The sequence below is a fragment of the Berghia stephanieae genome, chromosome 1 (assembly GCF_034508935.2).
Source record: "Berghia stephanieae isolate SIO BIC M18660-M18661 chromosome 1, UCSD_Bste_1.3, whole genome shotgun sequence".
In the NCBI taxonomy this organism is placed as follows: Eukaryota; Metazoa; Mollusca; class Gastropoda; order Nudibranchia; family Aeolidiidae; genus Berghia; species Berghia stephanieae.
The window spans coordinates 97,277,189-97,349,277 of NC_088360.1; the positions used below are offsets into that span (position 1 = coordinate 97,277,189).

At 37.1% G+C, this 72,089-nt stretch overlaps 6 protein-coding genes across 10 annotated transcripts in view; 3 read left to right on the forward strand and 3 right to left on the reverse strand.

Annotated features, from left to right (window-relative positions):
- The first annotated feature begins 873 nt into the window (after positions 1–873).
- LOC144964903 (uncharacterized) lies at positions 874–3,017 on the forward strand. Its single transcript, XM_078899642.1, has 2 exons — positions 874–1,013; positions 2,132–3,017. The coding sequence occupies exons 1-2, from the start codon at positions 941–943 to the stop codon at positions 2,836–2,838; spliced, it is 780 nt and encodes a 259-aa protein (XP_078755768.1). The 5' UTR covers positions 874–940; the 3' UTR covers positions 2,839–3,017.
- Positions 3,018–5,700: 2,683 nt separating this feature from the next.
- LOC144964909 (uncharacterized) lies at positions 5,701–24,885 on the forward strand. Of its 4 annotated transcripts, none has more exons than XM_078899669.1 (11): positions 5,701–6,028; positions 7,244–7,387; positions 8,272–8,372; positions 10,497–10,727; positions 11,499–11,654; positions 11,898–12,006; positions 13,813–13,893; positions 14,984–15,195; positions 16,097–16,274; positions 21,918–22,121; positions 23,921–24,885. In XM_078899669.1, exons 1-11 carry the CDS (start codon positions 5,983–5,985, stop codon positions 24,412–24,414), a joined length of 1,956 nt encoding a protein of 651 aa, XP_078755795.1. In that variant the 5' UTR covers positions 5,701–5,982; the 3' UTR covers positions 24,415–24,885. The 4 variants fall into 4 exon arrangements, with proteins under 4 accessions (XP_078755795.1, XP_078755784.1, XP_078755815.1 ...); XM_078899658.1 differs by having other exon boundaries at positions 5,732–6,028; positions 7,229–7,387; positions 23,921–24,552; XM_078899689.1 differs by having other exon boundaries at positions 5,732–6,028; positions 11,553–11,654; positions 23,921–24,552.
- LOC144962482 (uncharacterized) lies at positions 18,557–21,813 on the reverse strand. Its single transcript, XM_078895472.1, has 2 exons — positions 21,345–21,813; positions 18,557–20,294 (listed from the first exon to the last, which is right to left on the reverse strand). Exon 2 carries the CDS (start codon positions 19,376–19,378, stop codon positions 18,572–18,574), a length of 807 nt encoding a protein of 268 aa, XP_078751598.1. The 5' UTR covers positions 19,379–20,294; positions 21,345–21,813; the 3' UTR covers positions 18,557–18,571.
- A 2,268-nt stretch (positions 24,886–27,153) lies between the features above and the next one.
- LOC144960309 (uncharacterized) lies at positions 27,154–33,462 on the reverse strand. The gene is made up of 3 exons (XM_078893404.1): positions 33,369–33,462; positions 31,138–31,331; positions 27,154–27,732 (listed from the first exon to the last, which is right to left on the reverse strand). Exons 1-3 carry the CDS (start codon positions 33,415–33,417, stop codon positions 27,154–27,156), a joined length of 822 nt encoding a protein of 273 aa, XP_078749530.1. The 5' UTR covers positions 33,418–33,462.
- A 5,688-nt stretch (positions 33,463–39,150) lies between these two features.
- On the forward strand, positions 39,151–60,520 carry LOC144964915 (uncharacterized). The gene is made up of 15 exons (XM_078899704.1): positions 39,151–39,249; positions 40,319–40,551; positions 41,713–41,780; positions 43,146–44,802; positions 45,480–45,515; positions 46,430–46,588; positions 47,108–47,621; positions 48,147–48,256; positions 49,579–49,638; positions 51,717–51,845; positions 52,761–52,817; positions 53,787–54,000; positions 55,696–55,763; positions 57,893–58,069; positions 59,593–60,520. Exons 2-15 carry the CDS (start codon positions 40,482–40,484, stop codon positions 59,814–59,816), a joined length of 3,543 nt encoding a protein of 1,180 aa, XP_078755830.1. The 5' UTR covers positions 39,151–39,249; positions 40,319–40,481; the 3' UTR covers positions 59,817–60,520.
- A 6,631-nt stretch (positions 60,521–67,151) lies between these two features.
- LOC144962487 (uncharacterized) overlaps positions 67,152–72,089 on the reverse strand; it is a 21,356-nt gene continuing 16,418 nt past the window's right edge. For both annotated transcript variants that reach the window (XM_078895478.1, XM_078895477.1), the window contains exons 13-14: positions 72,027–72,089; positions 67,152–69,626 (exon numbers count right to left, since the gene is read on the reverse strand). The exon at positions 72,027–72,089 is cut by the window's right edge and continues 56 nt beyond it. In XM_078895478.1, the coding sequence (XP_078751604.1) occupies positions 67,292–69,626; positions 72,027–72,089 (2,398 nt within the window). In that variant the 3' untranslated portion in view covers positions 67,152–67,291. The remainder of the gene's footprint in view (positions 69,627–72,026) is intronic.

Sequence of the window (72,089 nt, forward strand, 5' to 3'; positions counted from 1 at the left end):
GTTGAGTCCTTAGAAAAGGATTTTTATCAAACTCTTGTGAAATGTGGGCGCAACGTTTCGCCCTATGAAGGGGCTTTTTACTCACATTTTCTCGATGTGGTCAAATATAAAATGAGTACCTGACAATTAAGAGGGTGGGGGGAGGTATTAGCGCTATAGATAGTATGCGCTTGGCTAAGAATCTCATAACATTGCCATCCGGAAGTATAACGGACCAACACACGTGTATCCATGAACGTTTATAGTCCGGTTAAAACAGTTCAGTGAGCATTACTCATAAACGCGGATGGCAAAAAACAATAACAAAGACCTGGGTGACGTCATCTTCGAACTATCTATACGGGCGTCATATCTTGCCCTTCATGTTAAGTTTGACTGTTGGCTTGTGAACCTATGTAAAGAGCTTTGAGTACATCTAATGGATATTATTGCTCTATATGTAAGCTCAAGCTCAATATGTAATATTCTTGTGAAATGGTAATCTGGAGAGGTGTTGGGAATTCCTTGATAAGGTCATCAACTCTATCTTCATTCTCAAGATCTAATATTTGCCTAAATTGATCTAGATAAAATATGTAACCTGTCGTTTCACTCTGGTATTATATAGGAAGGAAACAGTCGAAGAAAATGTTTAAAGTGAAAATGATCAGAATTGGTCGATTAAATTTTTTTATGAAGTCTGATAAATAAAATTCACTATCCATAATGAAATAAAGGTAACAATTTAAACTCAAAGGTTAAAGGTCAAGCATCAAATTCAATTTGAAGCCGCGGGAACATTCCGGCACAATCCCATTTTCAGACTTTGGGTCACACAGCTCTACTGTGTCGTGGTGGTGTGTTGGTGTGTTGGTAAGAAAGAAGTGTAAGAACGTGGTTACCTCATCGAACGGTTTGATTTGCTATTGTAATATTATTCAGTCATAACACAGCATCAAAGATGGATTTCAATTCTCTAACCGTGTTTTTAATTTGCTTTGTGATCACATCAACAAATGCATTCTTTGATGACGGTATGACCTTTCATTTGGCGTATGACTACGTATATATATATTAGCAGGTCTGATAACAGAACATAATCTATTATGGGCTTGATCTAATATTGTTGTATGGACACTATTTTGTATTGGATTTAGGGTATTTCCATTACAACAACGAGCCTATTACCATTTGGGTTATCATACCTGTTAGTAAGTACAAGTTGGTCTGATAGTATTTTCGTCACAACAGTGAGCTGTAGCAGTTTGATTGTATAGCTACAGCTATATATATATATATATATATATATATATATATATATATATATATATATATATATATATGTATATATATATATATATATATATATATATATGATATATATATATATATATATTAAAATATATTATATATAATAGATATTATTATATTTATATATTAAAATCGTGTCGGATACAATATGTACGAAAAGTGTTCGACATGTAGCAATGGAGCGAATGTTATTTTATATATTACCCCAATGTGGATCAGTCCTTACATCGAAAAATGAGTATACAATACGTCCAATCGAACGAAGTCTTACGATCATTACAAACCGGAACCACTCAAACAACAAACACTCAAACAACTATGTAAAACGTCCTGAACGATGGTGAAAACTGAACATCGATGTAGACTGATTCAAATTGGAATACTAAAATAATTTATATATATATATATATATATATATATATATATATATATTATATATATATATAAAGAGAGGGACAGAGAGAGAGAGAGAGAGAGAGAGAGAGAGAGAGAGAGAGAGATAGAGAGAGAGAGAGAGTATAGAAACGTAACTAAAATTTTCCTTCCTGCATTTAAGCTAACTCTTTACCATCCTCATCATCATCATCATCATCATCATCATCATCATCATCATCATCATCATCATCATCATCATCATCGTCTTCATTATCAACCTCATCATCATCATCATCATCATCATCATCATCATCATCATCATCACATTCATCATCATCATCATCATCATCATCATCATCATCATCAGCATCACATCATCATCATCATCAACATCGTCATCATAATCCATCCCACACAACTGTCTCCCTCATTATTAATCTTTATTTCACAAATCTCATTTTCACAGGTGGTTTTGATCCCAATGCTATAAACGGGTTTCCACCAGGCCCATTCAACCCAAATGCCGGCATCTCAACTATCCCCACCCCCGCCATATCCGGAGGTGGAAGCGGTGGTAGCGGTGGTTCAGGTGGTTCAGGGTTCAATCCTAACGCCGGACAGGCTTCTACCATCGCCCCGCCAACTTACAACGGCTTCACAGGCTGGGCAGGGTCAGGATCGGGATCGGGATCAGGATCGGGCTTCAACCCAAACTCCGGATACACGACCAGCAATCCCTACGGTGGAGGCTTTGGTGGGTGGGGATTCGGCGGAAGCAGTAGTCGCCCATCGGGAAAATCGGGATCGACTACTAAATCGCCTTTCGGTAACTTTGGCAACAACTACTGGGGATTTGGTACCGGTGCTGGTGGCTTTAACCCCAACGCTCCATTCACCACCATAATTCCTCCAACGATCCATCCGACTACAATTACTATCCACCCAACGACGCCCACCCCTTGGATGCCTACAACGAAAGGTCAAGGTCACCCAACGACAATGGGGCCTCCAACTCATAATCTTCCGATTACGTCCAAAACTGGGCAGGGAGCCAGCGGATTTGGACCAATGTCTACCAAAGTCTGGCAGCCTCCAACTACAACAACAACAGTAGGAACTCTGCCACCAACATCTGACGCACAAAAATTGTTTAACAACCTTATCGTTGGATAATGAAATTTATAAACGCTGAATAATCAATACACTATAATTTCAACGAAAACAAAAGTATTTCCTCTATTCAAGTTTTGCGCTTTCTACACATCCTTTTTATGAAAATTTAACAGGCTGCAGCTTGATTTTGTCAAATCATAAATCGTATTTGTGACTCGTGAGAAAATTGAATTGTGTCAGGATAAATCGTATTACTAAAAGTAAATTTAGAATTTATATTAAATGCTATCAAATACTAACTTTGAGCTGCTTTTTTTTCATTTGAAGGAATGGTATTTATTCTCCATCGTGCTGAATAATAAATTCGAGTTTTATATTCATTAATATGCCCTTCAGCCACGAAATCGTAAGCTTTCGTCGCCTACGAAGGAATATAGATAACTCATCAAAGAAGATGTCTGATGTCAACAGGAATCGCCCATGTTGTCCAAGTGAGCGAATTGGGGGTTAATAATCTTGCCCATCGAAACAAAAACGCCTGAAGCTGGGCTCGAACCCGGGACCTTCCGGATCACAATACAATGCCTTAACCACTCGGGCACTTCGCCCCCTTTATATTTACGGCTATGAATTCAAATTTCAGTGACTAGTTCATCCCAGCATAATAACGTTTTGAGACGATTGGTCACATTTATTGTAACGGAAGTCTCAAACGTTCAAATTACTTCATACAGGAGAGAACTCGCTTAACGCGCAAACGGACCGATATCGATCCCGGGTGCAGTCGAGATTTTTTTTTTCTGAACCTTTGTCCACCCAGCAGTGATTAGGTAGCTGGGTCTGTTAAATATGGTGGTAAGTACTTTGCGATAAACTAGCGTCCTATACAAAATAACCTTCAGAGGCAACGAATCGTAAATTAGGCTTAAAATAACATTGATGAACTTGAACTTGGTGGATATCAGTCATATCAAAATCGTTACTGGTAAAAATGATATCTACTTTCGGCGGCGCACCTGTTCGACTGCCTCAATCTGAAAAATATTTTTTTAAACACAATAAAAAAGTTTGGTCAGAAAACTCGTCCTTCAAATATCGATGGATTAAAATGACCTTTATCTTGTCAAAGACTCTCAAACCGTGGACTTCAAGGAATTCTCAGGATGTCGAGTTTTTGACAAGACGAGCGTAATTTTAATTCATCGATGTTTGAAGGACGAGTTTTCTGGCCAAAATAATTTAAAATGCGTTTTTGCCGGAGTACGATAGAATAATGAGGAGATTTTAAACTCACCAATTAAATGATCTAACCCTGTCACAACATCTCATATTATCGTACATCAAACAAACCCCAATATTGGATGTGTTACCCAAACACCATCATTACAAACCATCGAGGTACTCGTAACTTTGATATGTAGTATGATATAATATCATAATTTAGATACCACCAACTCTACCAACAACAGAATAAGTAATAAGAGATTTCATTACATCACCGGCCTCGATGGCGTATCTAGTAAATAATAACCCTTGTGAAGAATATTATTATTAAAAATTGTCCCAACTATCGAGAGTCTCTGTGGTGTATTTGTGGCACGTCTGATCGGTAATGAGAAGGTCTGAGGTTCGATCCCCCCAGTCGAGGTCGACTGATTTTTTGGGGACGTTTTTTTTCTTCTATTTTTCTTTCTTGCTTTGTCTGGCACCTTTCATACACACTTGTTCAGATCTTTATCTTATACTGGTGGTGCCTGCTCCTTAATTTCTTTAATTTAATAATAAAAGCACTTATTTTGCTATGCGTTTAAGTAAAATACTCACCTGTTCTGCCCGCCTGATGAAGCATGCCAACACACAATACTATGTAACCTAAAACAGTGGGTTAGAGGGACTTTAGTGAGTACTAATCGCCCATCTAGCGGTCTATGAACAATAACAAAGAGCCGAGAGAAACTAACCTCATTCGTACCATATAAAAAAAAAACGCCAGAATAAAAATTCCGGCTACATTTGGAAAAACAGAAAGTCACATTGAAGAGTCATGACTTAGGTTTATTCTAGGTCTCTTTGTATTGTTAGACTCACTACAGAGATACTTGTTCAATGTACTTGATACTTGTGCGGCTATGTGGTCTAGTGGTATGACACTCGCTTTCGGATGGGAAGGTCCTGGGTTCGAGACTCGTTCGGCGCATAGTTGAGTCCTTGGAGAAGGCTCTTTACTCACATTCTCTCAACGTACTCAGGTGTAAAATGAGTACCTGGCCGATAACAGCGTTGTCCCTGTCTGAAAAAATTGTAATATCGCCTAACAGGCTTCATGTACCGTCCTACATGTTAAATGTTGCTGTTGGCCAGGGACCACTTGTAAAGAGCTTTGAACACGTTTAGTGGATATTGTGCTATATAAAATCTCAATTTTTTTTCAATAATTTGACAAAAAAGGAATGAGTATGCTACAGATTGCCCTATGACTAAACAAACATTTTATAAGCGATTGAGATTAAAAATCTGGAACGCACACAAAATAGATTTAAATGGAGGCTCTCACAGCAGTGGTTTTTTGAAAGCTAAAATGGTTTACAATCCAGCAGTACATCCTTAGAAAAGGCCCTTTACTCACACTCTTTCACCGTGCACAGTTGTAAGATAAGTACCTGGCCTATTGTGGTGGTGGTGGTGGTGGTAGCGATGATGATGGTGGTGTTGGTGGTGGTAGTACAGATGACAATGGTGATGATGACGATGACGACGACGACGACGACGATGATGATGATGATGATGATGATGATGATGATGATGATGATGAAATTACAAAAACAACTTCGACTCGATAACGATTATGATGGCGGAAGTACCTACATACATACATACATACATACATACACAATATTAATATCACCATCAACAATCATCTCCAGTATAAGAGAGCGTTCCCGGATTTTACAGCATTGAGGGTAACACTAATGGTCTTGTTGTAACGATATCCCTTGATAAGGAGACCATCATTGGGCCGTTGTAAAAATAAAAGATGGAGGTTGATAGATCGGGGACATTATACTGACCTCTTCTTGTGTCCAGATTTACAGTTCAAACTAGGCCTAGATACAGTAACGAACCGAGTACATACCGTAACCATTGAATGATAACATTTTAACCAACAAAACTTGGAAGTATTAGAAGACTACTCTGATCGTCGAAATGTTGGCTTTACTCACATCAATGGTGTGCGTGATTTTCACGTCAGGTGAGTTTGTTCTCTCATGGGTTTTTGTTGTGTGTGTGTGGGGGGGGGGGGGTAGTATTTGTTGTTGTTGTTTGTTTGTTTGTTTTATTTTGCTCTGATTTTGCTTGTTTGTTTTGTTAGGTTTTTTTTTTTTTTGTTTGTTCTTGCTTTGTTTATATTGATAGGATTTTGGAGTTGGGGTGTATTTTATGAAATATTCTTTTTAAATAAAAAAAAAATCTCGTTCCCTATTTGATCAGATAAATTATAAGTATAAGTCGCAGTATAATTACTTATTTGCAACTAGGATAACCCAAATTGTTGTTGCTTTTTGTTGCAATAGAAATACTCTCAAACCTTAACAAAATTTTCTCCGTTACGATAATGTTAAATCGAGTTCATAATTCATGGCGTTAGAGTTTCAGACTTGCCCATAGGTGCACGTAGGTATGGGTGCGTTACTTTCTTCGCTGCTTTTGCGGTCTTTGAGAATGACACTCTCTTTCTGGCATAGCGTTTTCAGGTTCGAGTCCCGCATTCGCGATGCAAAATTTGGATAATAGGAACAGACTCTTTATTCACAGTGTCTCGTCATAATCATGAGCAGAATGAATAATATAGCAGCGGTGTGTTGTTGCAATCGCACTTCACTAGAGTCGTGTCTGGTCTTAGATGCTGTTGTGGTGTTGTTTACTTGAGACCACTAGAAAAGAGATTTGAGCAAATTTTAGTGGGTATTGCACTATATGCCATTCAATGATACAGAAATTGAACAAAAAACCCGATAGAAGTGAGGCTATTACTATTATTGTTATTATTATCCTCATTATCATCAACAGCAACATTATCATTGCTACAACAACAACTACTACTACTACTACTACTACTACTACTACTACTACTACTACTACTACTACTACTACTACTACTACTACTATTACAACAACAACTACACACATACTACTACTACTACTACACTACGAACACTACTACTACTACTATACTACTATATATTACAAACTACTACTACTAAACTAACTACTACTACTACTACTACTACTACTACTACTACTACTACTATCATCATCATGTTGTTTCGCTCTCTTCTACCAATGTTCTTCTTTCATCCACACGTAATGTTACCATCAAACGTAAAACATTGGCGAAAACTCATAAACAAATTAGATCTCAATCGAACTTAATCGAAACCAATTATCCTAGTTTATTCCCCGACAGATGCCTTTATCATCAATACCAATGGACGACCTCTCATCAATGATGGCAGGAGTCCCTACCTCGGCAAACTTCAAGGTTACGACCCTGTATCCGCTGAACAGCAAGGAGGTTCACCGAACTTTCAGCAGCCCAATGTACTCACGGGTAAGTCAGAATCTTTTTTTTTTAATGTAGGTAATCATTTGAAATACTAATTTTCTGATGTTATATGACCAGAGATTAATGGCGTACCATGATCACCGATGTCTGGCACAGACTTGGTACTTGAAGAAGAATACGAATCATTTGAAGCACTTGTTGTTTGCATAAATAAGACATTACAGGGTGATTTAATATGTTAACAGTTCATAATATGTATTACCTATAATGTGTACAATGAAGTACCTATGCACATTTTAGGTTTAATTTGTTCAAGGTGATTCAATAAAATATGAACATCGCATTTCTACCACAATATGTTCAATTGAAATCAGCACATTTCAGACTTGACTCGCACTTCAATGGTGCTGCATAATAATGATGAGTGTATATTATACTCGTATCCTGTTCACATTTTAAGTAATCACCTTGTGTTTGTGACTCGCCGTGTACAAAATGTACCATGTAAAGGTGAATCCATGGTTTGAAAATATGAATTAAATATCAAAATTACTAGAAATACAATATATCAACAAAAGCATAATATTTCTCTATTTTGGACAGTTGTGAAAGAGATTCATTCTCATCAGTTTCTGTTTGATAAAAAAATTTTTACATACCATCCAAAAACTGACAGTCCAGGACCAAAGAACAGCAGGAAAAAATTCTAAAATGTACGAAAAATGAAATGGAGATAAAGATTAAGGGAGTAAATCTGACTCATGAATGAACAACACAAAACAAAAGACGTTTCGGCCATCATTAGGCACCTCTATTTATCAAGAAAAATGTACATATTTTAACCTTTTCCCATACATTTGAGACGCTTTTTTGCTATTCTAGTTAAAGACGATTGATTTTCATTCATGTCTTTTCCTTCCCCCTCGAAGGTCAAAAGGTTCAAATCCAGGCAGCCACCTCTAAGCCCGTATTTGGCGTTTTTGGACAACAACAACCCACACAGTGTCTCCCTACACCACCAAATCTACAGGTAGGAAACACTGGCCAAAAAGGAGCTTCAAAAAAGAATAGAATACTTAACACGGAGCGTTTCGGGCTAAAAGTTCTCCTTCAGCTAACAACAATAACAATCGTGCAATATTTTTTACACTCCCCAACCTTTTGCGGCTTAAAATTCGCTTTGACGTTGATGGTTAAAACGTCCTAATTTTTGTATCATAATCATCAAGCATTTTATGTGGCTATGAATGTAGTCTAGTGGTAAGGCACTCGCTTTTGGATCGGAAGGTCCTGGGTTCGAGCCTCACTCGGCGCATAGTTGAGTCCTTGGAAAAGGCTTTTTACACACATTCTCTCTCCGTACTCAGGTGTATATTGAGTACCTGGCCGTTAGCAGCGTTGTCTCTTTAGGAGAGAAAATGTAAAATCGCTTAACTGGCGTCATGTCTCGTTCTTCATGTTACGTATTGCTGTTGGCCAGGGACCATTTGTAAAGCGCTTTGAGCACGTTTAGTGGATATTGCGGTATAGATAGTTCGAAGATGACGTCACTCAGGTCATTGTTATTGTATTTTGTCATCCGCGTTTATGAGTAATGCTCACTGAACTGTGTTAATCTGACTATAAATGTTCATGGATACACACAGTTTTGTGTGTTGGTCCGTTATACTTCCGGATGGCAATGTTATGAGCTTCTTTGCCAAGCGCATACGATCTATATAAAAAGCTCAAGTTTGTAGTGGTAAGACATTCGCCTACACTCCTCGAAACTCGGTGAGAAGTTGCCAGGCTTCACCAGTAAGATGAGACACTGGGTAGTAGCGAATCGACTTCGGTCGATTACCTGCCTAACGGTAAAATCCCTTCATCAGTGGAGACTTTCCACCTGTCCAACATATACCCGATGTGGGAAAGAACCCGAAACCGCAGAGCATCTAGTTGAACGGTGTGTTGTGACGAAGCTTCCGGGCGGGTTTACGACGGTGCACGAGTGTGATAAGGAATTTGCGGATTAGGTCGATCGTCATAACATAGTAATGTGAGCACCATTAGAAGCTGCTGCTACGGATCGGAAAGTCGTGATTCGAGTCCAGCTCTGAGCGGCGCATAGTTGAGTTCATGGAAAAGGCTCTTTACTCACATTCTCTCATCGTACACAGGTGTAAAATGAGTATCTGGCCGTGAACAGCGCTATCTTTATCAGATAAACGTTGCACTATCGTAATGTTGTTTTGTTCTGCACGTTAAGTTTTCTATTGGTTCTATTTTAACATTTTGTAAAGCGCTTTGAGCCAGTTTAGTTGATATTGCGCTATAAAAATGCTTACGTTTTTTTTAATCGGGAAATTTCCCGACATCTCTTTTTAAATGAAAGGAAAAACATTATTTATAGGAATAGATAATTGAATCCTTTCTTTTAAAAAACAAAGCCTTATGGAGAACATTGTGCCATTTGAGTCAATAAAAAACATTATACGGCGCACAACTCTACTAAAAGATTTGAAAATTAGAAATGTATTGTTTACAGATAGAAAAACAGATAACGTGATTTCCTTTTATAATTTAAAGTCAGTTTGAAAGTTCGTTGAGTCAACAGATATCATAAAAATTTTACCGACGACACTAACACTCAAAAACAACCAATCTCGAAACTGTAAAAAGTTGTCAGTTTGGCGGTTTTACGCAAATCATGAACATTACACACTAAAATCAGACATTACTGTTATGAAAAGTCAGTAGATGGAATAACTCGTTCTTCAAATTTGCACTATCCTGAACGGACCTTTACCATACTATGGAAACACATTCTGCTCTATTTATTGTAGTTAATGGTCGAATGGGTGACAGTGGTAGTATAAGATGACCTTGAGTAAAGCATTTCAAACATACCCCACTCGAGTCAGATGTGAATGAGTACCTGGCCGTAGGCAGCGATGTAAAAATTGAGTAAATCTGAAAATTATTATTATTATATTTATTATCATTATTATCATCATCATCATCATCATCATCATCATCATCATCATCATCATCATCATCATCATCATCATTATTATTATTATTATTATTATTAATATTATTATTATTATTATTATTATTATTATTATTACATAAATACTCATATTCTATAAATGTATTCATTACCTCCTTGCAGGTTCCATCTGGGGCATCTCAAGAGCTGTATGACTACTACAATCATCTTCACGCCACCAGCCGGCCTTTCATCCACAATCAACAGCAGCAGTACGGATCAGGCGTCCACTATGGAGCTGACCATAACGGTCAACAGCTTGGGAATAATTACAACAATTACTACAACAACAATAACAACCGCCCACCTCAGAACCCAATTCAACAGGTCACGGGAACTTCTGGGCCGCTTCCTGTAAGACTTTCAAATAATATTATATCTATTTATTTTTCATTTGCTTGTTTGTATATTTATCTGTTTTCGTTATTGTGTTGGGCTTTGTTTTGTTTCGTTCTTTTACGAAGGAATTTGGATATTTTCTTTGTGTTAGATTTGCTTCAGCTTTGTTTTGTTTGGGGTTTTGTTTTGTTTTTTCTCTCTTGAATTTTGTCTGTTTTGTTCAGGTTTAATTTGATTTCGATATATATTATATATATATATATATATATATATATATATATATATATATATATATATAATTATTATTATTCGCGTTTATGAAAGCCCAATGTCTCCTGAGCATTTTAACTTTAATTTGAAGCAATTCGGGTGATTTTTCACGAAGTTATGGTCATATGCATGGGCTAGGGTGTGAACCTCTAATTTTGAGAAAATCTCTTCCAAAGTTGACATGAGTTGAAATTAATTATATATAATAATTACCTTCATAAAAAAATAATTGAAATAAAATATTTAGGAGTAGAATTCAATTAAAATATTTCATTATTGTGTAGGAAAATGTTTGGATTTAACGATTTTTTATGAGAACACATTTTCCATAAAAATTGACCTCTTGACTAAAATTGTCAATATCTCCGTTCGAAGCTTTTCACCATGGGACTGATTATTTCAAGGACGCCCACAGTGCATAAAGTACACTTTTACGCTTCTACCGATTTTGCGCCACTTCAACAGTACTCAATTCTGGGACTTACTAGATAATCTTTTATCAAATTCTTGCGTTAGGTATTTGGGAAACCGGACCACGTGCCTCTCTCTATGCAATTGACGTCACAACAGGGTCGTCCCATCTACGTCACAAATTCCAACAACAATCAACAACCGGTACAGGCAGGGACGCCTCTTCTTGGATCAGTTTATGGCAACCAGAATGGAAATCAGGTGAGGCTTGACAATAGCTTGTAAACAGAAATAAATGAATGAGCCTAGTTGTCCACAATATGGATTCCGATGTCCTAGATCAGATGTATATTATTATTATTATTATTATTATTATTATTATTATTATTATTATTATTATTATTATTATTATTATTATTATTATTATTATTATTATTATTATTATTATTATTATTATTATTATTATTATTATTATTATTATTATTATTATTATTATTATTACAGGTTCCCTCTGGTGGACCCGTCAATCAAGAACAGCCTAGGTCCACTCAGAGACCACAGAGTGGACCAGTTGGGTACCAGCCTATCAATATTGGGAAAAGAAGCGTCAGAGGTAATAATAATATCCCCCCCCCCCCTATAGTAACGCATAATGATATCAACAACAAAATATTAAGCTTTATATAGCGCAATATCCACTAAAGGTGCTCAAAGCGCTTTACAAGGGGTCTCTGGTCAACAGCAACATTTAACATGTAGGACGGGACATGACGCCTGTTAGGCGATATTACAATTTTTAGACAAAGACAACGTTGTTAACGGCCAGGTACTTGTTTTATACCTGAGTACGGTGAGAGAATGTGAGTTAATAGCCTTTTCCAATGACTCAACTATGCGCCGAGCGCGAGTATCGAACCCAGGATCTTCCGATCCGAAAGCGAATGTCATACCACTAGACCACATAGCCGCAAGTTTACAATAGACTAGATAATAATTTGTGGCGTCAGAATAGCAAACGTTAAATTTCCACACATAAAAAACCCCAATAAAACGTGACCTTATATCCACAAAACGTGTTCAAAGCGCTTTACAAAAGGTCCTGACCAATAGCAATTTGTTACATGTAGAACGAAACATGACGCCTGTTAGGCGATATTACATTTTTTCAATTTTACACCTGTGTACAGTCAGAGAATGTGAGTAAAGAGCCTTTTCCAAGTACTCAACTATGCGCCGAACGAGGCTCGAACCCAAGACATTCCAATCCGAAAGCGAGTGTCATACCACAAGACCACATAACCTCACAAAATAAGATATTCTTTAAAAAGAAGTAGACTATTTATTTACACATATAAGCGTTTTTGAACTTGTCTATTTTTTAATTATTATTCTAAGATGACGAAACAGGAATCGATTGAGGGGTAGAGTAAAAGATTTCTTACACTCTTGCGTTTTGGAATTCGACATTTGTTCCCAAAACGAAGTTGCAGGGTTGTGCAGTGATTGGGAACACGTCAGGAATTCCAAATTCAAGAGTGTAAGAATCGTATATCATTATTATCACTTCTCTTAATCAAATTATAGACTGCTTTTGTTAGTCCACTGGCGTGTAAGTTAACAATGAAGGATTTCCCACGACTTGACTCTGTAATGGGCCAGTCGATAATTTTTTACCAAACATATTTTTTTTAAAACTCCTTTCGTTTTTAACAGATTAGGTCAAATTTGTATTTCTTAAACTAAATGATGAATCATGAAATTCTAATTATCAATTTCAATTAAAATCACTACGATTACTCTTACTCTTGATGTTTGTTTTGGTTCAACGATGTAAGCTGCACAAGACTGAACATAAGACACCCCCCCCCCTTCCTGGCCAGAAAAAAAAACAAACTAAACCAACCCGGTTCTTTTTCAACACCTCCCATACTTTATTGCGATAAACCAGCGTCCTACTATGACAAATGTCTAAAAAGAACGTTCAACATATTTCGGCCTACAAAAATAAAAACAGTGGATATCTATTAAAGAAAGCTGACCACACTAACATTGAAAGCCAAATAAAAGGAAGAATTGGCGTTGGCTGGGTCATGTGACCAGAATGGGAAAAGCGTCACTTCCCAAGACAGCCCTGTACTGGACAGCAAATGGGAAGAGAAAGCGAGAGAGACCCAAAGAAACCTGGTGAAGGACCACGGGAAAAGCAATAAAGGAACCAGGAACCACAGCAAAGGTAACCGACCGCAAAAAAAAATGGAAATGTCTGGTGGATGCTCTATGTGCCTCAAGGCCCGAAGAGTAAGTATTCAAAGGATAGCAAGTAGTTGAATTATCTGCTGAATGCTATAAAATCCGAAATAGGACTCCATGGGTTCTGTGTGTCTGAAGAACTCCTACTGGTATACGTGTTTTGTTTCAGCAAAGCGTGCTGCATCACCATTCAACCCCAATGACGTCAACAGACCCAACGCTAACGGGGCTCCAACGGGCTATCTGGCAGGTAAGGAATAAAGTCAATTTGTATTCCCCCGTCTGAAATCGGTATTATATTATAACAAGAAATGAAGTGAGTAGGAAAGTGCCAGAAGACAACAGAGAATAAAAACTACGCGGCGGCGATGGGGGCTCGAACCTGCAACCTTACTTGTAAGACAACTCGGCCAGGCCGGGGAGATCGTGACTCTACCGTGTGAGCTATCCACGACCCCGGTTCAAGCCCCCCAACGCCGCCGCGAAGTTTTTATTCTCCATTTTCTTCTGGCACTGTCCTACTCAATTTATTTCTTGTTATTATCAACATAAGTAGCCTACTTGCTCCACTCACTCTTCTGTATTATATTATAGGGAAGCAAAAGCAAGACTTTTACTTTTTCGAACCTTTTGTTTAAACTTTAAATTCACTTTTTTGTTGAAATAAATAAAATAACAATAAATAAAATTCCCTTTATTCATCCCATAGGAGAGATTTTTCTCTAGGGTCTATTCTAAAGGAAGACTGGATAAACCCAGGCGTCAGCAGCAGTGCAGTACCGCAAATTGAGCTAGGGCGAGATGATTTTCTCAAGGCCGTACAGAGCAGCGGCGGGTGATCAAACTCGGTACTTCTCGGGTACGAAGCAAAGACCGTACCACTGAGCCACGCCGCCCGTTTCCTGAATCAGCCCGACAAAATACCAGATTGAGCTGGTGGGTCACGTATCATTATCTCATTCCGTGTCATGGATATTGAAAGTATGCTTTGAAGCAAAAAGAAATGTTACAATGTTAATGCTGACATTATCTGGATCATGGGAGTAGACCGACATGCACTTATTTGCAGGTCTGATAACCCAGATCATCATTATGGGCTCATTGTTGCAATGGTCGTTCTCAAAAATGACGCAAAATATTTTCCACTTTTTTCTTTCCACATTGGCCACCAGCGTCAAATCAGGCTATTGTAATGGACATTCTCAAAACATCACGCAAAATATTTTCCACTTTTTTCTTTCCACATTGGCCATCAGCGTCAAATCAGGCTATTGTAATGGACATTCTCAAAACATGACGCAAAATATTTTCCACTTTTTTCTTTCCGCATTGGCCACCAGCGTCAAATCAGGCTACAGCCACCACCAACAATAACAACAACCGTCAAATGGGAGCTCCCTCCTACTTTACAGACCCTTTCAAGTACCAAATGGACCAAAACAACAACCCAATTCCACATAGAACTTCTGGGTCACAACAGCAGGGTGTCTTAGCCTTCTCTGATCCCTCCGTCTTTATAGGGGGTTCTAGATCCAGATTTGGTCCAACGCAGGTGAAATTTAGATAGCGCCGCGTCATCATCATCATCATCATCATCAACAATCATTGTCATCATCATCATCATCATCATCACCATCATCATCATCACATCATTATCAGCATCATCATTATCACATCATCATCATCATCATCATCATGTACTGCAGTTGTGACAAAGTATGGTACAATAGTAATAGTAATAGTAGTTAGTAGTAGTAGTAGTAGTAGTAGTAGTAGTAAGTAGTATAGTAGTAGTAGTAAGTAGTACAGTAGTAGTAGTAGTAGTAGTAGTAGAGTAGTGAGTAGTAGTAGTAGTAGTAGTAGTAGTAGTAGTAGTAGTAGTAGTAGTAGTAGTAGTAGTATAGTAGTAGTAGTAGTAGTAGTAGTAGTAGTAGTAGTAGTAGTAGTAGTAGTAGTAGTAGTAGTATTAGTCGAGTAGTAGTAGTACTAGTATAGAAATTACATTCTGCCAGACCGAATTAGACCAAGATATTAACCACCTATAGCTCAACATAGATACCATCTATCTTTTTTTGTTGGTTATTTGTGTTATCTGTTCAGTCGTCAAATGTTTTACACCAGTTAATTTAACAAAATCAGAATATGCATTCGAACTGATCATGATCAAGAGTATATGTGATAATAGGGAATGAGATTAACGGAAGAGTAGCGTCCCTTGATTGGACGTCGCCCATAGTCTGTGACGTCACCGGCGGAAAAGTTATTAGAGAGAGAACGTCATGTTGGTTGAGCGCATGCGTCTCTCGTCCTCGCTTTTGCACAACCAAAATGACGTTCCTCTCTAATAACTTTTCCGCCTGTGACGTCACAGACTATGGGTGACGTCCAATCAAGGGACGCTACTCTTCCGCTAATCTCATTCCCTATAAAATGTTATTGTTTCATTTTGACAGCATGGAACGGATACACAAAACGTGAATGTGGGGACACAAACCGAAGGGACATCATCAATGTCATCAAAACATCAGAACAAAGAAAACATGGGATCAACGTCATCAAAACACGAGAAGGAAATGACGTCAGAGAAAGGACAGACTACGGCTGATGTGTCTTCATCAACACTGTCACAAGGTCAGCAAGCCCTCTCATATTTTTTTTCAAGTTAAGGGTTTTTCTATATATATAAAAAAGGGGTGGAAGGGGGGAGGGGAGCGGGGAGGGGGGTTTCTCCGCCTGAAGCCATTTTCTAGCATTTTCAACATGGAAAAATTAGATTAAGCGTAGATATTACAAGTTCTTGGCAACAATACTCCGAAGAATTTTTCTGCCAGAATGATGAAAAAAAATAATCTATAAATGAAGCCATTCAACCTAAAATCCAACCCTTTATCCTACATTTTTGTTGAAAAATTCAATACATGTACTTAACAAGTTAAAATCAAGGAATGTAGATAAAATACTCTTAAAAAGTAAAAACAAAAACAAAACAATAACTCAGTTGTATGCAGTGCCAGGTAGAACAGATAGAAACTTACAAGAAAAGAAAAGAGAAAATCTAACCCGACGGTACTTATTTGCATGTTGATCCCACTAAAATGGTAATGGAAATGGTTGTAGATTTATTTATATTGTGCCTTTCGTCTTGCCCTCAATGCTCTGTATTTTGTATTTATTTTTCTTAATTGTGTGTGTACGTATGAGTGTATGTGTGTGTGTGTGTTGTGTGTGTGTGTGTGTGTGTGCGCGTGTGAGTTTGTTTTGTTTTATTATGTATTTTTGTTTGTTTTGCTTTTTTTGTTTAGGGGTTTTTATTTGAGAGTTTGTTTGTTTTTTTGTTGTTCTTTTTGTTTTGTTTAGTGTGAGTTTTTGTTTGCTTATTTGTTTCTTTGTTGTTTTTTTTTTTTTTTGGGGGGGGGGGGGGGGGGGGATTGTATTGTTTTTTATTTTATTTTATTTGGGGGGGGGGGTTGTTTTGTTTTGTCATTTTTGCCGTGATATGAGAAAAAGACGCATAACGGGAAAACCTACTTTTTCAGGAAACGCAAAAAACCGTTTTACTTAATAACATTGCAACTATTGGCTCGAATCTAAAAGAATTAATAGGTAATTAAAGAATATTTTTTTTGTTATTTTATTCATGGAACTTGAAAACTAAAATATTTGTATTAACTGTGTAATTCACCAAAAGACCTTTTGCCAAATCCATGATTGAAAATTGATTGACACATGTCTTTGACAGATAGACGCAAAAATATTATGCGTCCATCGCACTTTCGGATGTGTATCCAGTGTGTGACAAACGGACGCATATTGTTTTTGCGTCTGTTTGTCATAGACATGGGCTAGTTTAGCGGTAATGTGCATAATGATATACAGTGTCATGTGAGGACGCATATCGCCCATTGTTAAGCTATAATAAGCAAAAACACCATAATCACGGGTCCCTTGAATAATCGGAAGAAACCAATCAAAAACATATAGGATATCAAGCTGAACATGCTTTATTATTTCAGAACAATGGCACCAGTCATGTAAATTTTCATAATAGTTTCATTTGCAGTGATTTGATTAGCATTATTTGTATAACTAATACTAACTCTCTTTCTCTCCCTCTTTCGTTATAGTTCACTAACATGGAGTTTGCCTTTGTAATCCTCGCTAATATTATCACATACATATTATACATTCCATCTCTTCTATTTAGATAATGAATTGAATCATTACTTAGGCGTAAACGTTGCGTGCTCGTACACATTGTTTGGAAGAGCAACGTTTCCAACTAGTCAGTGAATGATGAAGGGACATTCACTTGTAGGATTTGCAAAGAATTTTACTCGTGGAGCTGGTTGGTAGGTCTATCCAGTACTTTCGTCTATTGGGGCGGAGGGGGGAGGGGGAGGGGGGCGTCAAACCCACAAGTTGTTTCACGATCTCATCCTTCTTGTAAATCCTACACCCCTGGGTTTTGTACGAAACTTTGGCGTACAAACAAATCCGCGTTTCAGAATGTCACATTCGTTGAAGGTATCTTCTTCAAAGCTATTTTGAAGAAGAGTGTCTTTGGTGACCCTCGCCTGAATTCAGCACAAACAATCTTAGCTAGGTAGGGACGATTGTAAGCTTTGCTCAACAGATAACTACTGACTCCAGAATCCCAGTTGGCAAAGTCATTAAACCTCAACGGCATTGTCTGGCAGCCTGCTTCTACGACACATTCTTCAAATTCATTGAGATCAAAGATTTTGCCGTCTTTCCGCCTCAGAACTCTTTGGATTCCGGCATGGGTGGAATCAGCTGCCATAAAAGTATGACCAGGCTCTAAATAGTTGATTGTGATGGTGCTTGCTTTTGTAGTAGTCTAATCATACAAGATGAAGTAACATAGTATAAAGGGTATACTTTATAATTTGGGCGCTACAGTTATCCAGTCAGAGTGTCACAGATTCGGCATCACGCTTATATATTAAGTAAGAAGCTGATGCAAGGTCTTCATCTTTTCGTCCTAAAATTGATTCATTCCATATCACGGCAATGTCCTTTTCACTTTTTTTGCAGTCCACTGGTGCAAATGTCTCTTTGAATAAGACCAATCTGCTTGTGAACATGGTTCTGTTAAACTGATTCATTCTCGGCAGCAAAATCGCTTTTTGCAGATCAGCGGCAAACACTGGATGGGCTGTGTTGGCGTTTTCGTTCTTGTCTGCATCCTGTTGATACCTCTCTAGCATTTCTGTATCGTGTCCGATGGATGATTTTATCGGCACACGGTTCACACCTTTCTTCACAGTTGCATAGTTGTTTGTGCAACAAGAAGGACTTACATTTTTCACATTCTTCTTGAACAAGGCTTGTGAGATGTTAAGTTCTTTAAATGCAGAATAGTAGAGTTTCTTTGATATGGATTTTCCATTGACTGCGCAAAAGTTTTCGTGCATATCATTGATGATCAGATCAGATGGTAAATATCTCCTGAAAAGCGCGTGTTCACGTCTATAATGAAAAATGCTTGTTTTATATTTCTCTATGTGTTCATGGATAATGCTGTGGTCAATCTTGTGCCAGGGACTATGACGTCCACGATTGTCAACAAGGGGTACTTCTATGACATTGTTTTCGTTAACACCAACATCCTTGAAAGCGCTCCTTATCAGTTTGCCATTATTAGCTTTGAATCCGAGAGTAGTAAAGAAGAGCTTTTTGCACACAGGATGGAAGACTCCATCTTCCTGTTTCATTGTATATTTGCATGTACATGACTAGGCAATTTTCTCCTTGGAAAGAATGCCTTCGCACTGATCTCTGCATTCTGTTTTACTTACCCAAGTCCGTACAAATTTGCGCTGGTCCTTCCAATCCTCTCCCCAAAACATCTGTTAAGCTCCCGTCGCTGGTACTCCAAGAATCTGTCACGGCATTTTTTGGAGCAGGTCGGCGCACAACCTTCCAAGACCGAATGCTTTTCTCTCATTCGCAAAAGCTTGTGTATTTCCTAGTCTGCTTTTTGTATCCGCGTCTTGTGCTTTCTCTTTTTGAGTGAGTAGAACTGTCTCTATCTCTAGATCTGGTGTAGTCATTGTTTCACTCTGCTATCGTGGTCTCTGTAATCGATGACACACCTGGAACATGCTCTCCTTCAGATATTTCTCCTTAACCGGTAAAGGATGCCGGCGTGGCAGTTTCGGACAAATACTCTTCCTCTTCAGCAAATGGAACTCTAGGGGCAGTGGTTTCGGCGACATATTTAGAAGCAAGTTCCAAATACATTTCAAATTCTGAGTCACTATCTAAACTTTGTTTCTCAATGGTAAATTCAACACAAAATCCATATCGTTTGCATCTGCTTCTTTAATCTCAACAGCCAGTTTACGTGCTTCTACTGCAGATTTTCATATCGGTGTTTAGGTAAACCTATCTAGCTCGTCTCCTCCGTTTTTCTTGTTGTCCGTGGTTTCTTTAAATCTTTTCCTCTCTGCTTTTATGACACTCATACATCATGTAATTCCTCCTGATAGAGGTTTCACTATTGATCTGAGCTAGCTGTTTCAATGGAATGTCAATATCTGAATCACCGGAGTCTGATTGTCATGATTTATTTAATCTGGGTTGGCTGAGGTGGAGGTACCGGTGGCCTTTTTAGGGGTTCGATCATATCTGATGAAAGAGATATAAATATGGATATTCAAAAATTGAACCGGAGTGGACTTATTCATTAAAATAATCTTTATCATAAAGTAACGTTGTTATGATATGATATTGAGTTACAGTTGCTTGCCTTTCCCAAAAGAATATTGAAACAGGTTATTGAGGGCTAATTGGATGCATAGCTAGAGACGTATTGTCTCAGTAGTTAAGGTTTTCACTTTGAATCAGAAGGTACCGAGTCCGACACAGTCCTAGGTTGGTTTTCAGGCCCGATTGGTTTTATGTCCACTGTCCTGATCCCAAGCAAGGGGGGGGGGGGTGCGCAGTGCGCACTTTAGTAGAAAGCTGGGGAGATGGGGGGAGGGGGTGTTCATTTTCACCAAAGAAGGGGGTTTGACCGAAGAATTCAACCACAGCAAATTACAGGGACAGTATTTTTTCTATTTAAGAATGAATTTTAAGTTTAATAAGATCAGAAGGAGGGAGGGGAGGTTCGCGAAAATTCCGAACATTAATGGATGGGGGGGGGGGCGTCTATTTGATACACTAGAATACTACTACTACTACTACTACTTCTACTACTACTACTACTACTACTACTACTACTACTACTACTACTACTAACTTCACTCCTACTACTACTACTACTACTACTACTACTACTACTACTACTATTACTACTACTACTACTACTACTACTACTACTACTACTACTACTACTATTGTACATACAAATGCTTTCACTGCTACTACTAATACGACTACTACTTATTCTACAACTTATACTTTCATAGTGATATAACGATGATGATTAAAATAATAACATTAATATTAATAATTGTCATCATAATGATAATCATAAATATAGTACATGTAATAACAATAACAGTAGTGCTATTAGCATGTAAATCAATATTTGTCTAAGTTAAATATCAGAAACACAGATAAACCGTCAATAGCAAATAATTATTAAACATCCTCACTAATATATGACAAGTAATTATATGATTATATACATAAAATCTTTGATCACTTGAATAGGAAAAGGATAAAACTCACCCGAGGAAATGAAGAATTCACACCAAAACAACAATTTACTCGTACGTCTTTGATGATTGACTATTTGATGAAAATTGGAGAACAATGATATGTTCTTTTCATCGTCACCAGTCGTAATACAAACGGACGCATATATCTTAATTTTTGGAGAGTGTCTTGGCAGAAAGTCGCATATCCGAAATGCGTCTTTTTGTGAAAGACAAATTATGTCATTCGGTGGACGAATAAGAGAAAAAGACGCATATTACAAAATGCGACCTTCTGTCATATCCACATTCAATATGCGTCGATCTGTCATTCCTCGAAACGAATTTAAACCAAATTAGGTCAAGTCGCATATTTTCAAAATGAAACAGCTTTTTTATTTTCAATGATTGAGTTACCAAACCCAGATAGAAAAATGCGCCTTTCTCTCAAGTATGTGAATCCCAGAAAATGTCAATTTGACCTAGATACCGATATGCGTCTTTCTTCCCTATCACGGCAGATTTTAGGAGGGAGATTTGTTTCCCTCTAATCTTAGATTAAATATAAAATAATGCCCTCTCCCAAAATGTTTCAATCTTAATTCAGGTGGCGACCAGGGAAGCCAAGAGGCAATTAATCAGGGTGGCATGAAAGACACGTCATCACAAGCGAACAGCAAGGAATCTTCCAGAAAAGACGACGAATCATTGGTCCAGGAGATAGCAAGGTTTGACCCCAACAAGGCCAACCAGGCATCTTTCAACTTCTTTGATCCTTCATCAATGATGTCACCAAACGGCCGAGGAAAACGTAAGGCCATTGTCTAGGTCGGTATGTACTTATTTGCAGGTCTGATAATCCATGTGAGACCAAGGAAAATATTTTCCGTCACAAAAAAAGTTAAATAATGTCCATTATTGCGTTCGGTTTCCAGACCAGCTAATAAGTGCATATAGACACATGACGCTCATTGCGTCAATCTCTCATTATTTTGTGTTGATTCAGAAAAGTGAGTGAAGCAGGCACTTATGTTGATAGTAACAGAAAATGAAGTAAGTAGAAAGCTGTCAGAAGACAATAGAGAATAAAAAGTTCGCGGCGACGGGATTCGAACCCGCGACCTTACTGGTATGACAACTGCACCTGGATGTGAGAGGGACGCTATGCATCGACGCCACCCATCACTTTTCTTCTCACTTCATTTTCCGTTAATATTTTGCATTACGCTGTGGGACAGCGTGACTCAGTGGTACAGTCTTTGCTTCGTACCCGAAAGGTACCGAGTTCGAATACCCGCTACGTTGTGTGACCTTGAGCAAGTCACCTCGCCCTAGCTCAGTTTGCGGCTGACGCCTGGGTTATTCCAGTCTTCACTTGGAATAGACCCTAGAGACAAATTCCCCCTATGGGATGAATAAAGGGAATTTTATTTTTATTTAATTATTTACCTTCATGAAGAAAATTGAATTAAATGGTGAAATGATCAAGTTCTGTGAAGTTTAAGATTCTAATCTGTAAGTCTCTGTCGGTGATGGAAATTGGACTCCTTGGATAATATACGATTCTTACACTCTTGCTTTTTGGAATTCCGGACGTGTTCCCAACCGCTGCACGAGCTTGCGAGTGCGCGTTGGGAACAAAGTTCGAATTCCAAAACGCAAGAGTGTAAGAAATCTTTTATTCTACCCCTCAATCGATTCCTATTTCGTCATCTTTGAATAAAAAGACATCTTTGAAAATATTTAAATGATACTCCTTTTTAAAGAATCTGATTTTTAGTGAAATTTAACGATTTATAATCCGACGTCACAAATAATTATTGTAAACACGATATCATTACGCGTTACTATTTCGAAAGAGTGGTAGAATAAAGTTCTTTGCTCACCTCATCATATTCAGGTGTGAAATGAGTACGTGACAGTAATGAAATGGCATTGTTTCTGTCGGAGGAAAAAGTTGCGTTAACATCTTTTTTCGTCATATCTCGTCTTATATGTTGAGTGTTGCCGATATCTCGGGCACCCTTCTAAAGAGCTTTGAGAGCTCTGTGTGAGTGTGTGTGTGTGTGTGTGTGTGTGTGTGTGTGTGTGTGTGAGTGCAGGCTAAAGATTATTCATTATTGTAAGGCAAGTGTTCAAAAGCCACTTGTGTTATTACATTTAAGGCTAAGAACTGATCAGCTCAACAGCTAGCATAATAATAATAATAATAATAATAATAATAATAATAATAATAATAATAATAATAATAATAATAATATAATATAATAATAATAATAATAATAATAATATAATGATGATAATAATAATAAAAATAAAAATAATAATAATAATATGATAATAATAATAATAATAATAATAATAATAATAATAATAATAATAATAATAATAATAATAATAATAATAATAATAAAAATAGTAATAATAATAATAATAGTAAAATAATAATAATAATAATAATAATAATAATAATAATAATAATAATAATAATAATAATAATAATAATAATAATAATAATAATAATAATTGTTTTCACGTCAAGTGCATATTGTCTACTCTATTTGTAACCTATATTATGTGTGTTAAAATCAATTTACAATCCTAACTTAGGGCACGCCTTACAAAAAAGAGCAGAATTTGACCCCAGCAAGATGAATGCCGGTACCTTTGAACCTTCAAAGATGACTGCCGGAAGTTACAACCCAAGTTCCGCCAACGCCGCCAAGGGTGCTAACTCTCAAAACCCGTCCTCACATCCACCAGGACACTTTAACCCAAGCTCCATGTTGTCTGGATCATTCAATCCCGGTAAAGGAGATGCTGGTCAGGTTAATCCCGGCGGTTCTCTGCAGCAGCAGCAGCAGCAGCAGCAGCAGCAGCAACAGCAGCAGCAGCAACAGCAAAGACCGGTAACTCAAACTCCTCCAGTCCAGACAGGAGCTTCAAGTGGAACTCAGACAGGAACTGGTCTGAACCCTAATAAACAGATAACCCAGGGTCAAGGTTATGACCCCGACAATGGTCCTTCCGGTTCATCGTTTGTTCCCGGAAGCAATGGACTGTTTGACCCCTCTGCCTGGGAGGATTATATTGGCAGGAAATAGAGGCGAATTGAACGATTTAAGTCAATATTATACTCCTTGTAAATAGCCACACACAAAATATACAATCCATTTTCACTACAAATAAATGCAACATGATACTTCATATAATAAAAAATTTAACCCATTTTTGTAGATAAACCGTAACTATCCTTTATGTGTTATAAACATTATATTGTAAAAAACGGACCTATCTAGTCTTTTTATTTTCGTTCTAACAAGAACACTTCATGTGTTGCCTACTCTAATGTGTGAAATTGAAGAGTAAGAAATAATGTCGAAAAACAAATATAATAGCTTTAACTCGCTCAACCCTAACACCGACTATATCCGTAGTTTACCCGGGTTACTTTTACCCCATGCCTATTTATTACATTTTTCTAAGACAAATTATTTTCGTAGTATCAAAGCTAATGATTTTAGTTTTTGCATGTTAATGATAGTTGAATTAAACTTTCTATATATACGTGCTCATTTTTAATACATTGTTTCAAGTTTTGAAAAGTAGCAAAAATCTCTAGGATTGAGTGAGTTAAAACCAGTGCAAAATACCATTCAGGGACGTTTCGGGCTAGAAAAAAAAACTTTTATTCAGCCAACAACAACAAAAAAAGATAATAACAATAATAATAAATAAATTAAATAAAAACGTTCATACATCACATAAAATACAAACAGACGGGCAGAGGAGTAGATAGAAAAACGCGATTCTCCTTATCGTTCGTCTTTACTGTTTCCTTCATCGATTTGAGCCCGAAACTTTCCATGTATGGTATTTTGTTTTTGTTTTCTTTTGTTTTGTATTTTTTTTTTTTTTATTTTTTTTTTTTTTTTTTTTTTTTTTTTTTTTTTTTTTTTTTTTTTTTTTAATTTCCGTTGTCGTTTCGGGGTTTGTTTGTTTGTTGGGTTTTTTGGGGGGTATTTTTGGTTTATTTTTGTTTTGTTTTTGTTTGTTGTTTGCTTTTATTTCCTTATAATTCTTTTCTTATTTTTGTTTGTTGGTCTGTTTGTTTGTTTATTGTGGACATTTCAGGATTGACTTCTATTTTACTGATGTCGCACCCTGCATAGGTGATCATGTAATGTTCTCGATTATCATATAATATGTCCCATCGCCTCAAATCAATATTATGACCGTACGGTTTAGCGGTTTATAAAATTTTGAATTTTTTTTTACTTAAGAAGCTAATAACTGTCAACACACAGAAATACAACCCGTACTACCCACTCCTTGAAACAGTATAATATATTATAGGCAACAGAGATTTTTCATGCGAGCCACAAAAGAATGGAACAATCTGTCCGAAGATGGTGACAGCACCAAGTCATGAACAATGCCTGGCTGTTCTGACGCTTACAACATGGTGCAGCTAGTGTCGCCGGCGTGATGGCGTTGACTGTCCAAAAGAAGAAGAAGAAGAAGAAGAAGAAGATGATGATGAAGATGATGTTGATGATGATGATGATGATGATGATGATGATGATGATGATGATGATAGACGACGACGATGATGATCGATGATGATGATGATGATATGATGATGATGATGATGATGATGATGAGATGATGATGATGATGATGATGATGATGATGATGATGATGATGGCGATGATGATGATGAATGGGTGATGATAGATGATGATGATGATGATGATGATGATATGATGATGATGATGATGATGATGATGATGATGATGATGATGATATGATGAGATGATGATGATGATGATGAGATGATGATGATGATGATGATGAATGATGAAGAAAATGAAGAAAAGAAGAAGAAGAAGATGAGAGAAACGAGAAGAGAACATTAAGATGACGAAAGAAGGAAGAAGAAGAAGAAGAAGAAGAAGAAGAAGAAGAAGAAGAAGAAGAAGAAGAAGAAGAAGAAGAAGAAGAAGAGAAGTAGAAGTAAAATATCAGATTTCTGATAATTTTAATATGAAATTCTCATTCCGTCATCTGGTTCACCCTGACACGATACCGTTTTGAGGAGATGGGACACATCGGTTCCTTGGTTAACTTATATAAATATATATATATATATTATATATATATATATATATATATATATATATATTATATATATTAATATATATATATATATATAAAATCACAACACACAGAGATACCACCCGTACCACCCACTCCTTGAAACAATATAATATAGGCAACCGAGATTTTTCATGAGAGCCACAATTGACACTTAGACTTGTCTTTTGGCGTCATTTATAGATTAGTCCACCGCCTAGTGAGTTGTCGTTAGTAGATCCCAAGGAAACCACTGATACCATTGGTTGAACTATTGAATAGAACCCGTGATAGTTAATCTAGCCTGGGTTCGAATCCCACTCTGAGCGGCACATAGTTGAGTCATTGGAAAAGGCTTTTTACTCACATTCTATCACCGTACTTATGTTGCAAAATGAGTTACCCGGCCGTAAACAGCTTTGTCTCGGAAAAAATTGCAATATCGCCAAACAACGTCATGCCCCGTCCTACATGTTAAGCGTTGCTATTGGCTAGCGACCCCTTCTAAAGCGCTTTGAGCACGTTTAGTGGATATTGCGCGATATAAAAGTACAAACTTTTTTAAAAGTACTTTGACTTGATGGTTTGGTCAGTGTCAGACTATAAGTTTACGAAGGCTACGATCACATACCGGTGTAATGACAAAAGGAGTCGAATTTCTGTTACAGTAAAAATTTATTATATTATAAAAAGCTCGGGGTGACTTTTCACCCAGTCTGTGTGATACCCATACTGTTGAGATTGTTAGGGTTGAAGAGCTGACCAGGTTGGCCCGTCTGGGAATTCCCGTTAGACATGCCATTGACAGCGTTCGGGTTAAAGTTCGAACCTGACTGGCCTGATCCAAATCCGTTAAAAGAACCGGGGTTGAAGTTGCCCCCGGTTTGACTCGGAGCTTTCCCTGGAGAAAATGAACCTGTTTGACTTATTCCATTTGCCTGACCATTCCCGGTGACGCTTCCTCCTCCTGTTTGTTGAGTTTTACCTGAAGTACTTCCTGTTTGGGAGATACCCGCGTTTGGGTTAAAGTTACCCAGATTCGCGTTGAGATTGTTAGGGTTAAAGGAAGCAGTTCCAGTTCCACTTCCGCTTCCGCCTGTTTGAGAAATAGTTCCAGTTCCGCCATTGTTGTTGTTGTTGTTGTTGTTGTTGTTGTTTTGGCGAGCCAATTGAGAACTCGGGTTGAGGAAGCTGAAAGTCTGTGAGTTGTACGTGTCTGGGTCAAATGTGCCACTTCCGGTGCTGCTGGAACCCATTTGAAACTGGGACGGGTTCATGGAGTTGCTCTGTGAAAGAATAAGGAATAAAATGCGGCTATGTGGTTTTGTGATATGACACTCTACTCTTTCGGATCGGAAGGTCCTGGGTTCGAGGCTCGCTGGGCGCATAGTTGAGTCCTTGGAAAAGGCTCTTTACTCACATTCTCTCACCGTCCTTACGTGTAAAATGAGTACCTCGCCGCTAACAGCGTTGTCTCTATCAGAAAAAAAAATTATAATATCACCTGACAGAGTAGTCATGTCCCGTCCCACACGTTATGTGTTGCTGTTGCCCAGGGAGCCCTTGTAAAGCGCTTTGAGCACGCTTAGTGGATATTGCGCTATATAAAAGCTCAATTTTTAAAGTAAATAAGTGACCCATTGCCTCTACTCGGTATTATCTAGAAACGAACCAGATGTGGAAAATAGTCCACTCTAAAGTTAAGATAATTAAGATATGAATGAAGTCTTGAATATTCGTGCTACACAAATAAAACGTATAAATTCAACCAAACTCTGATATATTCGGGTATAAATGCAATTTTCAGCAACTAAATCATTGCGACATAATAAAGATTTGAGGGATGGGACACATATTATGTGACCTACCGCCTCTAAACAGTATTATGTCGGAATACTATAGATGGTGAAAATTGAATCCACGGCCATTATAATGTTAAATGGAAAATATGACCAAAAAGCTGGTAATCTACTTAAACTCTGGCCCGAGCACTCCCTGAGGACAGGAACAAGGGCACTTCTAAGAAACGTTTCACACAAAGGGCCAGACTAGATGTGCGCAAGCATAGTTTCAGTGTTAGAGTGGTTCAAGTGTGGAACAGTCTACCAGAGAAAGTTGTCAGAGCTGATTCACTTAACTCATTCAAGAACAGACTGGATAGCTATTGGAAAAACCAAGAAATCTTCTATGATTACAAGGCTAGCATCACATTCTGTCTTCACGATAATCTGCAACCGGAAGAAACAAAGATGACACCTGAGTCCAGCGAAGAGGATCATTGAGAACCTGTGCTGGAAATCATCTCTAAGTATCTCTAAGTAAGTAATGAAACCCTGGCTAGGGTTATTTGTTGAAAAGAGGGGAATGGATAAATATTATCTCAAAGTTATAACAACTAACATCTCACATTTCTGGTTACAGTCACATTTACTGGGCATCTAATTCATTCCGATTGAATACCGTTTTGAGGCGATGAGTCACATATATTATGATTTCAAGGTGTCTCAAAATGTACCAAATCAATTTTTAATATTGAAATATTATATATTATAATATTATATGTTAAAGAAGCAGAGAAGTGATAAGACATGGAACGAGATTTTTAAAAAAAGCAAGCTCAGGATAGAGAAGGATGGAAACTTTGTCTGTGGCCTATACCCTGACCCAGGGTGAAAAAGGCAATGATGATGATGATGATGAATAAACAAACGGCTTTGTGATCTTGTGGTATCACTCCTGCTTTCAAACATTTAGTTTCATGGTCCAAGTCCGAGTCACGCTATGTGTGTATGTGTGTGTGTGTGTGTCTGTGTGTGTGTGTGTGTGTGTGTGTGGAGCAAAGTTGAGTATTTGGAGAAAGTGTAAAATTAACATCAAGAGATGGTCATCGAATATAGGATGACATTTCTGCCGCAAAAAAAAGGAAAACATTATAAAATCTGGCCATAAAACTTGTCCTTCAAATATTATGATCGATTAAAATGACGTTCATCTCGTCAGAAACTCTCAAATCTGGGACTTCATTGATCAATTAATATGGCCCTCAACTTATGAAAACTATCAAACTTGGGACATCCTTGAAAAAGTCCGGCTATGTGGTCTTGTGGTATGACACTCGCTTTCGGATCGGAAGGTCCTGGGTTCGAGCCTTGCGCTGGCGCATAGTTGAGTTCTTGGAAAAGGCTCTTTACTCACATTCTCTCACCGTACTCAGGTGTAAATGAATACCTGGCCGTTAACAGCGATGTCTTTGTCCGAAAAATTGTAATATCGCCTAACAGGAGGCATGTCCCGTCCTACATTTTAAATGTTGCTAAGAAACCAGGGATCCCTTGTAAAGCGCTTTGAGCACATTTAGTGGATATTGCATTATATAAAGCTCAATTTAAAAAAAAAATGTTTGAGAGTTTTTGACAATATGAGGGTTATTTTAATAAGTCGTTACTTGAGAGAAGAGTTTTCTGGCCAATTTTTTTTTTAATGTGTGGGTTTTTATTTCAGAGCAGGCAGATATAAAGTGAATACTAATCTGCTTTCAAATAGTAACAAAATTAAATTCTTTACACGCAACTTTTCTGCCTTAATTTCGTCAGTCATTTCAAAAAAAATAGGAAAAAAAATCAAAACAAAACAAAACAAAAATAACAATAAACAATAGGTAATATTTTATGTAAAATTCAGGCCGACTGGAGAAAAGACCATTTGTAAGTCAAGTTAGGAAAATTGTTGTTAGGTGATTGTGTGGTTGGGTGTGTTAGAACTGGTGGAAAGTACTTTGTGATGTATTGAGTTCCTATCCAAAGAGTAGCAAGCTTTTGCTAATGTCCGACGTGTCCATATATGCAGGTCTACCATCCGAACGCAATTATGGGCCTATTTTAGATTGTTGCAATGGGAAATATTTTGTATTATTTTTTGAGATTTCCATTTAACAATGAGCCCATAATGAATTGGGTTATCAGACCTGAAAATAAGTGCACGTCGCTACCGTCCCTTTAACACTACAAAAAAAAAAAAAAAAACAAGTAAAATTCAGCTCTATGAACCCAAAAGCTCTGAAGAACTACTACTCATATATCATTATAAATCCTTCACTGTCAACAGTCAGGTACTCCTTCACATGCTCGTCAAGTGGAGTAATGTATTTATTACGTTTGTACGGCTATGTGGTCTAGTGGTATGACACTCGCTTTTGGATCGGAAGGTCCTGGGTTCGAGCCTCGCTTGGCGCATAGTTGAGTCCTTGGAAAAGGCTATTAACTCACATTCTCTCACCGTACTCAGGTGTAAAATGAGTACCTGGCCGTTAACAGCGTTGTCTCTGTCAGAAAATTATTGTAATATCGCCTAACACGCGTAATGTCCCGTCTTACATATTAAGTGTTGCTGTTGGCCAGGGACCCCTTGTAAAGCGCTTTAACTCTCTCCTTACCAGCTTTTTTTAAAATTCCCCCCGAAAATTCACACCCAAGCAGCAAAAAAAAATTGACTTTTCTTACTCAAACAAAAAAGTAAAAAGTGAGCTCTACAACAGCGTGTTTGGTATTTATAGCTGTAATCAAAGAATTTCTTTAAATTTCGTGATGTACAAGAAAAATCAGAATGAGAAAATTGTCGGTTTCGCACGTTTAGTGGATACTGCGCTATATAAAAATAGCTCAAAAGCTAAATTTTTATGTGGATACTGTTACCTGGAGTTGGTTGGCACTAGTGGCGTTGTATCCAGAACTTGCATATTTCCCTGGATTGAATGTGGCCGCCTGGAGCTGGTTGGGGTTAAAACTTTGGGCCTTGTAGTTGCTTGGATTGAAGCTCTGGGCAGGATTGGCGTTTGGGTCGAATGCCTGTCGCTTGTGGATCGGAGACTGATGGTTGTTGAGGGGGTCTGACACAGTGGTGGAGGGTGGGTTGATAGAATAGATGTTTTTTTTAAAAAACTAGACCCAGTTCATTTTAAAATTCAAGCTCGCGCATTTTAACCTGTAGTTTTGAAACATGTGTTTTTTGGGGGTTTTATTTATGAAAGTTTGAATCGTTATAGTACCTATCGCTCTCTCTCTCTCTCTCTCTCTCTCTCTCTCTCTCTCTCTCTCTCTCTCTCTATTTCTATTATTATTATATATTTATATATATATATATATATATATATATATATATATGTATATAGGCTATATATATTTACAAGTTTATTTATTTATTAAATTTTTATGTTGAAACTTGGCAACACAGCACTAATTCCAAAAAAGGTTATGAATCAATTGTTTTAGACAAATAATTAATTCACAAAAAGGTAAGCATATTTACACCATATAAAGTACTCTGGGGAACTCAGACATTCTTTGTTAAGAATCTAAGGACCGTTACATGACAGTACCCATTAAACACAACATAATGTCGTATTACAGCACACAATGACACTCTTTCAAAACGTGATAAATAGTAATGTGAAATTGAATGTAAGCTTCAATTTAATTACAAAAACAGATCAAATGGAACGTTTCGGGTTTCCCCTTTATCAACAAAACAGGATGAATGAAACATCATAGATGAATTAGATAATGTGGTAGTGGCGTAGTTAAGATTCATCCACTACCACATTATCTCATTCATATGTGGTGTTTCATTCATCCTGTTTTGTTGATAAAGGGGAAACCCGAAACGTTCCATTTGATCTGTTTTTATAATCAAATTGAAGCTTACATTCAATTTCACATTATTATTTATTTCTTCATGCTTTGAGCAGCAACATTTACATTTTCAAAACGTGATAAAGATAGTATCTGGATGTCTTAATAACAAAGTTTCACACTCATAATCTTCAAATTTCAAAATATTCAGTAGCGCATTGTCTTTCTTTGAATCGTTAAAAGCAATGAATTTTAAAATAATCCTGCATCAATTTTTTTCTTATTTATCTTTATACTTCAGAATCAAATGTAGTTCGATCCACAAACTTGAGGTTTATACGTAGTAGTAGTAGTAGTAGTAGTAATAGTAGTAGTAGTAGTAGTAGTAGTAGTAGTAGTAGTAGTAGTAAGTAGTAGTAGTAGTAGTAGTAGTAGTAGTAGTAGTAGTAGTAGGTGGTGGTGGTAGTAGTAGTAGTAGTAGTATTAGTAGTAGTAGTAGTAGTAGTAGTAGTAGTAGTAGAAGTAGTAGTAGTAGTAGTAGTAGAAGAAGAAGAAGAAGAGAGAAGAAGAAGAAGAAGAAGAAGAAGAAGACGAAGGAGCAGGAGGAGGAGGAGGAGGAGGAGGAGGAGGGGAGGAGGAGAAGAAGAAGGAGAAGAAGAAGAAGAAAAAGAAAGGGAAGAAGAAGAAGAAGAAGAAGAAGAAGAAGAAGAAGAAGAAGAAGAAGAAGAAGAAGAAGAAGAAGAAATAATATTGTCCATTATAACATATTTAAGCCCATAATTCCGTTCGGTTAACAGACCTGCAAGTGTGTGCACGTAGGTCGGAATGAAAAATTGTCGTAAAACCTATCAAGCATCGTGTCTTGTCTTACAGGTTTGGTGTTTTATTGGCTTGGAGCCCCTTTTAAGACGCTTTGAACACATTAAGTGGATATTACGCTTTTGTGCGGCTATGTGGTCTAGTGGTATGACACTCGCTTTCGGATCGGAAGGTCCTGGGTTCGAGCCTCGCTCAGCGCATAGTTGAGTCCTTAGAAAATGCTATTTACTCACATTCATTCTCTCACCATACTCAGGTGTAAAATGAGTACCAGGCCGTTAACAGCGTTGTCTATCCGAAAAATTGTAATATCGCCTAACAGACGTCATGTCCCGTCCTACATGTTAATAATAAATGTTGCTGTTGACCAGGGACCCCTTATAAAGCGCTTTGAGCAAATTAAGTGGATATTGCGCTATATAAAAGCTCAATCTTTTAACAAAAATTTACGCTTTTAAATGTGACGTCATACTCACGAGTGTGTAGATGCTCCACACAAATAAGGAATATAAAAATGTAAAACATCGTGTAGAATTTAAATATCCAACAGAAACAATCCGGAGCAAATGTTGATAACTTCATGTCCCGACACAAGAATGTCTGTCAACACATATCCACTAAGGGTGTGTAGTAGCATCAACGCTACAACGCGTATGCATACACACGGTTTTGTGTGTCATGAGGAATTCGGATTGTGATAAGAACTAATAAATTTGATGTTAGATGTTACCAAGACATGAAATGGCCATCAACCATCAACTTTGATGCTGGTATGGAAATGGGGTCAAGGGTGAAACGGAGGACAAAGATTATCAACAATCTTCTTCGAAATATTTACTTATTTAGAAAAGATAAATAATGATATGCAGATTTATGCAGTTAACCAGTTAATTGCTGTACTCTGGAAAGACCCGTCTTTTAAAAATTGGCCAGAAATTCGTCCTTCAAATGTCGATCAATTCAAATTACCTTCAGCTTGGCAAAAACTCTCAAACCTGGGACATCTGACTTAAGTCAATGACTTGAGAAAATCGGATTTTATGTGAGCTGACTAAGCAAGTCCCAGACAAAAATCACGGCACCTTCGGACTAAGTTTGGCCAAGTTTTAGTCATTTGCTGAGGCCGGACTTCGAGCTTAGTCTAAGACTAGTTACTGGGATACATCATAGCGTCGACAAGATAGCAGCTATTTTTTAGATTGAGAGCTTCGACTCAGAAAGAAAATACGTCAGTTACGAATGACAGAGGCAAAAGTGTCCTGTTCGTATTGGCACTGGCTTTTTAGAAATGGAAGATAAGGTGCAGATCGTCGAAACTACACATTTTTGTGAGTAAAAACTAAACAAAACCCGAATCTAATTTCGAGTTGCGAGTGAACGGAGACTTACTCGAAGGTGAAGGGTTCACTTCAAAGAACAACCAAAAAAAAAATACAAAAAAAAAAAAAAACGATTAGAAAGTATTGTGAAGACAAAAGTTATACTGGCATTGTAGCTGACTGAAATAATGTGATTCATCAGAACACACTTTCTGTTTTGTTTATTTGTTTGTTTGTCTTTGGTTCAATTTGTTTGAGTTTCAAAGAAACTTTCATTGGCCTAAATATAGAATTGGCAGTCGACCATGGACATCATTGTAGTCTGATCAGCGACAGTCATTATCACGTGATTTGATTCATAATGGCAAAAGTAAGTTCAAATATGAAACGGAACGAAATATTATCTATAGAGCAGTATAATTAGGTGCCCCAAACGTAAACAATAACAAGTTGCTAGTGATTTTCGTTAGGGGCCGGAAAAATTTACGCACAATATAGGTCTCCCAATTTTGTAGTTTGAGTTGTAGGCAATACACTTTCAGTATTGAAAATATGTTTACATAAAATCTAACAGTTGCAGAAATAATAATATAAGACTAAATTATTCTGAAAATCAGGCTCCGAATAATTCTCGTTTTGTTCACACCAGCGCAATAATTTGCTCTGGTCTAAAAATAGATAGACTGTAACTTTTGATAAATTTTACCTTTTGTTCCATAAAATATCCATATCTAGACATTATTTGATGCATGATCGAGTATTTATGAATATGTGTTTCTTTTGCCACCTAACAGCCAAATTTTAAAGGTAATTTTTTTCTATAATTTACATTGGAACTTGAGCTGTCAAGACAGGAACATGTGGTTTGCCATGTGCTTCTAGACCTTTGTTTACGTTTGGGGCACTGCTCTATACTGAATGTTTTGCTAATTTCCTCTTTGGAAATCTTTTGCATTGAAAGTATGAAGGTTGGTATCTTACCTGCCATCATTTACTAGAGAGCTTATCAGCACGAATAACCGAATAAGTCACCGTTCTTACACGCCCATTTCTAAGCAAGAGCCTAGCTAGTCAGACACTAGAAAACGTTCATAAAATTCGATTTTTTTTTGTCATTTACTTCGCTTCTTTTTTTTCTTCTTCTTCTTCTTCTTCTTCTTCTTCTTCTTCTTCTTCTTCTTCTTCTTCTTCTTCTTCTTCTTCTTCTTCTTCTTCTTCTTCTTCTTCTTCTTCTTCTTCTTCTTCTTCTTCTTCTTCTTCTTCTTCTTCTTCTTCTTCTTCTTCTTCATTATTATCATTATTATTATCATTTATTATTATTATTATTATTATTATATTATTATTATTATTATTATTATTATTATTATATTATTATTATTATCATTATCATTATTATTATTATTTTATTATTATTATTATATTATTATTATTATTATTATTATTATTATTATTATTATTATTATTATTCATTATTATTATTATTATTATTATTATTATTATTATTATTATTATTATTATTATCATTATTGTTATTATTATCATTATTATTATTATTATTATTATTATTATTATTATTATTATTATTATTATTATTATTATTATTATTATCATCATTATCATTATTATTATCATTATTATTATTATTATTATTATTATCATTATTATTATTATTATTATTATTATTATTATTATTATTATTATTATTATTATTATCATTATTGTTATTATTATCATTATTATTATTATTATTATTATTATTATTATTATTATTATTATCATTATTATTATTATACTACACAACTAGAACTACAACAACAACAACAACAACTACTACTACTACTACTACTACTACTACTACTACTACTACTAATACTACTACTACTACTACTACTATTACTACTACTACTACTACTACTACATCTACTACTACTACTACTACATCTACTACTACTACTACTACTACTAATACTGCTGCTGCTGCTACTACTAGTACTACTGCTACTACCACTACTACTACTAATACTACTATTACTAATACTAATACTACTAATACTACTATTACTACTACTACTACTACTACTACTACTACTACTACTACTACTACTACTACTATTACTGCTGCTACTACTACTACTACTACTACTACTACTACTACTACTACTACTACTAATACTGCTGCTGCTGCTACTACTAGTACTACTGCTACTACCACTATGATTCGGATAGACGAAATGCTGGTCCAATAAATGGAAATTAATTAGAGCTTTATTATATCCGTTGGTCGGACAATAACATCTTCAAATTTTGGATTCGGTTAAATGAAATATTCGTCCTTTTAACGGGAATCAATACGGAGATGTTTATCTCTGTTCATGGCCAAAATACGGGATACCTGGGCACGTTGTGAGGGCTCTTTCATAATTAACCGAAAAATGCCTGTAAAATCCGCGTTTTTTATGCTATCAACAAAATTCTTGCACGTGTTCATACCTTGACTCGTCCTTCATTTCTCTACGTAACAGCCAAGTCTGTCGACACACTTCTGCCAACGCCGCACCATGGAATAGATACCCTCTCGGAAGAAATTTCCGTCAAGGTTTTGTAGCCATTTCCGCACATGGTCAACAATCTCTTCATCGACATCAAAGCGCTTTCCTGCCAGCTCACGTTTCAGTGGCCCAAAGAGGTGATAATCAGATGGTGCGAGGTCTGGACTGTGTGGTGGGTGTGGCAAAATCTCCCATCCATATTTCTCTAGCCAACCTTGCGTCACTCGTGCTGTGTGGGGTGTAGCGTTGTCGTGTTGCAAAATGACCCCGTTGGTCAACTGCCCTGGGCGCTTTCTGCGAATGGCCTCCCTAAGCTTGTCAAGAGTTTGGCAGTACCTTGCAGCATTGATTGTTTCTCCAGGTTGTAAGGTTTCGAACAGAATAACACCACGACTGTCCCAGAAAACAGTTCCCATTATTTTCTTTGCTGACCGCATGACTTTGAATTTCTTCGCGACAAGTGAGGATGGATGTTTCCATGTCATCGAATCTTGCTTTGTTTCTGGGGTGCAATGTTGCAACCAAGTCTCATCACCGGTGACTATGCTGTCAAGAAAAGTCACATCGTACCCTAGAAAGTCTCCGCCGGCGTTGGCAGTATGCCCGTGAACCCTGCGTGAGCTCTTGCTTCTTCTCAAAAGTTCCCTGCAGATGTCCAATCTTTGTTCTTTATGATTGTCTGTCAATTGCTTAGGAACCCATCTAACGCTGACTTTTCTGTAGCCAAGTTCATCAAATACAATTCTATGGGCAGAAGTTTCCGAAATTTCAAGACTGCTGGCGATTTCATGAAGTTTCAACCTCCTGTCTTGACGAATAAGCTCATCAACTCGCTTCACATTGTCTTCTGACGTTGCAGTTATCGAACACCCTCTCCCTTCCCTGTCTGTCAAGTCGGAATGGCCGGCTTCAAACAAATTACACCAGTGATAGACTTGTGTACGGCTTATAACATGCTCACCATATACACTCTGAAGTTCTTTATGAATTTCGGTAGGATTCAGACTTTTGGCGTTCAAAAAACGTTTGACAGCTCTGATTTCCTCCTTTGACCAAGTTTCAAGGTGGGCCGCCATCTTTAAAATCGTCTAGAAATTCATTGTGCAAAATGATGCACTTCATAATTTCTGGGAATATTCGTAAGGAAATAAGAAATATCATGTCGTTTACAGAATTAAAAAATCTCCACTGGTTGCTGAGCAATGGGCATTTTTTGGTTATTTCTGAAAGAGCCCTCGTATATTTGGTAGCAAACGATAGGTAAGTGAATTAAACGTGCGGTGTTCAATAACAGGTTACGACTGGTGTTGAAAATATCAATATTTAATGGAACCAGAGTTTGTCCTAGTTTAAAAAGCATAAAAGGAACAATAGCAATTACTCGATACCTTTTGGATAGGAAACTAGTCTATCGCAAAATACTCTCAGTCAGATCAAACTACTCAGTCACTTCTGGTTGGACAGGGGGGGGGGGGGGGGGGGCTCAGAAAAAAAACAACAAACTCACTGACCCCGAGATCTATACCATACCTTAAATAGGGAATGAGTGCGTTGCCCGTTTATCCTGCAGTACTCTGAAAAGTATATATTGATGATGTATTGATGCCCTTTTTTGCTCTTAATTGTTTTGATACCTTGGTTGAATTGTTTTTGTTGTTTTTTTTTTGTTTTTTTTTGTTTTTGTTTTTGTTTTTTAAAGCGCTTTGAGGTTTCGACGAAAGGCGCTATATAAATATGCTTATTATTATTATTATCATTATTATTATTATTATTATTATTATTATTATTATTATTATTATTATTATTATTATTATAATATAATTAATATTATCATTATTATTATTATTATTATTATTATTATTATTATTATTATTATTATTATTATTATTATTATTATTATTATTATTATTATTTTAAAAAATCGTTCGTAATATTTTGGCCAGAAAACTCGAATTTCAAATAAAGATCGAAGAAAATGACCTTCTTCTTCCTAAAAACTTTCAAACCTGGGATTTCTGTGAAGACCCAGGTTTGAGAGTTTTTTGGTAAGATGAGAGTCATTTCAATCGATCGTTATTTGGAGGACGAGTTTTTTTGGCCAAGATCTTAATATGTGTTTTATTTTTTCAGAGTACGGGCAGTATGAAACCCCTATCTGTCATTTAAACAGTAACAGAATTAACGGTAGCGTAGCCTGCGGTTAGTTCTACATAGAGGCTAAGCTGATGTAGTTGTTGGATATATCTATAATGACATGTAATGATCGTTTATGTGGCTATCCTCTCAGCCAAGTACCCAATCCCTGTCTTTGTACAAACAACAGCAAAACAACTTCCGGTCACCATTAGCCAAAGGAAGATAAGAAATACAAATTTCCCCCCTAAACCTTTACAGTGTGTTTAAAATGAATTTCGGACGTACTGACTTTGTAAATCCAACATTCTCTTTGTTAATAACGAAAGTACCATTCTAATAAGGGACTGAATGAAGTGTGTGTTATTTTATCTGATGTTCAAAACATTTAATCATCATTACATAACTTTTGCTTAAGATTATTAACTTATAATATATAACCTGGTGCCTCAAAATGGTATTATGTTGGGATGAACACGAAAGTTAATATTAATTATCAAGCTTAATCTATAAAATTAAAGTTCAAATCAATGCCTTCATTGAAAAAGAGTGATATTTGTGTCTTCTACTTAAAAAAACAAACAAAACAAAAAAACAACATTAATTTACTAATTCTAATCATTTTGACCTGATAGTTATTTTCTATATATAGATCACTCGAACACAATATCGTTTTGAATCAGTGGGCCGCATTCTATATGCACATTTTGGCAGGTCTGATAACCGAACACAATTATAAGTCTGTTTTAACATTGTTGGAATGCGCTGGTTGAGAGTATTTCCATCACAACAATGAGCTCAAAATAATATGAGTTATCAGGCCTGCATATAGGTAAACGTCGGCCACATAGTATATCCTTTATTTATATTTGTATCTATGATGCCATCAATTTAGAATACACGGAATTTCCTAGTGCGTCACTTTTTGTGTATCCAGTAATCGATTCCGTAAGGAGAGCAGTTTGTCTTTACTAGAGACAGAAATTAAATAACAATAGTCAAACGGCATGGAAGCTTCAATTTAATTAACGATCACAGAATAATGTTGACATTTCGGTTTTACCCTTTGTCAACAAAACACGATGACGATGAATGAAACACTAGAACTTTAGTGTTTCATTCATCATGTTTTGTTGGCAAAGGGGAACCCCGAAACGTCCCTATTTCCTGTCTTAGTTGATAAATCTTTGGCAGCCATTCCATTTGACTATTGCTAATTATTCATTAAAGCTTCAAGCAGCAACATTTGTATGACACAAGGAATTTGAGTTTAATAAACTAAACAAAGTTTGTTTTTTAATTGTTTTCTAAATAGATTAGTGAAAACGAAGATCGAATATCAGTTTTTATTACTTAAACGAAGAAGAAGAAAAAAATAATATCGTAATAAGATTAGATCGTTGATTTACTGTTTGATTTTTAGAGGACTACATAAGAATTTGACAATTCTAACCTCATTTACTTGAGTTTATTATTACCATGACAACGATGAAGTCAACTGTTCGTGTTATTATCGTTGATTTACTGTTTGGTTTTTAGAGGACTAAATTATAACAATTTGATAATATAACCTTTGTGACATAAAACGATGGAGTCAAGTGTTCGTGTTATTGTGGCAGTATTCATTGTCTGTTTTGGATTTCTTATATCTGTAAAGGGTAAGTTGTATGATGAGATCTACTCATGGGACAAATAAGGGAGCAGGCACTTTGGGGGTGGGGGCAGCGTGGCTCAGCGGTACGGTGTTTGCTTCGTCCCCGAAAGGTACCGAGTTCGATCACCCGCAGCGGCGCTGTGTGGCCTTGAGCAAGTCACCTCGCCTTAGCTCAATTTGCGGCGCTGTATTGCGGCTGACGCCTGGGTTATTCCAGTCTTCCCTTGGAATAGACCCCAGAGACAAATTTCCCCTATGGGATGAATAAAAGGAATTTTATTTTTTATTTATTTTCTATTTCTTTATTCTTGTTACTGCCGATCGCCTCCTAATCTTCGGACTGGGACGCTTTGGCAGCTTCTCTGATTTGTTGAGTGAGTTACTTCTTTCCACTGATGACGGTCTGCTGCGATGGATCTCAGATGTTCTAAATCCTTTTCACATCTCAGTTCTTGTGTGTCATCTAGGCGCTTGTCATCGAGCAGGCACTGGTGTAAAATGCAGATCTGAGCTAGTGTGTATGAAACAGTGGCAGACAAAACAGAAAGAAAAATCTTTTTTTGTTTAAACATCTAAAAAATGAATCAGCATGTTAACGGCCAGGTACTCATTTTCCACCCGAGTACGGTAAGAGAATGTGAGTAAAGAGCCTTTTCCAAAGACTCAACTATGCGCCACTCAGAGCGGGACTCGAACCTTGTCCCTTCCCGTCCGAAGACGAGTGTCAAACCTCTTGACCACATTAGCCGCACATTTCCCTCAGCAAAGCATTAGGATTTAACTCAGTTTCGTATTTTTGTCTTGTATTTTCATACAATTTTCAATTACCCTGACGAAAAAGAAATAGAAGGGGAAGAGGAAGAAGAAGAAGAAAGAGAAGAAGAAGAAGAAGAAGAAGAAGAAGAAGAAGAAGAAGAAGAAGAAGAAGGAGGAGGAGGAGGAGGAATAGGAAGAGGAGGAGGAATAGGAAGATGAGGAGGAGGAGGAGGAGGAGATGAGGAAGATGAGGAGGAATAGGAAGATGAGGAGGAGGAAGAGGAGGAGGAGAGGAGGGGTAACAATAAAGTTAAGGAGAGAGAAGAGGAGGGTGAGAAGGAAATTAATCGTCACTTTGATAAAAACACAATTAATGAATCTATTTTACCTTCGTCTTTCTTGCTGTCAGCAATGCCCAGAAATAAAAGGTCAATAGAAAAAAGAGGTGCTTTGGGTTCGCTCATTAACATTATGAAGGTGAGGTGAATTTATCATTTTATTAATTAAATTTTGGTTTGTTTGTGGTGCTTTGGTGTTGTTGTTGTTTTCTTCTTTGGGGTGGGGGTTGTGTTGTTTTCGTCTTGCTTTGTATTGTTAGTTTGGTCTTGTTGTTGTTGTTGTTGTTGTTGCTGGGGGTTTTTTTGTGTATGTGTGTGTGATTTAATTTATTTTCGTTTTGTCTTTTGAGCAGGTAAAGGAGCTCGACTTTGATATTGGATGTGTTTTATTAATTTCAATGATGATGATGATGACGACGACGATGACGATAATGATGATGATGATGATATCAATAATAATAATAATAATAATAATAATAATAATAATAATAATAATAATAATAATAATATAATAATAATAATAATAATGTTGATGATGAAGATGATGATGGTGATGATGATGATGATGATGATGACGACGACGATGATGATAATGATGATGATGATGATATCAATAATAATAATAATAATAATATAATAATAATAATAATAATATAATAATAATAATAAAAATGTTAATGATGAGATGATGATGGTGATGATGATGATGATGATGATGATGATGATGATGATGATGATGATGATGACGACGACGATGATGATGATGATGATGATGATGATGATGATGATGATGATGATGATGATGATGATGATAATATGATGTGTTTGTGGTGGTGGTGGTGGTAGTGGATGAATATGAGGAGTAGAAGAAGAAGAAGGAGATGGAGGGGGAGGATGAGGAGGAGGGGGGGAAAGAAGAGGAAGAGGAGGTAAACTGAGATTAAATGAGAAATTAAAAAGCAGAGGTCAAAGAAGAAGAAGAAGAAGAGAAAGAAAAGAAGAGAGAAGAAGAAGAAGAAGAAGAAGAGAAGAAGAAAAGAAGAAGAAGAAGAAGAAGAAGAAGAAGAAGAAGAAGAAGAAGAAGAAAAGAAGAAGAAGAAGAAGAAGAAAAAAGAAGAAAGAAGAAAAAGAAAATGAGAAAGAAGAAGAAGAAGAACAACAACAACGACACAACAATAAGAAAAGGAGGAGGGAGGAAGTGGAGGAGGAGATAACGAACGTGTGGAGAATGATGAGTAGGGGGTAAAGGAGTTTAAAAAACGAAGGGAAAGAGAAGAGAAGGAGGGGAGGGGGCGAATGATGGTTAGAAAATGATATGATGAATGAGACACTTCAGAGCATTGAGAGATCTGTCTCTCTCATTTGTCATTAGTATCTCATTCTTCGCGTTTTGTTGACAAAACGAAAACTCCAAACGTCAATTTCATCTTTATAATATATGTAAAGTGAAGCGTTTGTTCCATTTTAATATTGTTATTCATATATATTATTTTATCATCTTTAGTCTCCAGTGCAACCTGGTGATTTAGACAGGCTGGATATTCCCTCACTCCGACAAGGGCACAGCACTTTGTCAGAATCAGCCAACCATCCCATTCCGCCATTTCAACCTATAAATGACTTCACGAAAGACGACAACGATGACCAGACTCATGGATACACAAGCACCCAAAATGGCCATGGAGGAAGTGGCGTCTTTGTTGGATACTCAACCAATCAGGGAATAGATAATATTCAGTGGGAAGACGTTGGAGGAGCTATGGAAGGAACCAGAGTCGACCTTCTTGGGGAATTCGGCCAAGGTCAAGGTCAAATAGTAAGGAATTTGCCTGGCCTTGTTGATCATAATAATGTTGGTGACAATAGATACACTGAATCGGGCATTAGTCAAAATAAGGATCCGAATCAAGATCGCCATGAAACATTGCAAAACCAGATTCAAAATCATTATCTACAATCAAAGCAACCAGAACAACATACATTTGAAACCCCTAAATTTAACAATGGCCTACAGAGTCACGTTGATACAACAGACAATCATCGAAATGAACATGTACTACAAAATTCCTATAGCCACATACATCAAGTACAACAGCAAAGCAGTCAGAACCAAAAACCTAACCAGGAATATTCAACTCATGACATGTTTGGAAATTCTATACAAGCTGGGGTATCCGAGCCCGGTAGTGGCAGCAGCAATAGCAATATGGCTGTTTCCAATCAGCTCAACCAACAAAGTGCTACAAATTCGCCTTCTCGAGGAATTGTAGATAATTCTCATTATGATCCAACAGCAATAGTTTCTCATAACGGTCAGGTAGATCCGGGTAGTTCAGACTCAAAACAAAACCAACACAATTTCCACAACGTTGTGGCCAATCAACAAAGTCAAAATCTCCTTCAACAGCAGTCTCAAAGCCAGCACCAAAACGAACAGAATCAACAATTAATTCAACAACCACAAAAATCACAAAATCAACAACAAAAACAACAGCAGCAGCAACAACAACAACAACCACAGCGACAAAAACAGCATCAGGGACAAAATGCACCATCCTCGTTTGACATCGATAATCTCAATAATCTTCAAGAGCAGTTAGAAAACCTCGAAAGACTCATATCACAACTAAAAGAGAAACAGAGGATGTTGGAGGAGCAACAGCAGTTACAACTACAGCAAATAGAGCAGAAAGGGCTTCAAGACAACAGCAACCATCACCAACAGAATGCATCCCCGCCAGTGACAACTTCAGAGCCACAAAGTACCACACACCTGCTAAAAGTTGACCCTGAAAATCATGACAACAAAGACCATCCTCTCACAAACAATGACTTTGGCAATTCTGCAGGGCCCCAACTATCTCAAGTTAGTCATAGTCGTCCTGGGCATGAAGAACCTCTATTTGTTGCTGGGGGTGGCGATATTGGGGCACCTAAAGGTGGTAGCCCGACAAGGGAATCGACTACACTAAAACCAAAAACAGAGACCATAAAAACAACAAATAAAATGACGACGGCGAAGCCCGTTGCTATAACAACCATGAGATCTCCATCTACGTCAGTAGCTTCCAGCCAATCAAAAGATTCTGTCGCTGGGTTTGACCCGGAAGTCGTTAATGATTTGGCAAAACAGGAATTCAACCCGTTGAATCCCTTATACGGTAAGATTTAACCATCATTATCTTTTGAAAAGAAAAGGTTTAAGTCGGCGTGTTCATTTATGCAGGTCTGACATCCGAACCCGCCTATGGACCAAGTTTAACCTTCTAATAGACATTATTTTGCGTCATTTTTTGAGATTTCAATTACAACAATGAGCCCATAAGGGATTGGGTTATAAATGCAAGTGGGTTTTAATTAAAACTTTTATATGTGACCTATCGCCTTAATCTGGTGTTAGGTCATTGTGAACTCGATGGCGAAAAGTGAATATAAAGTGAAATGACAAGGAATATGAAATTTTTAATTGTTGAACTTAAGGAAACTGTATTCATTCTCACACCAATAAGGTATATAAATTATAAATCAACCCGTGTATAATGTGTCGACTATCTATTTATTTTTCAAATTTATTTATATATTATATTCATTTCTCTATTTTTCTATCCAATCTATGTATCTATTGACTTCTTTATATATTTATTATTTTGTATCTTTATTAATTTATCTATTAATTTGTTTATCTATTCATTTGTTTATCTATTTATTTATTGATCTATTTTTAATCTATTTATATATCTATTTATTTATCTATCAATTTATCTATTTATCTATTTATTTATAAAAATGACATCCACCGTGGGTTAAATATATCTCATTATTATACTCATTTCAACAGGCGTCGACTTACAACAATACCTTGGCTACCAAACGGGTGAGTGTCCTTTGAAACAGCCAGCCAGTAGGTGTTGAGTTTTATCATTCAAATTTTGACAGGACTAATGAGGAGGGGCTGCGATTTTTAAAAAAACAAAAACAAAAACAGAAAACAATTCTAAGACATTTTGAAAAAAATACTAAGGGAAAAATTCGCTTTTATTAGATTATCTGTTCTAAATAATGAAAAGCAAATCAAAAACAGATCTGACATCCAAATCGGATTCAATAGTCTGATGTCACGTCGCTCAGCAACGGCGGCCATCGCGGTTCTAAACAAAGAAAATCGGTACTTTTTATTCTTCATGCTGACTAGAATTTTTCATATGTTTTGTGATCAGAATATGTAAAAGTCAAAACAAGATAATATTTATAATGTTTTTCTCCTCTGGATACGCTTTTATGCTCGTCGGAGAAATATTTCATAACGGCATCGGCCATTGTTCCGATAGTTTAGAGCCAGTTACTAAGTTACCATGCGTCATTACGAGGGAAGTGACGTCATAACTGTTGAAGCGTATTATAGTTATAGCTTTTTGAAGGGCTTTTTTTTTTAATTGTGGGAAACGTCGATACTCTGTTCACACTTTTGTGAACTTGTGAGAAAATATTTCTGCGATTTTATTGGAACTAGATAGTCAATGTTGGGGTTCATAGTATATTTTTAACAGATAAAAAATGATCTTTTATATAGCGCAGTATCCACAATACCTGCTCAAAATGTCCCTGGCCAACAGCAACACGTAACTTGTAGAACGAGGCATAACGCCTGTTTGGCGATAATACACTTCTTTTCCGACCTTAGAGTTTGAGGAAACATTTCAGTTTGAGGATGAATAAATGGAATTTATTTATTTAGTATTTTAAAATAACCCTAAAATAAGGATTTTTTTTTGTTGGTGTCATCAACAGGGTCTGGCAAGGGAGGCTTTGATGCGACTCGTCTGAACACACAGCTGGCCGAACAAGGCATGCATGGATTCAACCAGGCGAAAGGACCTCACAATGGTGAAGGCAAAGGGAATGCACAACAACCAAACCCAATGACGACCCGAGCCAGGCCGAAAATGGGTAAGAAATTGAGTAAAGGAATAGATGTTATAACTATCACATTATAGGGAGATTTTGGTTGGGGTGTGAAAATGTTCTAAATTATAAAGAAAACGAGTATTATTTCAGATCCTCCAAACCTCCTTGAACACAAAAATAATCATAATGGGATCATGATTGGGATGATGATGATGATAATGATGATGATGATGATGATGATGATGATGATGATGATAAATGATGACAACGACGACGACGACGAAGACGAGACGATGAGATGATGATGATGATGATGATGATGGTGATGATGATGATGATGATGATGATGATAAATGATGACAACGACGACGACGACGAAGACGATGACGATGATGATGATGATGATGATGATGATGATGATGATGATGATGATGATGATGATGATGATGATGATGATGATGATGATGGTCATGATAATTGTTTCTGCCATTTACACTTTTCATTGATCCTTCATATTTACTAATTCGAATCTGTTTTGTTATTGCTATTATTTTTTTTCAGAAAGTACAACAACGCCAAAACCTTTCACCACCACAACAAACCAAAGCATTATCAAAACAAAACCAACAGTCGTTACAGAAGAACCGAGCACTGTTAGTCCTGATGAAGGAGACGAACAAACCAACGTAGCAAAGTCCGATAACCCCAGTAAAGACAAACCCACAGCTCCACCAAGTCAACACGAGACAGATAGACCAATGACTGAGTCACCGCCTTCTTCTTCTTCTTCCCAAAAGCACCAACAGCAGCAACAACTACAAGGACAGCAACAACAGCAACAAGGACAGCAACAACAGCAGGGACAGCAACAACAGCAACAAGGACAACAACAACAGCAACAAGGACAGCAACAACAGCAACAAGAACAGCAACAACAGCAGGGACAGCAACAGCAGCGTCCTTCCTATGGAGACATGGGAGGGGGAGTGAACCTAATGAATCCGTCCAATATGATGGGCATGACGTCATCAGGCAGGCCTGGAATGCCAGGGATCAAACCGGGGGAGATGTTTGGGTGAGTGTAGGATGACGTGTACAAACCAACGTCTGAAAACCCAACAAAATAGCCTATTGTCCATTGTGCGACTATAATATTTGGTCTAGTGGTATGACACTCGCTTTCGGATCGGAAGGTCCTGAGTACGAGCCCCGCTCGGCGCATAGTTGAGTCTTTAGAAAAGGCTCTTTACTCACATTCTCTCACCGTACTCAAGTGTAAAATGAGTACCTGGCCGTTAACAGCGTTGTCTCTGTCGGAAAAAAGGGTAATGTCGCCTAACAGGCGTCATATCTCGTTCTATATGTTAAATGTTGCTGTTGGTTAGGAACCCTTTGTAAAGCGCTTAGAGCACATTATGTGGATATATTGCGCTATATAAAAGCTCCATTTTTTCCCCATTACAACAATGTTAAAACAAGCCCCATGATTACATTCGGTGATAAGACATGCCAATATATGCCAATTCATGAATATTATAAAATAATATGCTAATTATTCTAATGTCGTTTTCATAATATTCGTCCCCATTCCTTATACAAGAGTTGAAAGTCTGACCTCAGACAGTGATGGGTTGTTTGGATCCGGTACTTGGAATAACGGGAAAGAGTCAAGACCTGTCTCTTGGTTCGGAACTAATGGGCCGAATAAAGGTGAGTCAGTCAGCCGTGGAATTTACGAGAATACGCTTCAATAGTCGTAACGTCACTTCCATCGTAATGACACATAGTAACTTAGTAACTGGCTCTAAACTATCGGAACAATGGCGGACGCCCTGATGAAATATTTTTCCGACGAGCACGAAAGCGTATCCAGAGGAAAAAAAATCATTATAAATCTGATCGTGTTTTGACTTTTACACATTCTGATCACAAGACATATGAAAAGTTCTAGCCAGCATGAAGAATAAAAAGTACCGCTTTTCTTTGTTTAGAACCACGATGGCCGCCGTTGCTGGGCGACGTGACATCAGACAATTGAATCCAATTGTAACCCTTCAATTGAAAACGGTATTATATACGAGCGATTTATTAGCTGTATAGAATTGAATTTAGAGGTTTTTTTTAAAACATGAAACCTGAGTTAGGCTCATAATGTTTTATTGAGTAGAAACATTACAATTCCATGCAATGCAAGACTCAAAAGTTTCATAGTTCTGAGCATTTTAATGTCATTCTTTCTTGTTGACATACCTACTTGAAATCTCTTTAAATCGCTTTGAAATAATTTAGTGTGTGTGTGTGTGTGTGTGTGTGTGTGTGTGTGTGTGTGTGTGTGTGTGTGATGCTCTAAATAAATGCTCATTTTTTATCTGCCTTTGATATTTTTTTTTTTTTTTTTTTTTGGTAGACTTTGCAAGGCAATATTCCCTTTTCTTGCAGAATCATAGTCATAATAATTTGTTACTTATCCTGAGACGCCTATAGAGTTATAGCTACACAACCTAGAACGTATCACATACCGATTATGGCTTATATAGGGATTATTTTTTGCTTTAATAATGCTTATGATACATCAGCACAAGTTTTATACCAATAAACAACATTTCTTATCCCTCTCCTTATCAGCCATTTTCAGAATTTTTCCCAAAGCTTCACAACCACCCAACACAAAAACAGACATTTCTAACTCAAACAGAAAAGCAGCAAGCACACTCTATACATAATTTTGTTCAACAATATGAGCTATATAACAGAATGTCAAGTTTTTACAGTTATAGCAAAAAGAAATTAAATCTGGATGAGAAAAGTGACGGTTTCATCGTAACAAATGTGACGATTGTCCAAAAGGTGGTAAGGAGAGGGTTAATCGGCCGTCTACGTGATATATTTACGCGATATGTGATACGTTGTACGTTGAATGTAGTCTGCAGCTATAGCTCTCTAAAATGCAAAGACTATCAAGAATCCCATCATGACGTTGAAATATGAGTATAATAACTCTTAAAGTAGAATATGTCTCTTTTCTGCTCTAGGTTTAACCCGTCCCATCATGGCTAATCCAATGGACCCCATGGGCATCATGAATTCCAGAGGTAAATTCCTTTTATTGTCATCGTCAGCAGCAGTATCTTTTGGCATAATCAAATAACAATACATAGTACATCATAATGTAACTAGTTGCACTATATAAAAGCTAAAGTTTTAATATGGGCGCGGGGGGTGGGGGGTCGACATAATTTCGATATTTGTTACCACTGAAGGTTGCAGTTGTCACGTGACGTCTAAAGCTAGACAGGATGACCGAGATTGACTCAAGCTTACTTGGTCTTAGTTTTCAATATATTTCAAAGTATAAAACATTTCAGTGTTGAAGACATACATGATGAGCTGATCACCAAGCTTGTCTTTTTCAGACAAGCTATTTTTAGTAACACCACACGACCACAATGTATCCTAAATTTTATCAACAATGAGCGATTGGCGCCCAAAAACAAGTAGTCCTTTAGAGCCATGAGGCCCATGGATCGGGATTTTATCCCGGTTTCTAAAGCGTTAAACGGACAGAAACAATTGGATAGGACGCTAGTCTATCGCTAAGTACTTTCCGCCAGATCAAACTGACCCAACTATCCAATCACTGCTGGGTGTACAGAGGGTCGAGGTCATGTAAAAGTAAAAAGCTTGACGCCCTCCCTCGTCAGATATTCTTAGAGGCATTGGGTTTTCTATAAAAATTTGCATAAAAATAAGCAAAACATGTCTGTTTACCAGATAGAAGTATACATAGAATATCACCGCTTTGCATTGGAACGTAATTTTAGGTTTCCGGCTAACGACGGCTACAAGTTGAACAACTACTAAAAGATATTGTCAGTGGAAATTTTCCTGGTTCCATCGCGGGTCTGAGATTTGGTCTCCGTCTCCACGCTCTTGTCGTTCTTGACGTACATTGTCTAAAATATAACGGGTGGAGTGTCCTCTACCAGTTACAATGGGTAGGTGAATAAAAGATGTAGAATACAAAGTGTTTTGAATGGTGATTTACTCGACATTTGTACCTTACGTCCTGGTCCTTGTTGGGACAGTAAGGCTGAAACTGTACTTTTAAAAAAATTGAGCTTTATATAGCGCAATATCCACTAAATGTGCTCAAAGCGCTTTACAAGGGGTCCCTGGTCAACAGCAACATTTAACATGCAGGACGGAACATAACGCCTGGTAGACGATATTACAATTTTTCGGACAAAGACAACGCTGTTAACGGCCAAGCATTCATTTAACACCTGAGTACGGTGAGAGAAAGTGAGTAAAGAGCTTTTTCCAAGGACTCAACTATGCGCCGAGCGCGAGGCTCGAACACAGGACCTTCCGATCCGAAAGCGAGTGTCATACCACTAGGCCACATAGCCCCACACTTCACGCTGCAATCTTTTTCAGTTGGGGCCATGAAGTTCTTCCCTCTATGACTCTTGACTTCTCTGCCCATAGATCATACCTATGTCTATCTTGGCCTTCCAAGCTTTCTTTTCTTTTTCTCTGAGCGTTCCAATTTAGAGCCTGTCTGGTTACATAAGTTGATGATGGGTTCTTTTTCAGGATGTGTCCAATTCAACGTTACTTCCCTTTGTTGGCAAACGATATTATGTCGACGGTGGTAGAGAGTTGTGTCTCGTAATATTTCTTTATTCCGATACATAAGTTCCCCAAAAGGGAAGTTCTCTTCGGCTCGGAATTGCGCTCTGTAGCTCTTTGTTTCCCTAGAATGGCTCTTATGCGACTATGTGGTCTAGTGGTATCACTCTCACCTTCAGATCGGAAGGTCCAGGGTTCGAGATCCACTCAAAGCGACGCATGGTTGAGTCCTTGCTTGGAAAAGGCTCTTGACTCGCATTATCTCACCGTAATCAGGAATAATATCGTTGTCTTTGTCGGAAAAAATGTAATATTGCCTAACATGCGTCATGTTTCGTCCTATATGTTAAGTGTGGCTGTTGGCTAGGGACACCTTATAATGCGCTTTGAGCACGTTTAGTGGATATTGCGCTATATAAATGCTCTAGTTTACACTTTGAAAGGTAGCTGCATAGACAAAGAAAAAGTTGAAAAATTATATCTTTTATTCTGATTCACTGTGATTGGTCCATCTCTCAAATTCTTCTCAAATCTCAAGGAAATCCAAGAACGCGTTCATCTCGGAATGGACGTGGAGGACGTGAAAACATCAACAATGCGGGAAACACAAACAGCGGCGACAGTAACAAGGGAAGCAACTCCAATAACAATAACAACAACAATATTGGTAACTATGAAATAAAACTTACGTTTACAATAATATGTCTAATTTCTTTTTTTTTTTTTCAATTATATAAAAGAAATAGAAAGGGAAGGAGCAAAAATTCGGGTTGTAATGGCAAGAAATGATAACTATAATATTCTGCTTTATTTCAATATGTGACCAATCGCCTCAAAACAATTAGTATTTCGATCTAGATTAGGTGCTACATTTAATCAACAATATATAATATCATGAAACTAGGCTTAGATTTAAACTGTTTATTGTGTAGAATGAATTTATAGTCTCAAACTAAAAAAGACTATTATCTATTTTTTATGATAATATCAAATCTAAATTTCCATTTGCTTTAAGGCATCTGCTTCATCCCAATATAAATACGTTAGCGGATTGAGATGCTGGGTCACATATATAAAGTCTGGCTTGTCACTTACTCGTAGATGTAGCGTTGTGAGTTGCATTTTTCAGTGAAAAATTTGGACACTAATTGATTCGACTTGTTGTGCCCTCTCTCTCTCTCTCTCTCTCTCTCTCTCTCTCTCTCTCTCTCTCTCTCTCTCTCTCTCTCTCTCTCTCTCTCTCTCTTCCTTTCTTTCTTTCTTTCTTTCTTTTTCTCTCACATTCTCTCTCTCTCACTTTCTCTCTCTCTCTTTTTCTCTCCCCCCCCCCCCCCGCTCTCTTCCTCTGCCTGTCTCTCTCTCTCTCTCTCTCTCTCTCTCTCTCTCTCTCTCTCTCTCTCTCTCTTTCTCTTTTTCTCTCTCTCTCTTCATCTCTCTCTCTTTCTCTCTCTCTATCTCTCTCTCTGTCCTCTCTCTCTCTCTCTCTCTCTCTCTCTATATATATATATATATATATATAATATATATATATATATATATATATATATATTCACTGTCCATCTGTCTATTCACTTTTTTACAGATTTTGTCAAAGCTGGATATTTTGGTTTTGATCCAAACAAGTTTTCGTATCAGCCAGGTGAGGCGGAAAAACTCTTTATTTTAGAGGTGTCTGCATATATATATATATATATATATATATATATATATATATATATATATATATATATATATATATATATATATATATATATATATATATTCGGGATGTTCTATCCAAGATGGAAGTCTTTACATTTTGGGGGATTAAAGGATAGTTGCCATTTCTCACTTGAGTGAAACAAGGCATAGAGATATCATTTACAAGACTTGAGAAAAGTTTCCGCGAGGACGAGAGACGCATGCGCACAACCAACATGACGTTCTCTCTCTAATAACAAATGACGCCGATGACGTCACAGACTATGGGTGACGTCCAATCAAGGGACGCTACTCTTCCGTTAATCTCATTCCCTATACAAGTTTGTAACATCGGCAAATAATTTGGAAGAAAATTGCCAGGAAATTCATTAGTACACATTATAAGATGCGGCTATTTGGTCTAGTGGTATGACGCTCGCTTTCGGATCGGAAGGTCCTGGGTTTGAGCCTCGTTCGGCGCATAGTTGAGTCCTTGGAAAAGGCTCTTTACTCACGTTCTCTCGCCGTACTCGGGTTAACAGCGCTGTCTCTGTCCGGAAAAAAGTGTAATATCGCCTAGCAGGCAGCATGTCCGTCCTACATGTTAAGTGTTGCTATTGACCAGGGACCCTTGTAAAGTGCATTGAACACGTTTAGTGGATATTGCGCTATATAAAAAGCTCAAAGCTCAAAAATAAGTGGTGCTTGCACATAACCCTGGATGGCGCCACGCTCTACTTTACCTAAATTTGATGACCCGTTTTCAACAACGACTTTCTGTTTACGATGAGTGAGAAAAGACCTTATCCCATCAATTACGTTATCACTATTAATAACATAAGCTTATATTATAGTACATAATACCGTATTGAGGCGATTGATCACATATGGTTTTCTCTATCTTTTCTATTCCACAAAACCACATCAGCCGATGCCAATATGAACAATGGTTTGGGAGGGTGCTGTTCCATAACCCAGACAAACTCCGGATCTTCTTCTTCCGGTGGCTCACGCGTCACCACCTCCAACCAATCGCCAGGACACAAGATTGCGTCTGGTGGTAAGAATAAGGGCATCCTTCTGGAGACATCTTCGGAGTTTGGCAACACGGCCACTCGTACGTCTGAAACAGATTATTACAGGTGAGAACTGTTTCATGTCATGTGTATCTTGTGAGGTCAAGTGGTCCAGTGGTATGACACTCGCTTTCGGGTCGGAAGGTCCTGTTTTTGTTTTTGTTTTTAAGGGTTTTACGGCGCTTCCAACGCATTTAGGTTATATCAGCGCCAGTAAAAAGGAAGAAAATGGGATAGTAAAAAAATTAAAGCACCCAAGAAAAAGTAAGACGTAAGGGAACTAGGAACAAATGGGGATCAGATGTAGATTCCAAGAGCATACCACCAATGTACTTAGTTTGAGATCACCTATAAGCCTCATCCGGACACAAGCACAAAATCCAACAAAGAGGGATACACTCAAATGCTTACATTATACATTGAAAATAACAATTATAATAATACATAACAGAGAGATGATTTACAAGGAAAAAAACATCATCTCCAAAAACAATAACTATGCATTTGACTGTTTCCCTCCGAGCTAGGACTCCGGCCAGGGCCAGGATAAAACCAAGTAATCTCATTTCAAGACAAAGACAGAAAGCATGTTGGAAAACAGTTATAAGGGGATAGAAGACACAGTATGTACCCCCCTGCCCACTATGGGAGGTCAGGAACCCCACCCAGGGAAGGTCCTGGGTTCGAGCCTCGCTCGGCGCATATTTGAGTCCTTGAAGAAGCTAGGCTTTTTACTCACATTCTCTCATCGTACTCAGGTGTAAAATGAGTAACTTGGCCTTTGAACAGTGCTGTCTCTGTCGGAATAAATTGTAATTTCGCCTAAAAGACGTCATGTCTCGTTCTATATGTTACGTGTTGCTGTTGGTCAGGGATCATTTGTAAAGCGCTTTGAGCATGTTTAGTGGATATTGCGCTATATAAAAGCTCGTTTTTGTTTGGGTTTTTTTTTCTTTTTTTAAATCTTCTGATGATCAGATGTGACCCGTCGTCTCAAAGCGGGATAAACTGAAAACGGAATGTATAGCCACAAAATGAAAAGCAGTCCTACGGTGCAGCCGGAGTTTATCCCGGTTTCTTTAGAGTGAAGCGAACAATAGCAATTAACTGTTTGCCTTTCGAAAGGACGCTAGTTTATCTAAAAGTACATTCCGCCAAGTCTATCAGATCCAGCTACCCAATTACTTCTGGGTGGACGGGAAAAAAATCTCGACTTCATCCGGGATCGATCCCCGCCCCTTTAGGTGTGAAGCGAGTGCTCTTCCAATTGAACTATCGGGACTCTTTTGTTTATTTTCTCTTCATTATTGTGGAGCGAAGTGGCCGAGTGGTTAAGGCATTGCACCGTGACCCAGAAGGTCCCGGGTTCGAGCTCACCAAAGAAAAAAAAAACCACGTTGATTCGGTTAACTTAAATACTCAGGGAAATTAATTTTGTTTTGTTTTGTTTAATTTGGCCAGAATACTCGTCCTTCAAATATCGACCGATTTAAATGACTCACCTGGCAAAAACTTTCAAACCTGGGACTTCGATGTTATTTTTTAATGTTTTTTTTTCCCGGCGGGGTGGGGGGGGGGGGGGGTTGGGGATCTTTTTTTATTGCACGTTTTGTTTTGTTTTTTGCCTTTTCTATGTGTGTGTGTGTGTGTGTGTGTGTGTGTGTGTGTGCGTGTTTGTGTAAGTTTGTTTTGTTTCGCATTTCTTTTTAGTCTAATGCTGTTAAGCTGAATTCTATTATACCCACTAATACTTTCTAACAGTCAGCGTGGATTGACCAATGCAATCAAAGTAAGTGACCAGGGCATGGACTGGGCAGGACAATGGCCAGGTGAGTTACATTATTGACGTTTATATTACCCAACAATAGAAGGGGGGAAAACGAGAGCATTATCCACTAAAAGAGCTCAAAGCGCTTTACATGGGGTCCCAAGTCAAAAGGCAACATTTAACACGTAGGAGGAGACATGACATTATTTTTTTTCGCCAGAGACAATGCTACTACCGGTCGGGTATTCATTTTACAATGAGTAAAGAGTAGAATCATTTACAAAGACTCCCTCCTAGAGCGAGACTCGAACCAGGAACCTTCAGGTCTGAAGGCGAGTGCCATACCACAAGACCATAAATCCGCAAACATACACAGTAACGTGGATTATCAATACTACGTATTTAATACTAATTAGCAACGTCTCAGCAGTCAACAGTTTCTCATTTTACAAGTTACAAGACTCTATATCATCTAATGGGCTAATCTAATTTCGTCATCTTGTGACGCGAAATGTGACCAATCATCTCATAACGGTACAATATTCCCTGGATTCAAACACGAGAAACCAAAAAGCGGGCTGGAATCACAGCGTACTGAAATCCGATGTTCATTGGAGGTAGCCAAGACATTTGGTCACCGAGCTCCAGCGTGTCGTATTGTAAAGCGTGCTGAAACCCGATGCTCACGGGACGTAACCAATAAATTCAGTTAAAAAAAAAACCAAAAAAACTGAGCTTTATATAGCGCAATATCCACTAATGTGCTCAAAGGGGTCCCTGGTCAACAGCAACATTTAACATGTAGGAGGGGACATGCCGCCTATTAGGCGATAATACAATTTTTCGAACAAAGACACCGCTGTTAACGGCCAGGTACTCATTTTACACATGAGTACGGTGAGAGAATGTGAGTAAAGAGCCTTTTCCATGGACTCAACTATGCGCCGAGCGAGGCTAGAACCCAGGACCTCGGAAAGCGAGTGTCATACCACTAGACCACATAGCCGCATAGTAACCCAGCTCCAACGTGTCGTATTGTAAAGCGTGCTGAAATCCGATGTTCATTGGAGGTAACCAATACATTTGGTCACCCAGCTCTAGCGTTATTGTAGAACGTGTTGGAATTCGGGTTGCTAGAATATGTATTATGTAAGGGTGAACCTGTTACGCCTGATAGAATTTAAGTTAAAATAAGTGTCATGATTGAGGAAAATGAATTTAGTTTCTTAAAATTCTAATATATATATAATATATATATGTATATATATATATATATATATATATATATATATATATATATATATTTATATATATATATATTTATATATTATATATATATATATATATATATATATATATATATTATATATATATCCTAATTTTGATTACAATTTTACTTTTTTACTTAAATTTATCAAACGTGCTCATTCCGACACAATACCAGATTAAAACAGTAAATCACAAATACACTTTGAATAGCCAACGATTGTTATTCGCTGTTTGAGGCGTTTAAAAAATAACTGATGAAGTGTACATGAAACAGTGCCAGCCAAATCAAAAAGAAAAATACAACAAAAATAAAATAAACAAAGAAAAAAAATCAGCCTGCTGCTACTGGGTGCGGCTATGTGGTCTTATGGTATGACACTCACTTTCGGATCGGAAGGTCCTGGGTTCGAGCCTCGCTCAGCGCATAGTTCAGTCATTGGAAAAGGCTCTTTACTCACATTGTCTCACCGTACTCAGGTGTAAAATGAGTACCTGGCCGTTAACAGCGTTGTCCCTGTCCGAAAAAAAATTTGTAAATTCGCCTAACAGGCGTCATGTTTCGTTCTACATGTTAAATGTTGCTGTTGGCCAGGGACCCTTGTAAAGCGCTTTGAGCAAGTCTAGTGGATATTGCGCTCTATAAAAGTTCATTTACTGGGTATCGAACCTCAGACCTCCTGATTCGTTAATCAGAAGGTCTGAGGTTCTCCTCTGTCGACGCATGCTGATTTTTGGGGGGTGTGGGTTTTGTTTGTTTTAATACTTTTCTCTCTGATTTGTTTGGCACTGTTGTTTCATGTAAACTTTTTCCGGTTTTAAAAATATTACGTCTCCCTAATTATATGTCACCAAAAAAAAATAACGTAGTTTTGTTGGGTTTTTTCAATTTAAAAAAAGTGTTTGGATTTGTTCCTAATACAGGAGTAAGCAAAACCGCCTCTGAAGACGGGCTCGCATCGAAAGACGGAGGCAATGCTTTGTCGGCCCTCGTGTCCAAAATTGGTGTTGAAGACAAAAGTGTGGTGTCATCTCAAGGTCAAGCCAGTGAATCACATGACAAGATAGACTGGGATGGAAGTTGGCGGGAAAATTGGCCAGGTAAAAAGGGTTTTCTTAATTTATTGTTTTCTTCATTTGTTTTTTTGTTTTTTGTTTTTGTTGGTTTGTTTGTTCATTTATTTCAACAAGTTCGTGAGGGAGTTCTTTCCACAAATGAACGGCCGAGGGAAAGAATGTTTGCTTTGTTGGTTTGTAAAGGTTTTAGTTTACGGCGCTTGCGACACATAATTTAGGTCATATCAGTGCCAGTAAAAATAGAAGGAAAAAATGGGACAGTAAAACGAATTCTATAATAAATAAAGCACCAAAGAAAAAGTAAGAATAGGGGGACAAATTATAGGTTCAAATAGGGAACATATTATGTAAATTTCAAGAGTCCAATTATTTAGATTGAGATCACCTAAAAGTCTCATCTAGACACCAGTAAAGGATCCCACCGAGAGGAATACATTCAAATGCTTACAGAATATGTCAAAAACAGAAAACAGAACTAACAATACATAACAGAGAGATGATTTACACGAAAAAAAATCTTCCAAACAAACACTGAATATCTGATTGTTTCCCTCACTCTTTGGCCTTTGTGATTAATAACATTTTGTTTGTTTGTTTTTAAGGGTTTTACGGCGCTTGCAACACATTAAGGTCATATCAGCGCCAGTAAAAAGGAAGAAAATGGGATAGTAAAAAGCTCTAGAATTACAATTAAAGCACAAAAGAAAAGGTAAGACAAAGGGGAATTGGTTCAAATAGGGAACAGATGTAGATTCCAAGAGCACACCGTCAAAGTACTTAGTTTGAGATCACCTAAAAGTCTCACCCAGACACAACTAAGAGGAATACACTCAAATGTTTACCAATCATATAATATAATATGTAAACTAAACATAATACAATGCATAATAGAGAGATGATTTACAAGGAAAAAAATATCATCTCCCAAAACAATAAATATACATTCGACTGCGTCCCTCCCAGCCAAGGAACTCCGGCAAGGATCAGGACAAAACTAAGTAATCTCATTCCAAGACAATGACAGGAAACAATTGGAAAACGGGTATGGGGGATAGAAGACACAGCATGTACCTCCCTGCCCACTATGGGAGGTCAGGATCCCCACCTCGTGATTAATAACAATATAGCCGACGTTAAACTAACGTTGACCAATCACGGAACAGAGGAGTCGACTAATAGCCAACCAAAGTCAAGGGACGGCGAAGGGACTTCCGGCTGGGATTCCCATTTCTCCAATACATGGAAAGTCAGATAAAATTTGATTGAGCGTTTGAAACTAATCGTTTCAAAACGCAAAGGCCAGAACAAAACCAAGCAATCCCATTCCAAAACCAAGACAAAAAGCAACTCGGAAAACAGATATAAGGGATAGAAGACAAAGCAAGTGACCTCCTGCCCACCGTGGAGGTGTCAGAAAGAGTGTAGACGGATGTCTGTTCTTGAAATTTAAATTGAAATTTCTTGTCGTGTCCTATTGTTAGACTAAATCTTTTTTTTTTTTTAAATAAAAAAGAGTATTTATAATTTCATTATTTTTTCCCCTCCAGGGTTAGAAGACAAAGTAGCGAGTCAGGTCCAATCAGGTCGAGGTCATGACAACGAGATAGGAGATGCTTTGACCTCAGTGATTAATAACAATATGGCCGACGATAAACAAACGTTGACCAATCACGGAACAGAGGAGTCGGCCAACAGCCAATCAAAGTCAAGGGATGGCGAAGGGACTTCCGGCTGGGATTCCCATTTCTCCAATACATGGAAAGTCAGATAAAATTTGATTGAGCGTTTGAGACCAAGCGTTTCAAAACGGTATTATACATCTAGTGCATTATTTGCGGGTCTGATAGCCGATCAAAATTATGGGCCTGATTTAACATTGCTGTTAGGGACAATAGTTTGCGTTGGTTTGAGATTATTTCCTTTTACAACAATGAGCCCATAACAATTTGGGTTATCAGACTTGCAAATAAGTACACGTCGGCCGGAGTGAAACAGACATCAAAAGGTGGATTTATAGTTAAAATAACCAGATACATGACGTTCTAGTATTTCACACTGTAAGAAGCTATATGTGTCCCACTGCCTTTAAACGGTATCATATCGGTATGATTTAGATGCTAAAAATGTAGATTATCTATTATCATGACAAACATAAAATTTCACATTTCTGGTCATTCCAACGTTAAAATCATTTTTAATTTAATTTAATTTTTGGGGGGGTATTTGTTTTATATTGACATTAATACCGTTTTGAGGCAATGGGTCACATGTTCATTTTCTTCAGTTAAACTTAGCCCAAGTCTCATTATTGTGGTTATAACTTAAATAAATCTAACTTGGGGCAGTGGGTCTCATTCTTACAAATCGTCTAAAAACGGAATTATGTTCTTGTTAACCCGATGCTTAAAATAGAATTTTGTGTTGAACTTGTGATATTTGAAATGAAATAAATCCCGTTATTGGTGAGAGTACGTTTTATTAAAACTTCAAAATAATCAATTTCTTTTGACTCAAAACCACGTGCACTTATTTGCAGGTCTGATAACCCAATTCTTTATGGGCCCATTGTTGTAATGGAAATTTCAAAAAAATGACGCAAAATATAGTCCATTACAACAATGTTAACACTCTCCTTACCACCTGCAGCAAAATCGTCACATTTGTAACGACACAATATACATTTTTCTTGTTCACATTTATTTTGTACATCATAAACTTTGAAGAATGGTCTTTGTTTAATTAATAAGAACATAAAGTTGTTTTGTAGAGAGCTTGTTTGAGTTTAAAGAATCAATTTTTCTGCTGGGTAAGCCTGCCATTTTGGGAAAATACTGAAAATGGTCGGTAAGGGGATAATTAAACTAGGCCCATAAGTGGGCTTGGATGTCAGTCAGACATGTGTTCACGTCGCCCCAAACTCAATTTTCTTCATCTGGTTCATTCCGACATAATACAAGATTGATACGATGGGTCACGTTTAAATATACATTACAAAATAAAGCCAAAAAAAACAACCAAAAAACATAATCACTTACATGCTTATTCAGTGGAGTTTCTGCAAAGTCAACTTCTGCTTGAACTCACTCAATCCTAGAGACTTTTTCTACTTTTCAAAATTGGAAAAAATGTATTAAAAATGAGCATGTACATAGATAGTTTTATTCAACTATCATTGAGATGCAAAAGCTAACTATGCCTACAATTTGTCTCAGAAAAATGTATTAGGCATGGGGTAAAAGTAACTCTGGGTAAACTACGGGTATTGTCAGTGTTAGGGTTGAGTGAGTTTAAAAAGTCAACAGCTCTTGTTGGTCCCAAATGTTTTGTTCTTTATCGATGAGTGTTCCATTGATAATGTTAATGATGATATGCAATGGAGAAAATGTTGCTGCTTGAAGCTCGAATGAAGAAAATAACGATAAGTATTGAAATGTAAGCTCCAATTTATTAAACGAAGATGGATACTGTGGACGTTTCGGGTTTCCCCTTTATCAACAAAGCAATTTATCATTCATCGTGTTTTGTTGATAAAGGGGAAACCCGAAACGTCCACAGTATCCGTCTTCGTTTAATAAATTGGAGCTTACCTTTCAATATTTATCGTCATTGATCATATGTATTATTATAAAGGAAGGCAAATTTGCTTAATGTCAACTAATCCTCCTAGTGCGGTGGTGTTGGCCTCATCGGGATCCACTGTATGCATTTAAATGAACGTGGTTATCACAAAACCAAATCAATCCAAGGAAACTGGCTGATATTTTTTTAATTATTTTTATAGAATGATCCACACTAGGGTCTGGGCAAAACTAAGCCTATGTGAGACCTTTGACTTTATTGAAAATATAATTTTGCTCTCTTTGTCAAGTGCTCCTGATTTTTCTTTTACACACAAAATTTGATCTGCGTTACAGATTGCTCTCTCGTAGGGGAGGGGGTGTCCAAATAGCTCAATTATGCTTGGGTAGCTGGATCAGGTTAAAGGTACTTTATGAGAAACAAATGTCCTATTCAAAGGAAATCAAGCAATTCCTATTGTCCATTTAACGGTACAAAAACTGGGATAAACTCTGGTGACTGGTACCATGAATGAGCCTCATGTCTCTATAAAAAAAGGGGGGGGGGGGGGGGGGTCTAGAGGCTCAATTGTGCTTGGGTAGCTAGATCAGGCTAAAGGTACTTTATGAGAAACAAATGTGCTATCCAAAGGATATTAAGCAATTCCCATTGTCCATTTAAATTTAACGGTACACAAACTAGGATAAAGTCTGGTGCCATGAGCCTCTAAAGGACTACTTTTTTTTATGATTTAGATATTTTTCCCTCCCGCCTTACTCGTCCGGTTCATCTGCCTTTATGTTGTTTTATGTTTGTTTTAAAGGGTTTTACGGCACTTGCATCACATTAAGGTCATATCAGAACCAGTAAAAAGGAAGAAAATGGGATAGTAAAAAGTTCTAGAATGACAATTAAAGCACTTGAGAAAAGGCTAATACAAAGGGGAATTGGTTCAAATAGGAAACAGATGTAGATTCCAAAAGCACAGTCAAAGTACTTAGTTTGAGATCACCTAAAGTCTCATCCAGACACGAGCACAGGTCTCCGCCAAGAGGAATACGTCCAAATATTTACAAATCATATATATATATAACATGTAAACAAAAATAATACAGTGCATAACAGAGAGATGATTTACAAGGAAAAATATATCATCTCCCAAAATTCTAACTATATATTTGACTGTTTCCCTCTCAGCCAGGGTATCTAGCCAGCGCCAGGACAAAACCAAGTAATCTCATTCCAAGACAAAGACAGATAGCAAGTTGTAAAACAGATATAGGGGATAGAAGACACAGTAAGTACCTCCCTGCCCTCTATGGGAGGTCAGGAACCCCACCCAGCATCTGCCTTTACAGATGACACCTACTGTAAGGTTTGTTTTGCTTTTTGGTTGTTTGATTATTTTTGTTTGTTTGTTTTATTTTTTCAAAGGGGGAAGGGGGGGGGGGGGGATTGTTTGGTTGTTTTGTTGTTTTTTTTTGTGGAGTCTTTTGGGGGTTTTTAAATAATTTTTTTTCGGCTTTTTATTTTTTTTTTGGTTTGTTTGTTATTTTTATTTATTTATTATAGGGTTTTACGGCGCTCGCGACAGTTTTAGGTCTTTCCAGCGCCAGTAAAGAGAAAGAAGAGATAGTAAAAACCACTAGGTAAAGATGTACAATTAAAAGCACTTGAGAAAAGGTAAGACTGGTTCAAACATAGACCAGAAGTAGATTCCAAGAGCAAATTATCAATGTGCCAAATCTTAAACCACCTAAAAGTCGCATCCATCCAGACACAAGCATAGAACTGTATTGAGAGGAATACACTCAAATGCTTTAAAACATATTCAAAACAAAAATACAACAGTTCATAACTGAGAGATCATTTACAAGGAAATTAAATATAATCTCTCAAAATTATAGCGATCTTCAACTGTTTCCCTCTCCGGTCTGGGACAGGACAAAATTAAAATCTCATTCCAAGACAAAGACAGAGAGCAATCTGAAAATAGATATAGATAGGACAGCTCGTGACCTCACAAAACACGCCTGTAAGGGGCTATTATATTTTGTTTCAACACAGTCAACACTAGCCATTTTACATTTGAGTGCAGTGAGAGGATCTTCAATCTTCAATGCAGAGAGATGATTTACAAGGACAAAAATATCATCTCCCAAAACAATAACTATGGATTTGACAGTTTCCCTCCCAGCTAGGACTCGGGCCAGGACAAAACCAAGTAATCTCATTGCAAGACAAAGACAGAAAGCATGTTGGAAAACAGATAAAGGGAGATAGAAGACATAGCAAGTACCTCCCTGCCCACTATGGGAGGTAGGAACCCCACCCAGAAAGAGCTTTTTCCATGGACTAAATGACTAAACTTTGCATGGCCATCAGAGAAGGAACTCGAACCATTGACTAACAATACCAACAAGTCAGAAGTCGAGTGTCATAGCACCAAAAAGCTGCACGGGACCTAAAACCAGACAGTCTAACACAAACACTGATATGGAATTCTAACAAAAAAGGAGAAACTCGTTGGATTTAGAATTAAGACTGATACATAATAAGAGGCTAACACAATGATTTACAGGGGCCATATGGGTTCCCCTGATCACAGGAGGAGGTGCGCCTAACAACGAAATTGATGAACTATTCAAAGAATACCAGGTAACTGATACATGATAAATAAAGATATCAGGGTAATCTTCTACTATGATAAATAAAGATATCAGGGTAATCTTCTACTTCTACTAATGACTCCAAATGAGAACTTTTATAAATAAACAAATAAATAAATACGACCATTTATATAGCGTATTTCAACGCTCAATGTGCTTAACAATGTTTCATTTATTCCCCCAGTAGACCATATTTCCATTTCATACAGTACGGGTCACCTGTTAGGTGTGTATCTTGTACTAACAACACTCTACTCTCATCCTTTCCACAACTGCCTCTAGCCAGGTACTCATTCACATCAGAGTCGACTGAGTGCCTTACCCAAGAACTAAAAATCAGGATCAGTATTTCCCTTGATCATTGTCACTTATCTACTCACTGACCACCCTTAACATCACTTGACTTCTGTGACAAGGCGAGACACAATACCACGGGGCCACCTAGCCATACACTAACAAAAAAAAAAAAAATGAAATAACCCGAAACGAGTCTAAAATCATATGACCTCTTTTGAAGTTAATAATATTTTCCTTAGATAAGAATAACCTTCAAAGAAAGAGAAAAATAAAAAATAAAAAACGTTAAGGATTTTGCATGATATTAATATCATTTCCATGAAAAAATAAAAATGCAAATGACACACGACTTTTATATAAACCACCAAACAACACATATATAGAAATCAACAAACAACAAATTTGTTACGAATCAACACAAAAAACACCAAATAAAGTGTTTCTCTCCCTTTAATTTTTTACTATTTTTGGTCAGCATTAATCATTAAAAAATGTCTCTAAAGTAAATATATCACGTAACATCAATTGAAGGAGGTGGGTGGTGGGTTTCTCTATTTGAGAGTATGTGTTGGCTTATATAATATTTAAACCTGCAATGTGTTTGTTTGTCTCTTTTTAAGGGTTTTTTTACGGAGCTTGCGACACATTTAGCACCAGTAAAAAAATTAAGTAATTGGGATAATCAAAAAATTCAAGATTTACAATTAAAAGCAAACTAGAAAAAGTAAGACAAATGGGACTGGTCCAAATAGGGAAAAGATGTGTAATTTCCATGAGCACACCATCAGTGTAGTTAAGATTGTGATCACAATTTGAAAAAGTCCCAGCCAGATACAAGCACAGGACTCAACTAAGAGGAACGCACTCAAATGTTTACAAAACATATTCAAAACAAAAAATATTATAACTGCACATAACAGAGAGATGATTTACAAGGAAAAAAACATATCATCTTCCAAAACAATAAATATACATTTGACTGTTTATTCACTCTCAGCAAAGAACTTCCGCCAGGGCCAGGGAAGAATTAAGTGAACTCATTCCAAGACCAAGACAAAAGCAATCTGGAAAACAGATATAGGGGGATAGAAGACACAGCAAACGTCCTCCCTGCTTACCAAAGGGGGTCAAAAAATCCACCCCAGCATGTCAATGTCAAAGGAACAGAACACTACGTTTTATGTTAAGAAATCAACTGATCAATTGTCATCAAATTTCCGTCAAGAACGCAGTAGTAGCAGTCGTATGATTGGGTTGTAGTTTTATAAACTTGATTCAAAAATAACACACCATTTCACTGGAGTGATCGTTTTAATATCTCCTCCACCTTTATAAAAGCAAAACAATAATAGTAATGACAACCGACGTGCATGTGCACAAATTTGTGGGTCTGATAACTGAACGCAATAATTATACTGCCGTTGTTTTAAAAAACACAGTATATATGGAATATTAACCGAATAGCACATACTGTTTTCTTCAATAAAAAGGCAGTATAGGATTGATTCAACATTGTTGTAATGGACAGTATTTTGCGTTGGTTTGTGAGTATTTCCATTACAAATTTTAGTCCATAAAAATGTTGGGTTGTCAGACCTGCAAATAAGCACACCTTGATAACAACACAATAATATTACTATTACAACTAATACTACTACTACTACTACTACTACTACTACTACTACTACTACTACTACTACTACTACTACTACTACTACTACTACTACTAATAATAATAATAATAATGATAATAATAGTAGTAGTAGTAGTAGTAGTAGTAGTAGTAGTAGTAGTAGTAGTAGTAGTAGTAGTAGTAGTAGTAGTAGTAGTAGTAATAGTAGTAGTAGTAATAATAATAATAATGATAATAATAGTAGTAGCAGTAGTAGTAGCAGTAGTAGTAGTAGTAGTAGTAGTAGTAGTAGTAGTAGTAAGTAGTAGTAGTAGTAGTATAGTATAGTATAGTAGATGTAGAATAATAATAATAACAATAATAATAATAATAATAATAATAATAATAATATTACAATAAAAATAATAATAAGAAAGCAGTGCACTGATTGCGTATTTTTTAATTCTATATTTACAAATTTACAAGCTTGACTCGTTCTATATCTACTAATAAAAAGATCAGTATGGCAAATTATATGTATACCAATAACAACAACAAACAAAAAATTAATATGTCCATGAATTAGAAAATTCCCATTTTTCAGAAATTCTAAGCGTCCATACCACTTTGTAAATTTGAAAATATACTCATTTTCAATTTCTCAAGATGATTTTTCTTTTCCAACCTGAAGTTTTCAAGTAAGACCACATTCACCAAATTATTTCTTTATCATACAAGGCCAATATTTTGAAAATAAAAAATAAAAAAACACATGGCTTTCATTTCAACTTTGATTTGATATTCAAAGCACATTCATTACATTCCAAACACACAATGCGTTTGAGTGTTATAACAATAATTCTTCATGTTTGCTGGTTTTCAGTACATAAATAACTAGATACAACTTAGCATTTAAAAAAACACGGAATTTGATTGCACTGAACTTTTTTGCACTCAGTGATGATGATGATGATGATGATGATGATGATGATGATGATGATGATGATGATGATGATGATGATGATGAAGATGACAATTGAATCAAAAATGTTGTGATGACTGTATTGATAAAAATGAAGTTACGATGGTTGAGACAATCAACATTGCAGACTAATCTGTATCCATCGGTAAGGGAATAGTACTTAGATCTATATCTGCGCTGGGTGTTGGAGAAGATGCTGAGGTTGATGATGGGGGTGGTTGTGAGGGTAGGGGTATGTCAGCTGCACTAGGTCTTGGAGACGATGCTGACGTTGATGAAGGGGGCGGTTGTGAAGGTAGAGGGATGTCAGTTGCAATGGGTGTTACTGATGATGCTGAGGTAAATGCTGGAGGAGGTAGTGAAGGTAAGGGGATGTCGGAGACTGGGCAGGCAGATGCAGTGGTTGGGGTAGGAAGTGGGATGGAGGATATGGGAATTGTAAAGCTGGCAGAAGAGTTGAGTGATTGGGAAGGGGAGGATGGAGTAGGGATTTCACTGGATGAGGTTGTTGGGAGAGAGGATGAAACATCCATATCTGGGTTTGAGTCGAGTTGCGTTACGGTTGTGTCTGATAGTGGTTGTGGTGATGGTGGAGGTGGTGATGTTGAGGTGGCTGGTGGTGGTTGTGGTGGTGGTGGTGTAGATGATGTTAACGGAGAACCTGGTTTGCCCGATGGTGATGATGGTGTTTCAGTTTCAGTGGCTTCTGGAGCTTCTGCAGATTCTGCAATTTCTGATTTTTCATTCGTCACTGATGCTACGGATGATGAAACATCTGTCAAACTGGCTGAGCATTGTTGAGATTCACCAGTTGAAAGAGGCATGGAAGATTCTTCTTGCACAAGATCTGTTTTGACTTCAGAGTCACCAATGTCTCTCTCATCATTTTGTTCTATTATTTCACTTACGACCTGAGAATCATCTTTATCATTAATCTGATCTATAGTTTCAGTTTCATCTTTGACATCAGCACCAAAAGTTTCTTTTTCATCATTCTCCTCTACAGTTTCATCTCTTACCTCAGAATCAAAATCTTTTACTTTGTCCTCTTCTATAGTTTCATCTCTGATGTCAGAACAAGAAACAACAGGTTCTTCTTCAACAACTTTTTCATTATTATGTTCTACAAGTTGATCTTTAGTCTCTTTCACATCAGAGCCAACATCATCTTTATCATTTTTCTGATCTACAGTTACCTCTTTTACCCCTTCATTCCCATCAGATTCAAAAGCAGTCATTTCTACATCTCCGTCATCATCGTTGTCTTCCTGTGAAAAATTTGTAGCTGGTATATTATTTTCTTCTTCTCCATCAACACCAACAGCAGTAAGTGAAGGTTCTGGATCTACGTCCATACTTGGCCCTTCTATAAGTTCTAGTAGTTTATCTGCCGCAGATGCAGTCTCAGCTTCATCAACATTAGGGACTAACTTCTCTTCAATTTTCTCTACTTCCTCCCCTTCCTCCTGTAATTCTTCATCCACTCCCTCGTTTTCATTTTTTGTCTCAAGAATATCATCAAGGTCTTCTGATTCCTCTTCAACTTCTTTTACTCTGTCCTCCTCTTCTTCTTCATCTTCCTCATCATCTTGAGAATCAGATTTATCTTCAGTCTCCTCCACCTCATCCTTCAACTCTTCAGCTGCCTTTTCATCCTCCTCCTTTTCTTCCTCCTCTTCCTTTAGCTTCTTTTCTTCTTCCTCTTCATTCTTTTCAAACATAATCACCTCTGAATCATCCACACCCTCTATCACCTCATCACTACCTTTGTCGTTATCATTCCCTCCTTCCTCCTCCTCATCTTTTACATCACCACCAAAAGCCTTAATCTCAACTCCTTTTGCTTTCTTTTTATTTTTCCCCTTCTTACCCACATCTTTCTTAATGATCTCATCCTCGTCCTTTTTCTTTTCTACTTCCTCTTCCTCTCTAGCCTTTATCCTCTTACTCTGTCTCGCCCCTTGTGCTCTATCAGGCCTGGATCGAGTCGGATTCAAATTTGCCTCGGACCGCTTTCTTTTCAAGACACTTTTCTCCTTTTTGATTACTGGCGTGGTGGGGGGTGTGGCCACAGGAATAGGCTCGGAGGGAGGAGGAGAAGAAAGACGAGGAGGAGGAGGAGGAGGAGACATTTCTGGTACGGGCTCTTCATTGCCTGTTTCTTTTCTCCAATTTGTGTTACGTCCAGCCAGTCTCATGAGATACTCAGTGGTCAGCTCAGTCTCAGACAGCGGCTTGGTGTCGATTATTTCTTTGCTCCACTTCAAAGATTTTCCTCCTCCACCACCAACACTTCCACCACCTCCTCCTCCACCACCAACACTTCCACCTCCTCCTCCACCTCCTCCACCACCAACATTTCCACCACCTCCTCCATCCTTAATGCTGTCTTGAGAGTCTTGGTTTTCATCTTTTATCACATTGTGGCTATTTATCTCTTCTTTTCCTTCCCCCTCGGGAGTTCTGTTGAAAAAGAGAGAGAAGAATTTATTTTTGAAAGCATGAGGAGCATTGCAATACTGCTGGTGCTAGAATTATCTTGGTCTTTCATGAGATAGACCTAAAGAAAACTTTCCCATCAGGATGAATGAAAAGAGCTCTATTTTCATTTATTTAATGTCATGTTCACTAAATAACAGTGGCTCCAAGAAAAAAAAAAACAATTTATTTCCAAAGAATCAAAGATACTTTTACTATTCTGAAGTAAGGCTCAGTATTAGGCTTTATAACAACAAGCAATAATCATTTTATATAATTATTTCGCATTTTTACTTTCAAAAATGTAAATATTAATTAATTTATTTATTTGTTTTGCAATCTTTTCAATTTTCAATTTATAGTGACAGTTTTAACTATTTTACAGTGTTGAAATTATGGTTATGGAGCTGCTCCTTTTTTATATATACATCCTATTTCCATTGTATTTTTATCTTATTGTGTAAATTATAACACGTCTGTACAAAAAATTTCCTTTTTGGGATGCAATAAAGTATTATTATTATTATTATTTTTATTATTATTATAAAATTTAGAATTCCTAGACATGTGATGCTTGTCTAAAACACATTGATCCACGTATAAAGATTCCAACAAGAAGACATTTTAATTGAGTAGATTTTTGTACTAACCATTACAATTTGATCAACCTACTGTACTATTTTTTTTTAACTGTTGTTGTTTACCAGCAACCCTGCACCACTTAAAATCTGAAGAGTACTATTTTGTAAAAGTTGATATGAAAGGAGCCTTGCAAAAATGTTTAATTTTCTATGTTTGTGATTGCCAAGGCATGGCTAATATTTTGTTTTTGGTGAGTTGGAAATACAACCAGCTGCTAATCATAAATTTCAAAAATCTCTGCCAATTGTAAAGAAAATAATGAAATTCTTTTTTTTTTAAATTTGAAAGTAAAACTGTGAACGAATACAATTTCAAAATCAAATAAATGAAACAAAAACCTTAGTAAAATGTCCATGAACTGCACCTGAGAGAAATATTAAATCATATTTTTAAAAATTCTATAAAATCAGCCTCATTCTGGTTTCCATGTTAATTTTTGTTAAGAATCTTCAGGTCAAATATGGATAATTGAGTCTGATTACCACTTTCTATTTCATCTATTTTTCTCTGTTTTGTAGAGTGCGATGGCTTTGAATTTTAAAAGTTTTATGATTGATCAGGTCTTTGCTATATCATCCTGTGACCCAAGAATGTTGCCAGCAGAGATGAACGTGGACATAAGTTCACTAAGTCTACATGGTTAAAAAAATTATATTTCTCTTCTTCAGGGCCCTCTGTTTTGTTTGAAATTAAATACTCTCTCATTTGACTTATAGCATTAGAACATGATTAACGTAAATGGATGACTTTACAATGGAAACCAAATCTTAAATCTTTATTTTTTTTTTTTAAAGTTGTTATTTAATTGTGACCCAATGTATCGATATGGTATATTATGTAAGGATGAACAGGACCTGGAGAAGTGAGTTTAGAATTAGGATTATTAGAAATACAAACTTTGAGTCTTTTGCAATGTAAAGAATTGCATCCATTTTTCTCCAAATCGAATATAAATTAAACCCAAATTTTTATATTTGTGGCTATAAATTTAATGACAGGTCAAAATAAGTCAGTTTTAGTTGAATTATTGAACTATAAACCATAAAGCCAATTCTATCACAACTCAGAACTAGTATGTAAATAGAGTGGATGAAATTGAATTGAGGTACAGTTAGGACTATCCTTGCTCACAAGATCTTAACCTCAAACAGAAATTTCCAATTTCTTAACAAATTTAATTTTTTCAATTCTCGTCCACATCACATTTTTCAATGAAGACGTCAAAATTAATGATAAATTAATCCAAATGTAACACTACAGCTTGTGCGGCTATGTGTTCAAGTGGTATGACACTCGCTTTCGGATAGGAAGGTCCTGAATTCGAACCTCGCTCGGCGCATAGTTGAGTCCTTGGAAAAGGCTCTTTACTCGCATTCTCTCACTGTACTCAGGTGTAAAATGAGTACCTGGCCGTTAACAGCATTGTCTCTGTCCGGGAAAAAGTGTAATATCGCTTTTAAGCCGTCATGTCTCGTTCTAACCCTTGTAAAGCGCTTTGAGCACATTTAGTGGATATTGCGCTATATAAAAGCTCAAAAAAGCTAAAAAAAAACTACAGACCGTTTTACTCTAATGTATAATCAAATAAATAAACACACTGACAGTCCAAAATAAAACGATATAATAAATAGCCTACATACAATTGTTTTAATACAAATGTCCATTACGACTTTCCTTTTCCCCTTGGCCTGAATAATTATCACTATAAAACAAAATTGAAAACAGAATGACATATCAACTTACTCGTCCGTTTTTCTGTCCTGACAACTACGACACTCCCAATGACCTGTGGGAAGTGCATCTAGT

Coding starts and splice junctions, on each gene's coding strand:
- LOC144964909 (XM_078899658.1), top strand. CDS start 5,983: ATGTTGGCTTTACTCACATCAATGGTGTGCGTGATTTTCACGTCAG. Junction 10,728..11,498: donor GAACTTCTGGGCCGCTTCCT/GTAAGACTTTCA, acceptor TTCTTGCGTTAG/GTATTTGGGAAACCGGACCA. Junction 16,275..21,917: donor TTCATCAACACTGTCACAAG/GTCAGCAAGCCC, acceptor ATCTTAATTCAG/GTGGCGACCAGGGAAGCCAA.
- LOC144962482 (XM_078895472.1), bottom strand. CDS start 19,378: ATGAAACAGGAAGATGGAGTCTTCCATCCTGTGTGCAAAAAGCTCTTC.
- LOC144960309 (XM_078893404.1), bottom strand. CDS start 33,417: ATGTTTTACATTTTTATATTCCTTATTTGTGTGGAGCATCTACACACT. Junction 31,332..33,368: donor TGTGGAGCATCTACACACTC/GTGAGTATGACG, acceptor CCACTGTGTCAG/ACCCCCTCAACAACCATCAG. Junction 27,733..31,137: donor CTAGTGCCAACCAACTCCAG/GTAACAGTATCC, acceptor ATTCTTTCACAG/AGCAACTCCATGAACCCGTC.
- LOC144964903 (XM_078899642.1), top strand. CDS start 941: ATGGATTTCAATTCTCTAACCGTGTTTTTAATTTGCTTTGTGATCACA. Junction 1,014..2,131: donor AAATGCATTCTTTGATGACG/GTATGACCTTTC, acceptor TCATTTTCACAG/GTGGTTTTGATCCCAATGCT.
- LOC144964915 (XM_078899704.1), top strand. CDS start 40,482: ATGGAGTCAAGTGTTCGTGTTATTGTGGCAGTATTCATTGTCTGTTTT. Junction 40,552..41,712: donor ATTTCTTATATCTGTAAAGG/GTAAGTTGTATG, acceptor TCTTGCTGTCAG/CAATGCCCAGAAATAAAAGG. Junction 47,622..48,146: donor AAACCGGGGGAGATGTTTGG/GTGAGTGTAGGA, acceptor TCCTTATACAAG/AGTTGAAAGTCTGACCTCAG.